Here is a 72,089-nt window from a genome sequence, read left to right on the forward strand (position 1 = left end):
CATATATTTTAGAAATGAGGCTTTTATCAAAACCCTTGAATGTAAAATTTCCCAGTTTGTTGCTTCAGTTCTAATGGTGTATGCATTGGTTTTATTTGCACAATTTTTTTTTAACTTGATATATGCAAAATTATCTATTTTGTATTCAATAATATACTCAAGTTCTCCTTTAGCCACAAATCCCTTCCTTCTCTACAGACCAGGGATGTAAGCTATCCTTTATTCTTCTAATTTACTTATAATATCACTTTTTATGTCTAAATCATGAACCCATTTTGACCTTATGGTATACAATATTAGTATCTTGGTATACAATATTAGTTGTGAGTCAATGCCTAGTATATGTCATACTGATTTCCAACTTTCCCACCAGTTTTTGCCAAGTTGTGAGATTTTTAATAGATTTTTATTTATAAGATATATGCATGGATAATTTTTCAGCATTGACAATTGCAAAACCTTTGGTTTCAATTTTTCCCCTCTTTCCCCCATCCCCTCCCCCAGATGGCAAGTTGACCAATATAAGTTATATATCTTAAAGTATAAATTAAATACAATATATGTATATATGTCCAAACAGTTATTTTGTTATACAAAAAGAATCAGACTTTAAAATAGTGTACAATTAGCCTGTGATAGAAATCAAAAATGCAGGCAGACAAAAATAGGGGTATTGGGAATTCTTTGTAGTGGTTCAAAGTCATCTCCCAGAATTCTTTTGCTGGGTATAATTGGTTCAGTTCATTACTGCTCTATTGGAACTGATTTGGTTCATCTCATTGTTGAAGATGGCCACATCCATCAGAATTGATCATCATATAGTATTGTTGTTGAAGTACACAATGATCTCCTGGTCCTGCTCATTTTACTCAGCATCAATTCACATAAGTCTCTCCAGGCCTTTTAGAAATCATCCTATTGGTCATTTCTTACAGAACAATAATATTCCATAATATTCATATACCACAATTTATTCAGCCATTTTTCAACTGATGGGCATTCATTTAGTTTCCAGTTTCTGGCCACTACAAAGAGGGCTGCCACAAACATTATTGTACATATAGGTCCATTTCCCTTCTTTAAGATCTCTTCGGGATATAAGCCCAGTAGTAGCACTGCTGGATCAAAGGGATGAACAGTTTGATAACTTTTTGAGCATAGTTCCAAATTGCTCTCCAGAATGGCTGGATAGATTCACAATTCCACCAACAATGTATCAATGTTCCTGTTTTCCCACATCCATTCTAACATTCTGCATTATCTTTCCCTGTCATTCTAGCCAATCTAACAGGTGTGTAATGGTATCTCAGAAATGCCTTAATTTGCATTTCTCTGATTAATAATGACTTGCAGCATTTTTTCATATGGCTAAAAATAGTTCCAATTTCTTCATCTAAGAATTTTCTGTTCATATACTTTGACCACATATCAATTGGAGAATGGCTTGATTTCTTATAAATTAGAGTCAATCCTCTATATATTTTGGAAATGAGGCCTTTATTAGAACCTTTGACTGTAATACTGTTTTCCCAGTTTATTGCTTCCCTTCTAATCTTATCTGTATTAGTTTTGTTTGTACAAAAACTTTTCAATTTGATATAATTAAAATTTTCTATTTTCTGATCAATAATGATCTCTAGTTCTTCTTTGGTCATAAATTCCTTCCTCTCAAACAGGTCTGAAGTAAACTATCCTATGTTCCTCTAATTTATTTATAATCTCATTCTTTCTGCCTAGGTCATGAACCCACTTTGACCTTATCTTGGTGTATGGTGTTAAGTGTAGGCAAATGCCTAATTTCTGCCATACTAATTTCCAATTTTCCCAGCAATTTCTGTCAAACATTGAGTTCTTATCCCAAAAGCTGGGGTCTTTGGGTTTGTCAAATACTGAATTGTTAAAGTTATTGACTGTTTTGTCCTTTGAACCTATTCTATTCCACTGATCAACTAGTCTATTTCTTAGCCAATACCAAATTATTTTGGTAACTACTGCTTTATAATATAATTTTAGATCTGGTAAAGCTAGGCCACCTTCGTTTGATTTTTTTTTCATTAATTCCCTTGAAATTCTTGACCTTTTGTTTTTCTATATGAACTTTGTTGTTATTTTATTTATGTCATTAAACAATTTGGGGGGAGTCTGATTGGTATAGCGCTAAATAAATAGATTTAATATTTTTTTCCAATTGGTTAGATCAGATATAATTTGTGTGAAAAGTATTTTGTTGTTTTGCTCATATAGTTTCTGATTTCCCTTGGCAGATAGATTCCTAAATATTTTATAATATCGGTAGTTACTTTAAATGGAATTTCTCTTTGTAACTCTAACTGTTGGATTTTGTTGGTGATATATAAGAATGATGATGACTTATGTGGGTTTATTTTGTATCCTGCAACTTTGCTAAAGGTGTGAATTATTTCTAATAATTTTTAGTAGAATCTTTGTGGTTCTCTAAGTATACCATCATATCATCAGCAAAGAGTGATAATTTGGTTTCCTCATTACCAATTCTAATTCCTTTAATCTCTTTCTCAACTCTTATTGCCAAAGCTAGCATTTCTAATATAATATTGAATAATAATGGTTATAGTCTCCAATCTTGTTTCACTCCTGATCTTATTGGATTTATCCCCATTACATATGATGCTTACTGATGGTTTTAAATACATGCTACTGATTATTTTAAGGAAAAGTCCGTTTATTCCTAAACTCTCAAGTGTTTTTACTAGGAATGGATGTTGGATTTTATCCAATACTTTTTCTGCATCAATTGAAAAATTAGAGAAAAATGTTAAATATCAACTTGGAAAAATGACAAATCTGGAAAATTCATCTAGGAGAGATAATTTGAGGATTTTTGGACTTCCTAAAAATTATGATGAAAAAAAAGAGCCTAGATACTCTTTTACAGGAAATTATCAAAGAGAACTGCCCAAATGTAATAGAATCAGAAGGTAAAATAGTTATTCAAAGAATTCATCTGCTCTGTTTCCTAGCCTCTTCTATTTCCCTGTTTGCACTGATCTATTCTGGCCCCTCAAGACAAACCTTTCTTGACGAACTTCCAGATTATCTTTAGCTGATGAGTTGTACTTCTAGTCTTAGTGAATTTTGCTAGTCAAGCACTATTTTTGAGCCTGAATTTAATAATTGGTGATGGAGTATGAGAAGAGCTTAGAAAGTTGCATGTGCCTTCTCTGCCATCTTGGCTATGCCCAAGTAAAGAGTTTTTATCTGAAAAGCTGGGATCTTTGAATTTGTCAAACAGTAGATTATTATAGACATTGATTATTTTGCCCTGTAAACCTAACCTATTTCAATGATCAACTATCTATTTCTTAACCAGTACCAAATAATTTTGAAAATTACTGTTTCATAATATAGTTTTAGTTTTGGTAGACCTAGGCCATTCATTTGCATTTTTCCATTAATTCCCTTGAAATTTTTGGTCTTTTGGGTTCTTCCAGATGAGCTTTTTAATTATTTTTTCTAACACTATAAAACAATTTCTTGAGATTTTGCTTGGTATGGCACTGAAGAAGTAGATTAATTTAGGTAGTTTGTCATTTTTATTATATTAGTTTAGCCTACCTATAAGCACGTGATATTTTCCCAAGAGATTAGGTATGACTTTATTTGTGTGGAAAATGTTTTATAATAATGGTCATATAATTCTTTTCTTAGCCTTGCCAGGTAAACTTCCAAAGAGTTTATATTATCTATAGTTATTTTACATAGAATTTCTCTTTGTATCTCTTGCTGCTGGACTTTGTTGGTACCATACAAAAATGGTGATGATTTATGTAGATTTATTTTATATCCTGCAACTATGTTAAAATTGTCAATTGTTTTAAATAGTTTTTAGGTGATTCTCTAGAATTCTCTAAGTAGATCATCATATCATTGCAAAGAGTGATAATTTGGCTTCCTCATTATTTACTCTAATTCCTTTAATCTTTTTTTTTTTCTCTTATTGCCAAAGGTGATATTTCTAATACAATATTGAATAGAAATGGTGATAGTGGTCAACCTTGTTTCACCCCTGATCTTACTGAGACTGGTTCTTGTTTATAATAATTTCATCTGATTTTTGCTGATTGTTTTAAGTAGATGCTATTGATCATTTTAATGAAAACTCCACTTATTTCTGTACTCTCTTGTGTTTTTAATAGGAATGAAGGTTGGATTTTGTCAAATGCTTTTTCTGTATTTTTGAGATAATCATATGCTATTGGTTAGTTTGGTTATTGATATAGTTAATTGTGATAATATTTTTCATAAAATTGAACCAATCCTGCATTACTAATCTAAATCCTATTTGATTATGGCGTATTATCCTGCGGATAACTTGCTGGAATCTCTTTGCTATGTTTTATTTTAAAAGTTTGCATCAATATTAATGAGGGAAATTATTCTACAGTTTTCTTTCTTTTTGACCTTATCTGGTTTAGCTATCAGCACCAAGTCCAAAGAGTTTGCATAACATTGGAATTAATTGTTCTTTAAGTATTTGGTAGGATTCACATGTAAATCCATTTGGTACTGTAATTTTAAGTTTTTTATTAAGAAATTGATTAATAGTTTGTTCACTTTCTTTTTATAAAATGGGACTATTTAAGTAATTTATTTTCTTCTATTTTAAATTGGTAATCTATATTTTTATGAATATGCATCCATCACTTTTATTATCATATTTATTGGCAAGGAGTTGTTCAAAATGGCTCCTAATTATTAATATACTTTCCTTTTCATTATTGGAAAGTTCACCTTTTCATTTTTGAAACTAACAATTTGATTTACTTCTTTCCTTTTTCTAATAACATTTCTAATAATTTCTAATAAAATTATCTAAAGTTTTACTTATTTTGTTATTTTTGTTATTTCCCGCCTTTCCTTTACTCTTTCATGTTTTACTTCCTGGTAGGGTGAGGCAACTTTCTCTAAAGTTAAATATGCCTGATAATCTCTCTCTGAGCCAAATCTGATGTAAGATTCTCACAATCTTCATCATCCTCCTTTCTTTCCTTCATTTATAATAGGTCCTTTTTGTCTCTTCATGAGATGTAATTTATTGCATTTTACCTCCATTTTCTTCTCATTTCAGGACAATCCCCTTTCCACCTCTAGTTTCTTTTTTTATATTATCAAAATACAATCAAATTATACCTGTAACCTCTATATGTACTATAAAAGAGATACAGTTCTCATACATTTGTTCCTTTTTACTTTTTTTTAATTATAGCTTTTTTGTTGACAGAACATATGCATGAATATTTTTTCCAACAGTGTTCCTTTGCATTCACTTCTATTCCAACTTTTCCCTTTCTTCTCTCCATCCCCTCCCCTATATGGCAGGCAGTCTTATACATGTTAAACATGTTAAAGTATATCCTAGATACAATATATGTGTACAGATCAGTACAGTTCTCTTATTGCACAAGAAGAATTGGATTCAGAAGATAAAAATAACCTGGGAAGAAAAACAAAAATGCAAGTAGCCCACATTCATTTCCCACTGTTCCTTCTCTGGGTGTAGCTGATTCTGTCCATCATTGATCAATTGGCCTTTTTACCTTTTCATGTTTCTCTTGAGTTCTGTATTTGGAGATCAGATTTTCTGTTCACCTCTGATCTTTTCATAACAAATAAGTGAAATTAATCTGTATCATTGAATGTCCATCTTCTTCCCTGAAAGATAATGCTCAAGTTTTTTTGCTTAGTTGATTGTTGGCTACAATCCAAGTTCCTATGCCTTTGAGAATTCAAAATTCTTAATTAAGAATTTAGATTCCAGCCCCTTCAATTCTTTAAAGTGGAAGCTGCTAAGTCCTGGATAATTCTTATTGGGGCTCCTCGATATCTGAATTATTTATTTCTAGCTGTTTGAAATATTTTCTTATTGATCTGATAATTCTGAACTTTAAATATGATATTTCTTGGAGTTTTTATTTTGAGGTATCTTTCAAGAAATGATCAATGATTCTTTCAATGGCAATTTTCCCTCTGGATTGTAGGACATCAAGGTATTTTTCCTTGACAATTTCCTGAAAAATGATGTCTAGGCTCTTTGTTTTATCATAGTTTTTAGGACATCAAATAATTCTTAGATTCTCTCTCCTGGATCTATTTTCCAGGCCAGTTGTTTTTCCAATGAGGTATTTTACATTTTTTTCTATTTTTTTCTATTTTTTGGTTTTGTTTGACTGATTCTTGATGTCTCATTGAGTTCCTTCCTGTTTCTTCATTTTTATTGTATTGATTTATTCAATTACCTTTCTTAATTTTCTTTTCTTTTCTTTCTTTTTTTTTTTTTTACATTTGGCCAGTTGAAATTTTAATTGAGTTGTTTTATTCAGTGGATTTTTTTTTTCCATTTCACAAATTTTGATTTTCAAGGAGTTGCTTTATTTTTTTGATTTTGTTAAAACTATTTTGTAAGGAGTTATATGCTTTCTCCATTTCACTAAATCTATTTTATAGGAGTTTTCTTCAGATATTTTTTGTTTCTTTTTATAAATTCTTCTGCAATATTCTCATTTCTGTTCCTCATTTTTCTTCTAACTCTCTTTTGAGATCCTTTTTGAATTCATCCAAGAGAGCCTTTTGAGATTGGAACAAATTTATGTCACTCTTTGGAGCTTAATCTGGAGAAAATTTGCTTTTCCTGTCCTCAGTGTTTGAGGTGTGTTCTTCTCTTTCCCCATAAAAGCTATCTATGATCAGAATTCTTTTGGTTTCTTTGCTCATTTTTTTTAATGGTTGAGGTGTGCTCTTAGGGCAAAAAATAGATTATCTTAAACTTCCTCTATCAGAAACTGTAGCTTTGGTGGATCAGTGCTGCTGACTTCTGGTGCTGGGTGAACATGGCCAAGTCTTACATTTTTCTGGGGTTCACAGGCTCATTATTTCCTTTTTGTGTTTGTGTTGGATTTCTTGTAACTAATCTGTTCATCCACTGGTTTGTAACCAGGACAAGAGTAGCCAATGCTATTGTATATTTTGGCTAAGTCCTCCTGGTAGATTCCCTCCAGAGCCACACTGCCCTAACTCTCTTCACTGAATCTGCAGATGGCTGCCTCTCCTCTGTGCTCAATTGAAACAGACCTTTTCTGAAGTTCTTCCAAAATATGTGCTTGTACAAATTTATTACATTCCAAATATTGTTAATTCTATCGCTCCAAAACCAGTTCAGAGGCTTAATTTGATCTGAGGGACCTTACAAAGTACCATGCCTCTCCTCTGCCATCTTGGCTTCATCCCATTATGAATGAATACAATTATGATGTGCATGTGAACAGACAATCTATAGAGCTCATACATTTAAATATCTATATTTCTATATTTAAAAGTAAAGTCTTAAATGTATCTCTCACCTGTCTGCTTTTTTTCTCCCTCCCTCCCTCCTTCCTTCCTTCCTTCCTTCCTTCCTTCCTTCCTTCCTTCCTTCCTTCCTTCCTTCCTTCCTTCCTTCCTTCCTTCCTTCCTTCCTTCCTTCTTTCCTTCCTTCCCTCCTTCCTTCTTTCCTTTTTTCCTTTTTTATTTCTTTCTTTTCTTTTTTCTTTCTTTTGCTCTTTCCTTCTTTCTTTTTCTTTTTGTTTGTTTATTTCTTTATATTTTTGTGTGTATCATGTCTCCATTTTTGAGAAATGTGGCAAATAAACAGAACTTCTTTCTGAGAAAAATAACCCAATAGTCTCCTTATGATGCTTATGGCTGTGAAATATTGAGTTATACAGTCTTCTAAGGGGGTAGGGAGTAAATAGAGAGAGGGAGAGGGAGGGAGAGAGAAAGAAAGAGAGGTGGGGATGGCCCTGGGTATGGGTATGTATGTGTTCATGGTGGAGGTAAGTAGCCTAAAACACATTATGAATATAAAATGAAAAAAAAAAAATAGAAATGGTTAAGTAACAAAAGAAGATGACATATTTGCAAGGCATGAATAAAGAATAATGAATGTTTAGTCTCTGTATCCCTCTGGTATTCTTGTGCTGTGTGAGAAATCAAGAAAGCCCCAGAAACCTGAGTGAACCACTTTTGCCAAATGTTTGGGGAGGACATGGATACTCTGTGCTCAGGAAGAACAGGCATGGATTCTTAGCTGATTTGTATTATTAAAGGGAATGCTTACATCAATGAGACTTCAAATTGATATCATAATAATTATGATAAAGATTATTATTTAGACCTGAAATTTCATTAATGAAAGAAACTCTCCAATGAAGAAAGTTCAGTTGTCACTGAAGATTAGCTGTTTTCTACAACTTATGTAGTGTAGCCTTAAAAGGTTGCCTTAACCCCTGAGAGGATTCATGATCTCCCCAAAGTCACACAGTGAGTACACATATGAGTTTAACTTTGCATACATCCTAATGGATTTGCTTTCCCTCTACTATATATCCAATTATTTATCAACCTTTATTAATTTAATTCCATTTCACAAGCATCTTTCACTTCTGTCCTTTTTTCACTGTTCATAAGGTTCATCATTCTTCTCAATCTCATCATATTTTGCCAAAATATTCAATTTCCTGTTCTAAATGTTTTTTCCTCATCTATTAAATAAAAAAAATTGGACCAGATGATCTCCAAGGTCGCCTCCAACACTAAAATTTAATGATTCATATTTGGTACTTTTCTTCTTGGGCTTGCCAGACATAGAGAGACATACATATCTTAGTTATAATATGAGTCAGCTTGTTATCTTATCTTATTTCAAATGAGATAAAATGTTTCTGAAACTGTTAAAGATATAATTAACTATTAAGCTAAGGCTAATTCCCTAAGTACTTTGAATTTGGTCCTAAAGGACTACAAATCATTTGATGAAAAATAAAGCTCATCTATAAATCTTTGAGAGGATAAAGAAATGCTTGCTTCCTTCCTATATTACTGTTAACACCTTAGAGCATTACCAGCTACCTGGATTATTGGTAGAATTTGCTGATAAATTTCATAGATATGTATCTTCCCCTATAGTTCAACTTCTTCACACATGTCCTTTCTATATGGAAGATAAGACAATGCCTCCAACCTCAAACTCAGTAAATATTAGTGGTTCTCTATGACTTTGGATCAAATCCAAAATTAGTACTTAAACTTTCATAGCTTTTTATAACATGGCATTTTCTTCTACATTATAACTTGAACTCTTTAAGAGCAGGGAATGAATTTTGCTGCATATAATCTTTCATTTCATAATTCCAGGAAATATTTTTTGGACTGATGGCATTACCAATTCCCAACTAAAATTTTGTTTGGTTTTATTGATCTCAAGAATTTATTTATTACTTAGTAGGTCTCTATTTAATTTTCTCCAAGGATCTATCATACCTAACTTTTCTAACATTTTGTTTACCTCTTTAATTTCTTTCTCATTTATTTTGTGCTTTGATTTATCTAGTTTGGAGAGAGCAAGGTTGAGATTCCCCGCTAGTATAGTTTTGCTGTCTATTTCTTCTTGCATCTTTTTTAACTTCTCTAGGAATTTCCCTGTTATACCTCTTGGTATATATATGTTTACTATTGATATTGCTTCATTATCTATGGTACTTTTTTGTAAGATATAATTCCCTTCCTTATCTCTTTTTAATTAATTAATCTTTGCTTTTACTTGATCTGAGATCAGGATTACTACCCCCACTTTTGTTTGTTTGTTTGTTTGTCTGTTTCTCTTCACCTGAAGCATAATTTATTCTGCTCCAGCCCTTTACCTTCAGTCTGAATGTATCACTATGCTTTAAATGTGTTTCTTGTCAACAACATATTGTAGGATTCTGGCTTTTAATCCAGCCTGATATCTGCTTCTGTTATATGGGAGAGTTCATACCAGTTACATACACAATTGAAATAACTTATTCTGTATTTCCTGCCATCTTATTTACCTAGGTTATACTTTTCTCTTTCCTATACCCCTTTCATTCTCCCCAGTATTTTGCTTTTGATGACAACCTCTTTCACACAGTCCTCCCCCTTACAACCCTCCACCCTATTTTATACCTTTCTCCTATTATTAGCTTTTTCCTTTCTTTCCCCTCTTTCCCTCCTACTTCCCTATAAGTTGAGATGAGTTTCTTTGTCATACCAAATATGTCTGATATTCTCTTTTAGAGACAAATCTGATGAGAGTAAGATTCACACAAGGCTCATCCCCCTCTCTTCCTACCCTCAATTATAATAGGTTTTATTTCCTTCTTTGTGAGATGTAATTTCATTAATTTTATCTCCTTTTTCCTCTTCTTCTATCTCTTATTTCTTTGTTATATTTTCATAATAAAATCAAATTATACTCACATTCTCTAAATATTCCCATAACAGAAATATAGTTTTCAAGAGTTCTTTCCTTTGTACCTTTTAATGCATTTCTTGAGTTCTGTGTATGGAGATCAAATTTTTTGTTCAGTTCTGGTATTTTCATTAGAAATAGATGAAATTCACATATTTCATTGTATATTCATCTTCTTCCCTGAAAGATAATGTTAATTTTAGCTGGATAACTTATTCTTGGTTATAATCTCATTTCCTTTGCTTTTTGGAATATCAGATTCCAAGCCCTTTGATCCTTTAAGATGGAAGCTGATAGGCCCTGATTATCCTAATTGTGGCTCCTTGGGATTTAAATTGTTTCTTTCTGGCTGCTAGCAATATCTTTTCCTTGGTATGATAGTTAAAATTTAGCTGCAAAATTCCTTAGAATTTAATTTTGAGATCTCTTTCAGGATGTGATTAGTGAATTTTTTTGATGGCATTTTACCTTCTGATTCTAAAATATCAGGGCTGGTTTTTTTTGTGATTTTCTGTAAGATAATGTCTAAGTTCTTTTTTTCATCATGGATTTCAGGAAGCCCAATAATCCTTAGATTGTCTCTCCTAGATCTATTTTTCAGGTAAGTTGTTTTCCCTAGGAAATATTTCATATTTGCTTCTATTTTTTTCATTTTTTTTTGTTTTGGTTTGACTGGCTCTTGAAGTCTTATTAAGTCATTCATTTTCATTTGTTTAATTCTAATTTTTAGTGCATTATTTTCTTCCGTTACCTTTTTGAGCTCCTTTTGCAATTGGCCAATTATTATTATTGTTTTTTTATTGCATTATTTTTCCATTTTTTCCATTCCTTCTTGCAATGATTTCATTTCACTTCCTCATTTAACTTCTAACTCTTTTTTAAGATCCTTTATTCAATCTTCAAAGAAAGCCTTATAAAATGAGGACCAGCTCAGTCTCTTTTTGGGGCTTCTTCTGGTGTTGCTTTGCCTTTAGGAACCTCTGGATATGAGGTTGGTTCTTCATTCTCTCCATAAAAGCTGTCTATGGTGAGAGTTCTTTTTCTTTTTTTCTTTTTTTTTTGTTTATTTTTTAAGGCTTGATGTCTATTCAATTCTAAGGAGTAAACAAAGAAGAACTAGTGATCTTTATTGATCAGAAAATAGATAATTTGGATTATATTAAGTTAACAAATTTTTGTACAAGCAAAGGTAATGCAGACAAGATTAAAAGATAAGCTATAAACTTGGAAAACATTTTTACATTCAAAGGTTTTGCTAAGGGACTTATTTCTAAAATATATATAGAACAAACTCAAATTTATAAGAATTTATAGTGAGAGAAATAACTCAAATTTATAAGAATTATAAGCATTCAAGCCATTCTCCAATTGATATATGGTGAAAGCATATGAACAGAAAATTTTCAGTTGAAGAAATTGAAACTATTTTTAGTAAAATGAAAAGGTGCGCCTAATCACTATTGATCAGAGAAATGCACATTAAGACAATCCTGAGATACCACTAAACACCTGTCAGATTAGCTAAAATGACAGGAAAAAATAATGACCAATGTTGGAGGGGATGTGGGAAAACTGGGATACTGATACGTTGTTCATAGAATTGTGAACAGATCCAATCATTCTAGAGAGTAGTTTGGAACTATGCTCAAAAAGATATCAAACTGTGCATACCCTTTGACCCAGCAGTGTTTCTACTGGGTTTATATCCCAAAGAGATCTTAAAGGAGGAAAAGGCATCCACATGTGCAAAAAATGTTTGTGGCAATTTTTTTTGTTTTGTTTTTGTTTGGTTTTGGTTTTTTGTAGTGGTTAGAAACTGAAAACTGAATGGATGCCCATCAATTGGAGAATGGCTGAATAAATTATGGTATATTCATGCTATGAAAAATTATTGTTCTGTAAGAAATGATCAACAGGATGATTTTAGAGATGCCTGGAGAGACTTAAATGAACTGATGCTAAGTGAAATGAGAAGAACCAGGAGATTATTATATACAGCAACAAGAAGACTTTGTATAGTCAATGGTCAATTCTTATGGACATGGATCTCTTGAACAATGAGATGATTCAAACCAGTTCCAATTGTTCAGTGATGAAGAAAGACATATATACCCAGAAAGAGGCCTGTAGGAACTGAGTGTGGATTACAACATAGAATTTTCACACTTTCTGTTAATGTTTGGCTGCATTTTGTTTTACTTCTGTCAATATTTTTTTTTCTTTCTAGATCAGATTTTTCTTCTGCAGCAACATAATTGTACAATTACATATACATGTATTGGAGTTACCATATATTTTAACATATTTAACATGTATTGGACTACTTGCCATCTAGGGGAAGGGGTGGGGGAAAGAGGGAAAAATTTGGAACAGAAAGTTTTGCAAGGGTAATGCATACATTTGTAAATATAAAGTTTTAATTAAAAAAAAAAGAAAAGAACAAACAGTTACTTAATAGGTCTTCAGAGGGTGGATTAGGGATAAGTTTTTGTTTCTTCATTTGTTAAAGTTGCGTCTGATTTTTCCTGACAAAGATATAAGAGTATTTTGCAATTTTTTTCTACAACTCATTTTAATAAATGAGTAAACTGAGGCACGTAAGGCTATATAATTTGCTTAGGGCCACATAATTAGTAAATGTTTGAGGATAGTTTTGAACTTGGGTAGATAAGTTTTTCTGATGCCCATACCAGCACTCTAAAACTGCTCCTTAGGCATAATGCCCCTACACAAAGGAGACAGAGAGTAACTTCCTGTAGAAGTATAAAACTTCTGACAACTCTTTCAGTGAATCTGATAGAAATTCCATACCCATTATTTTTTTTTTGAGTCCTCAAGAAAATAAGTGAAATGGATATGTACACACACACACACACACACACACACACACACACACACACACACATTCAGATTTGCCAGAGACCAGCTAATTTGATGCTAATACAAATAAGAGAAAAGTTGAAGAAATTGATGTCAAATGGCTAAATTAGTCAGCAGGAGGGAATGGAATCTTTAAGGATTTCTTGAGGCTGTGGGCTGGGCCTGGCTGGGCCAGGCTTCCAATCAGTACAACTAAACCTATTACATTTCTGGTAGTGGCCTGTGGAAATCCACATGTCATCAATAGTTTTTTTTTTTTTTTTTTTTTTTTTTTCTTTGTCACGAGTCTTTCTGACACTAACTTTTGTTCCTATTATCATGCCAAGATTTCCTCAGCAGACTGCATCTGCAAGCATGAATAGCAAATTTGCACTTGCAAATTCCTGTGACTCACTTTTTTGACTTGGCTTCTGTTCTGTGGATCCCAATACCATCATCATGCAGTGCCCTGATGGCTCAATATGATTCTATTCAATTCATCTTTGGATTTTTGCTTTAGCCCATGTATTCAATAGATGATATTCCAATTCATTCTCTCCTTTTGTATAACTCAGATCTAAAAAATGAAAATGCATTGCCAAATCACAAATAAAAGACACAGGGAAATAAACTGCATAGAGTGTAGATATCTTAATCTCATCATATTGACTGAATATGGACCCATGACAGGAAGCATGATTCACAGTCCTAACCATTTCAAAAAACAATTTTTAAAAAAGTGCTCCATTTAAATTCATTTCATCAGTGGTTGCATGGAAGACCTGTTATTATTCCGATGCAATTGTTAGAGAATTTGCCAATTTCTATTGCAAGAAAAAATTCCATTTCTCACATGTGGCTTATCTGCTTTTCTTAACATCTGCCCTCTTCCTCTTCCTATTACTTTGGATACAACTTGTTGATTACCATTCATTTGGTTTTGTTTTGTCCTTGTTCCTCAGGTTTAATCTGTTTTTTTTTTTTTTGTTTTTTTTTTTTTTTTGTGGAATCTAAAGCAGGCACATGTGTACTCAATCTTATGTCTAAGGAAGTTCTTTCTGAGTTCTCATTACAAGGGGCTAGTCTTGTTTCTACCTTTGCAGTGAGAGATTCTGGATCTGTACCTCAGGCCTGTGTCAATGCTTGATGCTAAGCCAGTCACCTTTATTTCTGGATCAAATTTCAAAACTCATTTCACAGATGTAATTTAGTTCTCTTCTCTGAATTTTATAGAGACCACAAGGAGAAAAATGCTGCCATTTGTTTGGCAACTTGTTTCTTTTTTTATTATTATAACTTTTTACTGACAGAACATATGCCTGGATATTTTTTAACAACATTATCACTTGTACTCACTTCTGTTCCTACTTTTCCCTTCCCTCCCTCCACCGCCTCCCCTAGACGGCAAGCATTCTTATACTTATTAATTATGTTATAGTATATCCTAGATACAATATATGTGTGCAGAACTGAACAGCTCTCTTATTGCACAGGGAGAATTGGATTTAGAAGGTAAAAATAACCTGGGAAGAAAAACAAAGGTGCAAAAAGTTTATACTCATTTCCCAGTGTTCCTTTTCTGGGTGTGGTTGATTCTGTCAATCATTGATCAATTGGAACTGAATAAGATGTTCTCTTTGTTGAAGATATACACTTCCATCAGAATATCCTCAAATAGTATTGTTGTTAAAGTATATATTGATCTCCTGGTTCTGCTCATTTCACTCAGCATCAGTTCATGAAAGTCTCTCCAAGCTTCTCGGTATTCATCATGTTGATCATTTCTTAGAGAACAATAATATTCCATAACATTCATCTACCACAATTTACCCAACCATTTTCCAATTGATGGGCATTTTTTCACTTTCCAGTTTCTAGCCATTACAAAAACGGCTGCCACAAACTTTTGGCACATACAGGTCCTTTTCCCTCCTTTAGTATTTCTTTGGAATATAAGCCCAGTAGTACACTGCTGGATCAAAGGGTATGCACAGTTTGATAACTTTTTGGGCATAATTCCAAATTGCTCTCCAGAATGGTTGGATTTGCTCACAACTCCACAAACAATGCATCAGTGTCCCAGTTTTCCTACATCCCCTCCAACATTCATCATTATTTTTCTTGTCATCTTAGCCAGTCTGACAGGTATGTAGTGGTATCTCAGAGTTGTCTTAATTTGCATTTCACTGATCAATAGTGATTTGGAACAATCTCTCATGGGAGTGGATATAGTTTCAATTTCATCATCTGAAAATTGTCTGTTCCTTTGACCATTTATCAATTGGAGAATGGCTTGATTAATTATAAATTAGAATCAATTCTCTATATATTTTGGAAATGAGGCCTTTATCAGAACCTTTAATTATAAAAATGTTTTCCCAGTTTGTTGTTTCCTGTCTAATTTTGTTTGCATTAGTTTTGTTTGTACAGAGGCTTTTTAATTTGATGTAATCAAAATTTTCTATTTTATGATCAATAATGATCTCTAGTTCTTCTTTGGTCACAAATTCCTTCTTCCTCCATAAGTCTGAGAGGTAAACTATCCTATATTCTTCTAATTTATTTGTGTTCTCATTATTTATGCCTAAATCATGGACCCATTTTGATCTTATCTTGGTATATGGTGTTAAGGGTAGGTCCATGCCTAATTTTTGCCATACTAATTTCCAGTTTTCCCAGCAGTTTTTGTCAAATAGTGAATTATTTTCCCAAAAGTTAGAATCTCTGGGTTTGTCAAACACTAGATTGCTATAGTTTGCTTGATTTTGTCTTGCAAACCTATCTTATTCCATTGATCAACTAATCTATTTCTTAGCCAATTCCAAATGGTTTTGGTGACTGCTGCTTTATAATATAGTTTTAGATCAGGTACAGCTAGGCTACCTTCATTTTATATTTTTTTCATTAATTCCCTTGAAATTCTCGACCTTTTGTTCTTCCATATGAATTTTGTTATTATTTTTTTCTAGGTCATTAAAATAGTTTCTTGGGAGTCTGATTGGTATGGCACTAAATAAATAGATTAGTGTAGGGAGTATTGTCATCTTCATTATATTCACTTGGCTTATTGAAGAACACTTAATATTTTTCCAATTATTTAAATCTGACTTTATTTGTGTGGAAAGTGTTTTGTAATTTTGTTCATATAAGTCCTGACTTTGTTTTGGTAGATAGATTCCCAAATATGTTTACGCTATGGACAGTTAATTTGAATGGAATTTCTCTTTTTATTTCTTGCTTTTGGATTTTGTTGGTGATGTATAAAAATGCTGAGGATTTATGTGGATTTATTTTGTATCCTGCAACTTTGCTAAAGTTATGAATTATTTCTAATAGCTTTTTAGTAGAATCTCTGGGGTTCTCTAAGTATGCCATCATATCATCTGCAAAGAGTGATAGTTTGGTTTCCTCATTACCTACTCTAATTCCTTTAATCTCTTTCTCAATTCTTATTGCCAAATATGAATAATAATGGTGATAGTGGCCAACCTTGTTTCATTCCTGATCTTACTGGGAAAGGTTCCAATTTTTTTCTCATTTCATATGATGCTTACTGACAGTTTTAAATATATGTTCCTGACTATTTTAAGGAAAAGTCCATTTATTCCTAGCCTCTCTATTGTTTTTATTAGAAATGGATGTTGGACTTTATAAAATGCTTTTTCTGCATCTATTGAGATGATCATATGTTTTTTGTTAATTTGGTTATTGATTTTGTCAATTATGCTAATAGTTTTCCTAATATTGAACCAATCCTGCATTCCTGGTATAAATCCTACTTGGTCATAGTGTATTATGCTGGGGATGATTTTCTGTAATCTTTTTACTAATATTTTAATTGAGATTTTAGCATCAATATTCATTAGGGAGAGTGGTCTAAAATGTTCTTTCTCTGTTTTCAGCCTACCTGGCTTAGGTATCAGTACCATGTCTGTGTCATAAAAGGGATTTGATAGGACTCCTTCAATCCCAATTTTTTTTTCAAATAGTTTATATAGCATTGGAATTAATTGTTCTTTAAATGTTTGGTAGAATTCACATGTGAATCCATCTGGCCCTGGGGATTTTTTCCTGGGGAGTTGATTAATAGCTTGTTCTATTTCTTTTTCTGAAATGGGACTATTTAAGCAATTTATCTCCTCCTCTGTTAATCTGGGCAAGCTATATTTTTGAAGGTATTCTTCCAATTCATTTAAGTTATCAAATTTATTGGCATAAAGTTGGGCAATGTAACTCATAATTATTGCTCTAATTTCCTCTTCATTAGTGGCAATTTCTCCCTTTTCATTTTTATGAGTAACAATTTGATTTTCCTCTTTCTTTTTTTTTAAATCAGATTTTTCTAAGGGTTTGTCTATTTTGTTGGTTTTTTCATAGAACCAACTCTTAGTTTTATTAAGTAATTCAATAGTTTTTTTTTTAACTTTAAATTTTATTGATCTCTCCTTTTATTTTTAGAATTTCAAGTTTAGTGTTTGACTGGGGATTTTTAATTTGTTTTTTTCTAGCATTTTTAGTTGTAAGCCCAAGTCATTAATCTTCTCTTTCTCTATTTTATGTAAGTAGGCTTCTAGAGATATGAAAATTTCCCCTTATTACCACTTTGACTGCATCCCACACATTTTGGTATGACATCTTATTATTGTCATTTTCTTGAGTGAAGTTATTATTTATGTCTATGTGGCAACTTGTTTCTTAATACTGATAAATTTCTGATTGTTTTCTGTTTTCTTTTTTGATATAATAATAGTATCTGGCATTTGTATATAGCTTTAAAGTTAACAAGTATTTCATATGTATTATTTCATGTGATACTCATAATAACCTTGATAGGTAGGTATTCCTTTCTCCCACCCCCAACCATTTTACACAAAAAAGGTAAGGCTCTAGAAAGTTAAATGATCCCATGGCTTCATATAAAGCCTTTGTAAATTTGACATTTATAAATGTTAAAGGTGAAATTCAAATTTGAAATTTATTTTATGTAGTGTATCATAATATCTTGGAAATCACAGGATGGGAGAAAACATTATTATATATTTTTGGATTTAATTTTTACTACACTAATCAACTCTTCTTCTAAGAATCATAAATCATAAATCTAGTTCTCACTTTAATCTCTCTGTTAAAATATTAAAAGTTTTCAAATCTTTGCCACTCAATCTAGAATAGAATCATAAATTGCCTTTCACTTGATTCCATTAAATCCCTAGTTTCCCCAAATTCTAGGGCATCTAGGTGGTATAGTAGATAAAATTCAGGGGCTCTTATCCTACTTTTTGAGAAATACTCTCTAGTTGTGTGATTTTGAGCAAGTCATTCAACCTCTGTGTTTAAGATTCCTAATCTGAATAAATACACCTTACACGATTATTTCAAGAATCAAATATATTAAGATGTACAAAGTATTTTGCAACTTGACAGCATTCACTATTAGTCTGTAATATATTTCCATCTTTCACCTTCAGTGTAATTTAATCTCTTTTTTATTGTTCTATTTTTGATTAAAATATTTTTTTTTATTTTAAAAACACTGGCATAGATAATTTTCAACATTTAACTTTGGAAAACCTTGTATTCCAAATATTTTTCCTTCCATTCTTCTCATCCTTCCCATATATGGCTAGCAATCCAATGTGTTAAACACATGCCAATCTTCTATACATATTTCCATAATTATCAAGCTACACAAGAAAAATCAGATCAAAAAGGGAAAAAAATGAGGGAAAAATGCAACAAATGACAATTAAAAATGTCAAAATACTATGTTGTGGTCCAAACTCAGTTCCCACAGTCCTCTCTGTGGGCATAGATGACTCTCTCCATCACAAGACCATTGGAATTACCTTGCTATTGAAAAGACTCATGTCCAATATAATTGATCATCACATAATTTTATTATTGCTGTGAACAATGTTCTGGTTCTACTTAACTTCACTTAGCACGAGTTCATGTAAGAGTCACCAGGCCTCTCTGAAATCATCTTACTGATTGTTTCTAATAGAAGGAAAATGTTCCATAACATTCTTAAACCATAACTTATTCAGCCATTCTTCAACTGATGGGCATCCACTCAGTTTCCAGTTTCTTGCTGTTACAAAAGTGCTACCACAAATATTGTTGCACACATAGGTCCTTTTTCCATTTTTGTGATCTCTTTGAGATACAGGCTCAGTAGAAGCACTGCTGGATCAAAGGGTATGTGCAGTTTGAAAGCTCTTTGGGCATAGTTCTAAATGGCTCTCCAAAATGGTTGGAAATTTAATTTCCTTGAGGGTAAGTTCCATTAAGCTTTCTGATTTTATTCATCGGAGTCAAGCACCATGTTTTACATAGAGTAGGTGATTAACAAATATTGTTCAATTTAATTGTACTTAGCCATTCCCCAATTGATAAATAATCAAGAAATATGAATAATTTTCAGATGAAGAAATTAAAACTGTTTCCAGTCATATAAAAAAATGCTCTAAATCACTATTGATGAGAGTACTGAAAATTAAGGCAACTCTGAGGTACTATTTCACACCTCTCAGTTTGGCTAAAATGACAGGAAAAAATAATGGTGAATGGTGGAGGGGATGTGAAAAAATGAGCACACTAATGCATAGTTGCTAAAGTTGTAAAATGACCCAACCATTCTTTAGAGCAATTAGAACTATGTTCGAAGGATTACTCTTTGATCTAGTAGTACTGGGGCTGTATCCCAAAGAGATCATAAAAAAGGAAAAGGACTCACATGTACAAAAATGTTTTAGAAACCCTTTGTGCAGTGGGAAGGAATTATAATTTAAATAGATGTCCATAAGTTGGGGAAAGGTTGAATAAAATAATGTATATGAATGTAATGGAATTTTTTTTCCTGTAAGAAATGATGAATAGGTTGATTTCAGAAATGCCTGGAAAGACTTAAATGAACTGATGTCGAGCAGAATGAAAAGAACCAATAAAACATTGTATACGGTAACAACAAAATTATGTGATGATCTACTGTGATGGATTTGGCTCTTCTCAACAATGAGGTGATTCAAAACAATTCCAAGAGACTTGTGATGAAAAGTGGCATCCACATCCAAAGAGAACTAGAAAGACTAAATGTGGATCTAAACTTTTTTTGTTGTTGCTGTTGTTATTTGCTTTTTTGCTCTCTTGTATTTTTCCTCCTTTTGATCTGATTATTTTTTTGCATATGGAAATATGTTTGGAAGAATTTATACATATTTAACCTATATCAGATTGTTTGTTGTTTTGGGAAGGAAGGAGGGGGACAGAGAAGAAGAAAAATTTGGAACACATTTTGCAAAGGTGAATATTGAAAACAATTTTTGCCTTTATTTGGAAAAAATAAAATAGTTTTATATTTTAATCTATCTTTCTTTTTCCCTCCACAGAATGTAGCATAGGATCAAGCCTTATTTTCCATACAGTTGGAATTTTAAAAGCATTGAATGACATTATCTATGTCAATTCCTATTGATTCACTTCTGTATTATTCCTTTATTTGTTTTGTCTGTGGAAAAATGCAGTTTCTGAAACCAAACTTCTTTCTTTAATATTATGTAGTGTTTTCTCAGAGAAAAGAAAAACTAATTTACATGCCTCTTTAAACTAAACTAAGACACAACTGAAAATTATTGATTTGGTGTAAGCAAGGGAAGCTTATTGTGCATTATTAAATCAAGCATTATTTAATTTGTTTTTGTATGACATTTTTAAATGGAGTACTCCTCTTCCATAAGAGCAGGAAACTTTGTTCTTTTTTGAGTTTCCCTTAGTTTTTATGGGAAAGGGATATATTACAATCTTCTTGCCATCAAATATTTTTACTTTTCTAGGCACATTTGTTCCACTGAGACTAAGAAAACAATTTCACTTTTTATTTCTCAATTCATAAATAATCTTAAATCATTCTATGTTTATAAAATGGAATATCATTGTACTATGTGAATGAACTGTGTATAACCTTAGACAACTACTTAGTCCCTATAGATCTCAATTTCATCATGAATAAATTGAAAGGACTAAACTGGATGGACTCTATTTTTTCTTTGAGTTTTAAGTCAGTAATAAAGTATTATTTTATTGGAGTTTCAGTTTACTTAAATGTGAAAGATCAAAGAAATCAAATGAACTCTTTAGACTTCTTTCATGATATAGACTTACTAAATTGGTTTGCTAAATCTTAATTAACTTGAATAGCCAAATGGTACCTAAATAGATCTTTCTATAATCATAATCTATTGAAACTTCTACTTATCATGAAATTTCATGGGTCATCTTACAGTGATTCAGTTATTGCTTTACTCACTTTCCTATCCATACATCTCCATCAGGCTTTTGTTAGATAGACTAAAGGAATACAATTATTTATTACATTTCTTCCTTTAGAGTGATATAGGAATTTTGTATATAGTTGTTATTATTTGAGCTGAGCTTCAGCAAATGCATTACATTACAATGCTTTACAAAAAATGGATTACATTCAATGATGGACAGAAATAACTACACCCAGAGAAGGAACACTGGGAAGTAAATGTAAATTGTTAGCACTACTGTCTATCTACTCAGGTTACTTATACCTTCGGAAGCTAATAATTAATGTGCAACAAGAAAATGGTATTTACACACATATATTGTATCTAGGTTATATTGTAACACATGTAAAATGTATGGGATCGCCTGTCATCGGGGGGAGGGAATGGAGGGAGGGGAGGATAATTTGGAAAAATGAATACAAGGGATAATATTATAAAAAAATTACTCATGCATATATACTGTGAAAAAAATTTCTAAATAAAAAAATGGATTACATTACAAGTTGTTTTTCTTTTCAAACTTTTTTATATAGTTTCTTGTAACTTTTTGACTATTAAGATACTTTGTTTTTAATAATAGGTTTTTATGTCACTAGATTAGAAGAGAGCTTCCAAAATGACTGAAACTAATGATCAAACTGTCTTTTTTTAAAAGCAATCAAGATTTTGAAAAATATTTCTCTAGAAATGTTAGTTTTCTGTTTTTGGTTTTATGGCACATTAATATGTAGATATTTTGATAGATAGATACAAATATACATACATAAATTCATACAAGCATACACATATAGCAGACCACAATTTATCACATATTTACTAAGATCAAAGGAATGATAGACTAATGATAGACAATCATGTCCATGTCTATAAGTATGTAGGATATAGTTAGTTATAGTTACATATCTAATTAATCAGTTTGTTTCTCTAAAGATACACTCATGCTTATCATTCCTTCTTCCAAATCTCTTTAGCTCATATAACTTCCTCCATACAAAGCTTTCCAATTTGGAACAATTATATAAAATATAATAATATGTATATTTAAAATATTCATGTAAGCCATATTTATTTTTCTATAGAAACTACAGAATCAGTAAAGCCATTGTGGATAAAGTGCTAGGTTTAGAATCAGAAAGGCCTGAGTTCAAGTTGTTCCACTGATCCTCAGCTATCTTGAAATGTTACAGGCAAATCCTGTAGATTTTATGCTACAGATGAATTTCCCAATTGGCTGGATGGAATAAGTTTTCACATTGAGACTTTCCTACTCTAATAGGAAATATGAGTTACAAGCTCTAAATGTAGCCCCAAAGTTGAAGTAGAGGCAACAGAACTGAATTCTATTAATATTTCCCTCCATAATCTTTTAAACAATATCCTATATCAAATTTTAGAATGGCAGAACAAACAAAAGATATGGGTGAAGCATTTTTCCAGCCTAAAGAAGACTTAGGAGTTTAGCAGGAGAAATTTGTTATGACAGATTAGATATCTGTCTGGACCCTTAACTTGTAGTGACTGCAAAAGTGGCCATAGCAGCAGCCATAGCTTCAGAAGTTCTTAATGAAATGATGGTAAGGAGTCAGATGTGTGATCATAAAGAGATTATAGGATACTTTTGGCAGGTACCAGGTACAGTTGATACTGATTGGCAAATCCATTGCCCCTTGGCATTCCAAGGCAAAGAGGAGGATTAAGTTTGTGATACAAGGGAGAAAAAACTTTGTTCATGTTTCCAAAAGAAGACAGCCTCAACACTAGTGACTGAAGGAGACATGGGCAATGATCAAAAATCTCAATACATACAACACTATCTACAAAGCACCAAAAACCTGCAGAGCATCAGAAGTGTCTCTGAAAGCATGAAAAGGCCTGAATTTTTAACAGCATCTTCTCATCCTGAGGTGAACAGAGTCTAACCTTAACTTAAAGTTCAAAAGAAAGCAATAGTCTCTAACTAAGCAAACAACAACAACAATAACAACAAAAGCTGACCATAATGGAAGTAGAAAAGAACAAGAAATAAATTTGGAAGAAGACACCAATATGAATAACAACCAAGAAAGCCTCAAAGAAAAATGACAATGAACCCAAACCCAATAACAATTGCCAGAAACATTAATAAGAAAAAAAGTTGTGGAGGAAAATTAAGAAAAGAAATGAGTGATTTAATAAAAGTATGAAAAGAGAATTAAGATCTTGGTAAGACACATGCATGCATATGTGCATGCCCATACACACATCTTAAAACTTAGAATTTGTCTAAGGGTAAAAGAAGAAAACAAATTCAATGTAGAAAAGCACTCTTTATTATTATCCACAGTTAAAATGACTTCACATACTACATGACTGATTGATTACTTATATATCATATATATATATATTTATATATACAGTAAAAGCAATCCTAAAGGTAACAATGTGTACATATCAGAAATGTCAAATGATTTCTGTGACCTCATGAAGAGCAGAGATATCTTTGACTATGGGAAATCAAACACCTGGAATAAGAAGAAAGAGTGAATAATTTAGATGCTGAATGTGATAAATTGGAAGAATTTTAATTGACTGATTATCTATGGTCATTCCATATTTGACTGTATTTATCATTTAATAAATTATGGGACATATATGACTGTGTGGAGGAAAAACACAGTTAATAATCATAAATGTGAAAAGGAATAAATCGTCCATAAAACAAAAGCAAATAGCAGAAAAGATAAGAAATCAGAAGCTAACAGTATGTTGCTTACAATAGAAAGATACAGTTTAAACAACTAGAGTACAATTTAATATAATTTGGCTAAACTTTAAAAAAAATCAAGTATAATAATCAAGATATGAAATAAAGCAAAAGTTGAACTATACTATTTGAAAGGGAAAATCAAGGAAACTACATTTTAATAAAAATTTGATTATTCAGAAAAATATGTAAAGAATTTATATAATGATCCAAGACAATTCCAAAGGACTCATGATGAAAAAATGCTATCCACATCCAAAGAGATAATTGATGAACTGAGTTGAAAAGCCACAAAAATGTTTTTTTTAAGTATATTTGAAAGGAAAGGACAACATGTGTCTGTGTGTGTATGTGTCTGTGTGTGTATGTGTCTGTGTGTGTATGTGTCTGTGTGTGTGTGTGTATGTTGTATGTGTATGTATATAATTACAGGGAATTTCTCTGAAAAAGGTCTCACTCAACAAATGTTAAGGACCATGCCTAGATGGAAGGGCAGGTCAATTCTCACAGAGCCTCCACATCTGTGGATTGTGACACTTGAGGAAGTTGTCAGCCTTTAGTGACACAGGTGTTGCTTGTCGACTAGGAATAAAATAAATTGGAGGCAGAGGGAAAAGGAGAGAGGTTAGAAAGTGCAACAGCCTCTTAATGAGAAAATCAGAGAACATCAACTGTCTCTCAGTCTCCTTGAATGACCATCATCTTCCCACAAGAAGAGAAGAAGAGGTCTACTAGAGGTAAAGCAAAATTACATATTGTGTTCTCAACAAACAAATATATAGGGAATTGAGACAAACATAAAAATAAGATGCATTTCTCAATTTAAAAAAATAGTCAAAGAATATAAACACTTTTAAAAAGAAAAAAAAAGTCAAAACTACCTAGTCATATAAAAACTGTTCTGAATTGTTATTGATGAGAGAAATGAAAATTAAAACAAGTCCACATATTCTCTCATACCTATCAGAAATGACAAAAGTTGGAGGTAGTGAAGGGAAAAATTATGCTAATGAATTGATGGTGTAGTCATTAATTGAGCTAACTACTGGGGTAAACTAGGCTCAAAGGATTATAATACTCTGAATGTATTCTTTGACTCAGTATTATCACAACTGTGCCTTTATTCCAAAGAGATCAAAGAAAAAAAATTACAGTAGCTCTTTTTTGTGGTATCAAAGAATTGGAAATTAAAGTGATGTTTATCAGTTGCATAATGCTTGAACAGGTAACATATACTGTGAGGAAGTAAATATCATTTTGGTGTGAAAAATGATTAAAAGTTTAGTTACAGAAAAAAACAAAAAAATATGGCAAGACTTTTGTTAACATATACAAAGTAAAGCGAAAAGGATTGTTAAATCATTTGTGTACAGTGACCACAGTACTGTAATGATTATCAATTGTAAAATATTTGACTATTCAGAAAATACACATAATTTATATAAAGATCCAAGACAATTATGAAGAACACATGGTAAGAAATGCATATCCAGAGAGAGAAACTGATGAACTCTGAGTGGAAAAAATAAAACAAAACAAAACAGAATAACAACCAAAAATAAATAAATAAAGGTTTTTTAAAAGTATATTTGAAAGGAATAGCAAGATATCTACTTTAAAACAGAATCATCTTTTTATTGTACTATGTTAGAGAAATGTTTGTTTTATTCTATAAATTAAGTATTTTTCCACTTTACTATTCTTGCTTTATTTTGTAACAGGGATAAAATGGAAATGTATTTTGCTTGATTTCAGTTGTATGTTCAATTGATGTAGGAATAAGGAATAACTTCCTTATCAATGGTTGTGATAAAGGAGTAAGAAAGAAAAAAGAATTTGGGGTTTAAAATTTAAAAATAAAAAATATTAAAAATAACTATTTTTCAAATATTAAACTAAACATATACACAAACAGAAAATATCTATTTCATATGATGTGGCCACTCACTAACAGCCAGCAAAGGATCATGAAGCAAGAGCCTTGTTGAAGGACCAAGACACATTTTTGAGGTTGTTCATTTTATTTCAGAATCAAGGCCTGAAACTTTTTAATTTCTTTTTCATAAATAAGCTTATTAGAATGCTGAGTCTTAATGATTGGTCTCATTGTTTCTTGTTAATTGGAATTTCATTCAGTCATTCTTAATTTTTACTTGAAAGATTAAAGACTTTGCAATTATGGCTAAATGGGAAAAAGTCCTTGAAAAAGTTAGGGTCAGTTGGTGACACAAATCATGCCTTTGCTTAGATTACAATTTATTCTCATTATTGAGTATTTACAAAGAAAAGAGAAAACTGGGGATTAGGTTGGAACTGGAACTAGAAAATACAACAAAATATTAAATGGAATATTTTGTCAATTAATATTGTCCCAAACTCTTGTATGTTCAGCATCTGAATAATTAGTTAAATGTTTCATTTTCAATGCAGGTGTTTCCTGTTCCATAGACACAGATGTCTGTTCTGTAAGAGGTCAAATAAGTCATTTAACATATCTGACATATGTACATTTTCTTCTTGAGGATTGATTTTATATATTGAATGAATAAGTGATGCACCAGACAGTGTAATTTTAGAAGCATGGGGGAAAATATGGGGGAAAAACATTGAATTTAAAGTCAGAAGATTCTATTCAAATGCCAAAACTGAATAGAAAATGTTGTAGGAAAGAGGGACAGGCAAGCAAAGTGGCCATGTGTTATTCTAGACTCAATTCTAGACTAGCTGTTTGGCATATCTTAGATCAATGTCATTGGATTTTAACTGCTGGGAAGAAGGGTTGATTGGAATAAACCCATTAAGAGGCATATCTCCCTTTTCCCCTGAGGGGAACACACATAGACTACAGACTTTGCTTAATAGATATCCTTATGTATACTGTTGCTACTAATGGTAATAGTAATGTCACCAGCTTTTCAGAAAATAATAAAATCAAGTAGATGTCCTTATTAGGTACTATTCTTTTTTTTTAAATTTTTTATTATATACATTTTTATAATATTATCCCTTGTATTCCTTTTTCCAAAGTATCCCCCCCTCTCTTTACTCCCTCCCCCCAATGACAGGCTATCCCATACATTTTACTTGTGTTACAATATAACCTAGATACAATACATGTGTGTAAATACCATTTTCTTGTTGTACAATAAGCATTAGATTCCGAAAGTACATGTAACCTGGGTAGATAGACATTAGTGCTAACAATTTACATTCCTTTCCCAGTGATTCTTCTCTGGGTGTAGCTACCTCTGTCCATCATTGATCAAATGGAAGTGAGTTGGCTCTTCTTTATGTTGAAGATTTCCCCTTCCATCAGAATACATCCTCATACAACATTGTTGTTGAAGTGTACAGTGATCTTCTGGTTCTGCTCATTTCACTCAGCAACAGTTGATGTAAGTCTCTCCAAGCCTCTCTGTATTCCTCCTGCTGGTCATTTCTTACAGAGCAATAATATTCCATAACCTTCATATACCATAATTTACCCAACCATTCTCCAACTGATGGACATCCATTCATCTTCCAGTTTCTAGCTACAACAAAAAGAGCTGCCACAAACATTTTGGCATATATATGTCTCTTTCCGCTCTTTAGTATATCTTTGGGATATAAGCCCAGTAGCACTGCTGGGTCAAAGGGTATACACAGTTTGATAACTTTTGGGGCATAGTTCCAAATTGCTCTCCAGAATGGCTGGATCCTTTCACAACTCCACCAGCAATGTAGCAGTGTCCCAGTTTTCCCACATTCCCTCCAACATTCATCATTATTTGTTCCTGTCATCTTAGCCAATCTGACAGGTGTATAGTGGTATCTCAGAGTTGTCTTAATTTGCATTTCTCTACTCAGTAGTGATTTGGAACACTCTTTCATGTGAGTGGATATAGTTTCAATTTCTTCATCTGAGAATTGTCTGTTCATATCCTTTGACCAATGGTTCGGTTTCTTATAAATTAGGGTCAGTTCTCTATATATTTTGGAAATGAGACCTTTGTCAGAACCTTTGCTTTTAAAAATATTTTCCCAATTTGTTACTTCCCTTTTAATCTTGTTTGCATTAGTATTATTTGTACAGAAACTTTTTAGTTTGATGTAATTTGAAATCTTCTATTTTGTGATCAATAATGATCTCTAGTTCTCCTCTGGTCATACATTCCTTCCTCCTCCACAGGTCTGAGAGATAGACTATCCTCTGTTCCTCTAATCTATTTATTATCTCCCTCTTTATGCCTAAATCATGGACCCATTTTGATCTTATCTTGGTATATGGTGTTAAGTGTGGATCCATATCTAATTTCGGCCATATTAGTTTCCAATTTTCCCAACAGTTTTTTTCCAAATAATGAATTTTTATCCCTAATGTTGGTATCTTTGGGTTTGTCAAATATTAGATTTCTATAGGTGTACCCTTTTTAGTCCTTTTTATCTAATCTGTTCCACTGATCTACCGGTCTATTTCTTAGCCAATACCAAATGGTTTTAGTGACTGCTGCTATATAATATAGCTTTAGATCAGGTACACTTAGACCACCTTCCTCTGACTTTTTTTTCATTTGATCCCTTGCAATTCTCGACCTTTTATTCTTCCATATGAATTTTGTTGTTATTTTTTCTAGGTCATTAAAATAGTTTCTTGGGAGTCTGATTGGTATAGCACTAAATAAATAGATTAGTTTGGGGAGTATTGTCATCTTTATTATATTCGCTCGGCCTATCCAAGAGCATTGAATGTCTTTCCAATTATTTAAATATGACTTTATTTTTGTGGCAAGTGTTTTGTAATTTTTCTCATATAATTACTGGCTTTTCTTTGTTAGATGGATTCCCAAATACTTTATACTCTCAACATTTGTTTGGAATGGAATTTCTCTTTGTATTTCTTGCTGTTGCATTTTGTTAGTGATATATAAAAATGCTGAGGATTTATGTGGATTTATTTTGTATCCTGCCACTTTGCTGAAATTTTGAATTATTTCTAGTAGCTTTTTAGCAGAGTCTTTGGGGTTCTCTAAGGATACCATCATGTCATCTGCAAAAAGTGATAGTTTGATTTCCTCATTTCCTACTCTAATTCCTTGAATCTCTTTCTCGGCTCTTATTGCCAAGGCTAGCGTTTCTAGTACTATATTGAATAGTAATGGTGATAGTGGGCAACCTTGTTTCACTCCTGATCTTACTGGGAAAGGTTGCAGTTTATTTCTATTGCATATTATGCTTCTGTATTCATTTTTCCAAATTACCCCCCCTCCCTTATTCCCTCCCCCCGACGACAGGCAATACCATACATTTTACATGTGTTACAATATAGTCTAAGTACAATACATGTGTGTGAATATCATTATCTTGTTGCACAATAAACATTAGAATCCGAAGGTACATGCAACCTGGGCAGACAGATATTAGTGCTAACAATTTACATTCCCCTCCCAGTGTTTCTTCTCTGGGTGTATCTACCTCTGTCCATCATTGATCAACTGGAAGTGAGTTGGATCTTCTTTATGTTGAAGATTTCCACTTCCATCAGAATACATCATCATACAGTATCGTTGTTGAAGTATACAGTGATCTTCTGGTTCTGCTCATTTCACTCAGCATCAGTTGATTTAAGTCTCTCCAACCCTCTCTGTATTCCTCCTGCTGGTCATTTCTTACTGAGCAATAATATTCCATAACTTTCATATACCACAATTTACCCAACCATTCTCCAACTGATGGACATCCATTCATCTTCCAGTTTCTAGCTACAACAAAAAGAGCTGCCACAAACATTTTGGCACATATATGTCTCTTTCCGCTCTTTAGTATTTCTTTGGGATATAATCCCAGTAGTAGCGCTGCTGGGTCAAAGGGTATGCACAGTTTGATAACTTTTTGGGCATAATTCCAGATTGCTCTCCAGAATGGCTGGATTCTTTCACAACTCCACCAGCAATGTATTAGTGTCCCAATTTCCCCACATCCCCTCCAACATTTGTCATTATTTGTTCCTGTCATCTTAGCCAATCTGACAGGTGTGTAGTGGTATCTCAGAGTGGTCTTAATTTGCATTTCTCTGATCAGTAGTGATTTGGAACACTCTTTCATGTGAGTGGATATAGTTTCAATTTCTTCCTCTGAGAATTGTCTGTTCATATCCTTTGACCATTTATCAATTGGAGAATGGTTTGGTTTCTTATAAATTATGGTCAGTTCTCTATATATTTTGGAAATGAGACCTTTGTCAGAACCTTTGTTTTTAAAAATATTTTCCCAATTTGTTACTTCCCTTCTAATCTTGTTTGCATTAGTATTATTTGTACAGAAACTTTTTAGTTTGATGTAATCAAAATCTTCTATTTTGTGATCAATAATGATCTCTAGTTCTCCTCTGGTCATAAATTCCTTCCTCCTCCACAAGTCTGAGAGGTAGATTATCCTCTGTTCCTCTAATCTATTTATTATCTCCCTCTTTATGCCTAAATCATGGACCCATTTTGATCTTATCTTGGTATATGGTGTTAAGTGTGGATCCATATCTAATTTCTGCCATACTAATTTCCAGTTTTCCCAACAGTTTTTTCCAAATAATGAATTTTTATCCCTAATGTTGGAATCTTTGGGTTTGTCAAAGATTAGATTGCTATAGATGTACCCTTTTTTGTCCTTTGTATCTAATCTGTTCCACTGATCTACCGGTCTATTTCTTAGCCAATACCAAATGGTTTTGGTGACTGCTGCTATATAATATAGCTTTAGATCAGGTACACTTAGACCACCTTCCTCTGAGTTTTTTTTCATTAGTTCCCTTGCAATTCTTGACCTTTTATTCTTCCATATGAATTTTGTTGTTATTTTTTCTAGGTCATTAAAATAGTTTCTTGGGAGTCTGATTGGTATAGCACTAAATAAATAGATTAGTTTGGGGAGTATTGTCATCTTTATTATATTCGCTCGGCCTATCCAAGAGCACTGAATGTCTTTCCAATTATTTAAATCTGATTTTATTTTTGTGGCAAGTGTTTTGTAATTTTTCTCATATAATTCCTGACTTTTCTTTGGTAGATGGATTCCCAAATATTTTATACTATCAACATTTGTTTGGAATGGAATTTCTCTTTGTATCTCTTGCTGTTGCATTTTGTTAGTGATATATAAAAATGCCGAGGATTTATGTGGATTTATTTTGTATCCTGCCACTTTGCTGAAATTTTCAATTATTTCTAGTAGCTTTTTAGCAGAGTCTTTGGGGTTCTCTAAGTATACCATCATGTCATCTGCAAAAAGTGATAGTTTAATTTCCTCATTTCCTACTCTAATTCCTTGAATCTCTTTCTCGGCTCTTATTGCCGAGGCTAGCGTTTCTAGTACTATATTGAATAGTAATGGTGATAGTGGGCAACCTTGTTTCACTCCTGATCTTACTGGGAAAGGTTGCAGTTTATTTCTATTGCATATTATGCTTACTGACAGTCTTAAATATATGCTCCTTAATATTCTAAGGAATAGTCCATTTATTCCTATACTCTCAAGAGTTTTTAGTAGGAATGGATGTTGGATTTTGTCAAATGCTTTCTCTGCATCTATTGAGATGATCATATGGTTCTTATTAATTTGATTATTAATATGGTCAATTATATTAATAGTTTTCCTAATATTAAACCAGCCCTGCATTCCTGGAATAAATCCTACTTGATCATAGTGTATTATCCTAGAGATGATTTTCTGAAGTATTTTTGCTAATATCTTATTTAAGATTTTAGCATCAATATTCATTAAGGAAATTGGTCTATAATTTTCTTTCTCAGTTTTCGCTCTACCTGGTTTAGGTATCAGTACCATGTCTGTGTCATAAAAGGAGTTTGGTAGGACTCCTTCATCCCCTATTTTTTCAAATAATTTATATAACATTGGGGCTAATTGTTCTTTAAATGTTTGGTAGAATTCACATGTTAATCCATCTGGTCCTGGGGATTTTTTCCTGGGGAGTTGATTAATAGCTTGTTCTATTTCTTTTTCTGAAATGGGACTATTTAAGCAATTTATTTCCTCCTCTGTTAATCTCGGGAGCCTATATTTTTGGAGGAAGTCATCCATTTCACTTAAGTTATCAAATTTATTGGCATAAAGTTGGGCAAAGTAACTCCTTATTATTTCTCTAATTTCCTCTTCATTGGTGGAAAGATCCCCCTTTTCATTTGTAAGACTAACAATTTCATTTTCCTCTTTCTTTTTTCTGATCAGATTTACCAAAGGTTTATTTATTTTATTGACTTTTTCATAAAACCAACTCTTGGTTTTATTTATTAATTCAATAGTTTTTTTTACTTTCAATATTATTGATTTCTCCTTTTAATTTTTGTTTTTCAAGTTTAGTATTTGGTTGGGGGTTTTTAATTTGGTCTTTTTCTAGCCTTTTAAGTTGCAAGCCCAATTCATTAATCTTCTCTTTGTCTATTTTCTTCAAATAAGCCTCTAAAGATATAAAATTTCCCCTTATTACTGCTTTAGCTGCATCCCACAGATTTTGGTATGATGTCTCATCATTGTCATTATCTTGGGTGAAATTATTAATTGTTTCTATAATTTGCTCTTTCACCCAGTCATTCTTTAAGATGAGATTGTTCATTTTCCAATTACTTTTTGGTCTATTTATCCCTAACTTTTTACTGAATGTAGCTTTTATTGCATTGTGATCTGAGAAGAAGGCATTTATTATTTCTGGCTTCCTACATTTAATTTTGAGATCTTTATGTCCTAATATATGGTCTATTTTTGTATAGGATCCCTGAACTGCTGAGAAGAAAGTATATTCCTTTCTATTGCCATTCAGTTTTCTCCAAAGGTCTATCATACCTAGGTTTTCTAATGTTCTATTTACTTTTTTAATTTCTTTCTTGTTTGTTTTGTGGTTTGATTTGTCTAAATCTGAGAGTGAAAGGTTGAGATCTCCCGCTATGATAGTTTTACTATTTCTTCGTGCAACTCTCTTAACTTTTCCTTTAGAAAGTTAGATGCTATAACACTTGGTGCATATATGTTTAGTATCGATATGCCTTCATTATTTATGCTACCTTTCAGCAGGATATAGTTTCCTTCCTTATCTCTTTTAATTAGATCAACTTCTGCTTTTGCTTGATCTGAGATAAGGATAGCTACCCCTGCTTTTTTGGCTTTACCTGAAGCATAATAGATTCTGCTCCAACCTTTTACCTTTACTCTGTATGTATCTCCCTGCTTTAAGTGTGTTTCCTGCAGACAATATATTGTAGGATTCTGATTTTTGATCCAATCTGCTATCCGTCTCCATTTGATGGGATTGTTCATCCCATTCTCATTTACAGTTAAAATTACTAATTCTGTATTTCCTGCCATCATATTATCCACAGATTATGCTTTTTCCCTTGACCCCCCTGAACCCCTCCCCCAATATTTAATTTACGGACCCCCCTTGTGACGTGCAAGCCTCCCTTTTTTTTTTTTAGTATGCCTCCCCCCTCCCTCCAAGTCCCTTCACTTATTCTCCTTTTCCTTTTCCCTTTTTCTCTCCGCCCTTTTAATGAGGTGAGAGAAAATTCTCTGAAAAACAAATATGTTAATTATTTACTCTTTGAGCCTCTCCTGATGAGAGTAAGATTCACACAATGATTCCTTCCCTTACTGAATTCCCGCAGATATGGTGTATTTTCTATGCCTCTTCCTGGGATGTAGTTTCCCTCTTTTTATCTTTCCTTCCCCTTTTTCTGAAACGGCCTCCTTCCCTTTACTACACCCCCCTTTTTTTCTTTTATATCAGTAAAATCAAATTGTCCTTGAGTACTTTTTATATACCCACAACAGAGTTACAGTTCTCAAGGGTTCTGTGTACCTTTTTCTGTTTCTCTTCAGTCTTGTGGATGTAGGTCAAATTTTTTGTTTAAGTCTGGTTTTTTTCTTAGAAACATATAGAATTCCTCTGTTTCATTGAATGACCATCTTCTTCCATGGAAAAAGATGCTAAACTTAGCTGGGTAGTTCATTCTTGGTTGCAGTCCTTGATCTTTTGCCTTATGGAATATCAGGTTCCAAGCCCTTCTATCTTTTAATGTGGAGGCAGCCAGATCTTGAGTGACCCTTATTGTGGCACCTTGGTATTTAAATTGTTTTTTTCTAGCTGCTTGCAGGATTTTCTCCTTTGTGTGGTAATTCTGCAGCTTAGCCACTATATTCCGTGGTGTTCTTTTTTTAGGGTCTATTTCAGAAGGAGTTCGATGAATTCTTTCCACTTCTACTTTCCCTTCTGTTTCTATTATCTGTGTACAGTTCTCTTTGATAATTTCCTGTAAAATAGAATCTAGGCTCTTTTTTTGGTCATAGTTTTCTGGAAGTCCTATGATCCGCAGATTATCTCTCATAGATCTATTTTCCAGGTCTATAGATTTTCCCAGTAAGTATTTGACGTTGTTCTCCAGCTTCTCATTTTTTTTGTTTTGTTTGACTGATTCTTGGGTTCTCTGTGAATCATTCATTTCTATTTGTTCCATCCTGACTTTTAAGGGGTTATTTTCTTCTTTCACAGTTTTTAGTTCTTTTTGTAAATGCCCAATTTCGTTTTTAAATGAATTATTTTGCTCTATTGAATTTTTTTCCATTTCCCTAATTTTTTTTTGAGAATTATTTTCTTTTTCCAATTCAGAAATTCTATTTTCTTGAGACTTTTTTAATCTTTTCCAATTCAGAAATCCTACTTTCCTGTGATTTTTTAACCTTTTATAATTCACTAATTTTGTTTCCCTGCATCTCCTGTGAATTCTTTATTTTTTCCAACTCCAATTTCAGGACGTTGTTATTCTCTATCATAGCTTCCCTTTCCTTTCCCCATTTTTCTTCAAACTCCCTTAACTTTTTAATAGTGTCTTCTAGGAGAGAGTTATGTGATGGGGGGCAGGAATCATTCCCCTTTAGGTTGTTATCTGCTGTCTCTCTGCTGTTAACTTCCTCGGGGTTGGATACCTGTTCTTTCTCTGTGTAGAAGGAATCTATGGTTTTTCTGGGCTTCTTACTCATACTTGAAAAATCTTCTGGGGTCTGTCCCTGGGGTAGGAAATTATTTATTTACTTCTTTACCAGCTTCCTCCCAGACAGGATGGATGCAGCGGTTCTTGGGCCTGAGCTAAGATAGAGCTCTGGGATAGAGTTCCCCACCCCCTCTCTGGAAGTGCCTCAGAGGTGACTAGCACTGCTGTGCCTTGAGGGTATTGTGTGTTAGAGGCTTCCCTGAGATTTGAGACTGAACAGTAAAGGCAGCACAAAGCCCAGCCTATGTGTCTGGGTGGAGAGTGGATGTCTGCAGCAGGTGATGTGAAAAGCCACTGCGCTCAAGCTGGAAGTGTCTGCCAGAAACCGTGGCCCCTAGTTCAAAGGTTCCGCTTCTCTGGGACTTCCTGGAGCTGAGTTCCACTCCCTTCAGGTGAGCTAGGCAGTGTGTGTTGCCTTGTGCCGTTATCTGCCCACTTGTCAATCTCTTTAACTAGTCTCAGGTGGGAGCTAGAGGCCACACCCAATGTGCCAAGATCTGCTGAGTCACCCCCGGGACCTGGGAAAATCTAATCTATCTGAATTTTTAAGGTATTTTAGCTTTCTCTTCTGAACTGCTATATTATAAGCAGAGAAGAGCTAACAGCCAGTGCCAGATTCCTTTATCTCAGTGGCTTCTCTGATCCCAGAGCCCTTCCGAGCGCAATAGGCGCAGTATGCTAGCACCCAGCCGTCTGTGCTGGCCTCTCTTCTTCCTCCCCTGGGGACTGACCTTTTCTGTTGAAACTCCGGATTTTCTTCAGCTGGTAAGTCGTGCTTCCAGTCCTTGTGGTATCTATCAGTCCAGAGCTATTTCTGTGGCTATTTATCTAATTGGTTGTGAGGGAGTAAGGACGTTCACAGAGTAGTGTGTTTCTTCTCCCCCATCTTGGCTCCCATTAGGTACTATTCTAAATCAGTACACCTTTTTTACTATACAGATTCATATATATATATATATATGTATATATATATATATATATATATATATATATATATATATATATATATATACATACATACATAATTACTATGGATCCTTTTATCTCCATTAAAGATCGCTTGACATTTTTGACATTTTCATTACTATATTGCTGGCAAAAATGTCAGCAGCAGCAAATGCATCCTCCTTCCTCTACTACAAAGTTCAAAACTCTTGGCTTTTAAATTTTATTTATATTTGATACACTTTACTTTATGAATCATGTTGGGAGAGAAAAATCAGAGCAAAAGGGAAAAAGCATGGGACATAAAAAAAGTGAACCTAACAAAATCTTGACTTTTTAATACATATAATTTCTTGTCCTCCCTGATAGACTTTATGCCATTTAGAACCAATATCTTATCACTGAAGTCCTCTTTGTCCTCAATAATTTCCTGTAATACTTCTGCCTTTGTTCTGGCTCCCAGAGAAACTTGGCTTTCTTTGGAAGATATCCTATACCTCATTCTTCTTTTAATCCTCTTTTCCTAGCATGTCCATTAACATCAAGTTAAGAGGAGAAATAGATATGCTGAATCTCAGAGTTGTAAGGGACTTTGGAAAAACAATATCAAATATATTTATAGCTGGTGATATCAATAATATAATATGATACATGACAATATGCATATATGGTGAAGTAATATAGTTTTGAAAACATTATTATAAGTTTTATTAAATAGTTCATGATTACCTGTAAAATTACTAATATTTTAAAATATTGAGTTCAAATTCTATCTCTCCTTCCAATACTCCTCCTTCCTGGAGAAAGCAAGCAATTGGACAGCAAAGAATCATGAAAATAGTATTTCTGTATTTGTTACATTGCAAAAGAAAAAAAAAACTAGAAAAATAAAAAATAAGTACATTTGAAAGAAATAGCAAGTTGCATGGAGTAGATTTTTATTTTCATGTACAATAATCTTTTTTGTTGTACTATATTATGGAAATGTATGCTTTATCTATAAAATAAATTTAAATTAAAATATTCTTCAATATGCACTTAAAATCCATCAGTTGTCTCTGAAAATATTTAGCATATTTTTAAATAATGGGTTCTTTGGAATTATATTTGATGATTATCTTGATTCTGAGTAGTGAAGTTTCAGAATTGATCATCCTTATAATATTGATGTTAAAGCATAGAATGTTCTCCTAGGTTCTGTTTACTTCACATTGCATGAGTTCTTATATCTTCCAACTTTTCTTTTTCTTTTTTTAAACCATCCTGCTCATTATTTTTACTTCCCAAAAGAGAGCCCAAAATGCGAATTCCAAGCAATATTGTAGCTAAATTTCAGAATTATCAGATCAAGGAGAAAATATTACAAGCAGCAAGAAAGAAACAATTCAAATATTGAGGAGCCACATCAAGTCTTACCCAAGATCTAGAAGCTTCACACTTAAAGTATCCCAGGGCCTGGAATATGATATTCTGGAGGGAAAAGAAACTTGGACTCCAGTCAAAAATGAATTACTAGCAAAACTATGCATTATTTTTTTTGCAGAAAAAGATGGACATTCAACGAACTACAGGATTTTCCTTTATTTCTTATGAAAAAACTAGAGTTGAACAAAAAATTTAATCTTTAAATGCAGAACTCAAAAGCAACAAAAGGTAAAAAGGGAAGGAAAAAAGCTATGTTTTTAAAGAATAAAATGTTTATATCACTGTAGCGAGCTGTCGTCTCTAGAAGCTGCTGGATCGCTCTCTGGGAAGAGATCTGCTGTGTCTACTCAAATCTCAGACAGATTCTTCTTCCTGTAACGAACCGTTGTCTCCAGGCAGTTGCTGTTAACTCTTGTCCAAAGAAGTGACTTCCCTTCCTGCAGAGAGCCCCGTCAAGCCTGATGCAATTCAGAGTCTTCTTCTTGAATCCTGGCTCTGAATCTCCTCCAACTCTTATCCTTCTTCAGGCCGATCTGCCCTCTGTGCCCAGTGCTGTCTCTTTTTATCCTCCCAGAGAATGGGCGTGGGATAATGCAAGGGCTTCTGGGAAGAACCACCCCAGCCAATGAGCTTGCCCCCTCTATCAAGTCAACCTGAGTTCTCACCTTGTAATTGTCCAGAAAACCTGAATTCTCACCTTGTCACCATCTAGACAACCTGAGTTCTCACTTAGTAATCCTAACATCTCCCCCTTTCTTTTGATTTAGAACATAGGACAGTCATGACCTTGAAACATAAATCCATCAATATGGGAAGTATTACAGATAATTACATAAATGACCTTGAAACATAAATCCATCAATATGGGAAGTATTACAGATAATTACATGAATTACATAAGCACATAGTAACATAGTAACATAACACATGCTAGAAGTATATAACATAATCATAAATTGAAAAATTATAAATGTCCATAAGTCCATTGTCCATTAGTCTCATCTTGTGTGAGGAAGTCCAATGATTCCTGCTGGTTTTTAAAGTTCTTTAACAGTCTTCTTATTATCCATGCTCTTTCAGTGTCAGATGTTTCTTAGATCTTCTCCTTTATTTTGAGATCTTTCTCTTTTTCTGTCTCTCTCTGATGGACAAGGCGAATATGACTCGTTGGCACCCATCTGATTCCTTCTCCTGCTGAAGAAATACAAGCAAACCCTCTCTCCCAGGCAGTTAACCGCTTTCTAAATCTCTTCTCATCATCTGACAATTACATTGGAGTTGTTTGCACTGGGCACAGCCCTGTTGGTTTAAAAGGCCTGTATTGGACTTCCGGCCAAGATGGCAGCGTGGAGGCAGACAGCTGCTTGAGCTCCTCGTTTTCTCTCAGAACTTACTTCATGACAAGCCTCTGACTTAATGCTTGACCCAGAAAGAAATCCACAGATGATCACCAAGAGAAGACATCCTTGAAAGTCGCCAGAAAAGGTCTGTGTTTGTTCGGGGGAGGGTCAATCAGACTGGGCGCAGACTGAGGCCAGACAGCCAGAGCAAGACAGGCAGCTCACACAGCTCAGACCAGAGGGGGAGGGGTGTGATCTCTGCCGTTTCTGTGAAAGGGCTTTTGCCCCAGTGTGGATGCTCCGTCTTGGCAGCAAGCCAGGAGCGGTGGAGAGGGTGTAAACACCGGAGGTGAAGATTAAAACCCCAGAAAGCCAGCTTCTCTCAGAGCCCGGCCACCCCCAACCCCCACCTGGACTGACTCGGTGCGTTCTCGGAGCCTCAGAGGGCAGACTCAGTACAGTCATTGCTGTTCTGTTAGTGGCTCTCTGCTGCCCTACCCCCAGTCTGTAGAGGAAGCCCATTAATACCATCCAGCCCCATCCCCCGCAAAACAGACCAATTGTTTCTCTTGTCAGTTTGTTTTCTTTGATTCCTACTCTGACAAAATGAACAAAAAATTCAAAAGGGCTCTAACCATAGACAGCTTCTGTGTGGAGAGGGAGCAGACTTCAAATGCTGAGGAGACTAGGAACAGACTGTCCCCAGATGTATCCCCTGGGAGGGATATAAGCTGCTCCTCAATACAAAAGAACCTCATAGAGGAAATCAAAAAGGCTCTCACAAGAGAGCTGGAAGAGAAATGGGAAAAGGAAAGGGAAGCTTGGCAAGAGAGCCTGGAGAAGTCATCCCATGCATTCAAAGACAGAATGGATAAAGAAATCAAATCATTGAGAAACAAGATTAGTGAGCTGGAAAAGGTAAACAACTCCAAAGAAAACAGGATTAGTGAGCTGGAAAAGGTAAACAACTCCAAGGAAAACAGGATTAGAGAGCTGGAAAAAGAAATCAGCTCTCAAAAAAATAAAATGGATGAAATGGAAAAAAATTCCATAGAAGATAAAAACTCAATTGGACAATTACAAAGAGATATAAAAAAAGTGAGTGAAGAAAATACATCATTGAAAATTAGACTGGAACAAGTAGAAATGAATGACTCAAGGAGAAACCAAGAGGGAGTCAAGCAAAACCAGAGAAATGAAACAATTGAAAAGACTGTCAAGTACCTTACCAGAAAGACAACAGACCTGGAAAACAGATCCAGGAGAGACAATTTGAGAATAATCGGACTCCCTGAAAAATGGGAGGAAAAAAAGAGCTTGGACACCATTTTCGACGAAATTATCAAAGAGAACTGCCCAGACGTTTTGGAAACAGAGGGTAAAATAGACATTGAGAAAATTCATCGATCACCTACTGAAAGGGACCCTAAAATCAAAACGCCAAGAAATATAGTGGCCAAGTTCAAGAACCATCAGACAAAGGAAAAGATATTGGAAGCTGCTAGAAAAAAACAATTCAGATATGGAGGATCCACAATAAGGATAACACAGGATCTAGCAGCATCCACATTAAAAGAACGCAGGGCCTGGAACATGATATTCCGAAAGGCTAAGGAACTTGGTATGCAGCCAAGAATAACTTACCCAGCAAGAATGAGCATCGCTTTCCAGGGAAGAAGATGGACATTTAACGAAATAAATGAATTCCATCTATTTTTGATGAAAAAACCAGACCTACATAAAAGGTTTGATCTTCAAATACAGAACTCAAGAGACTTCTAAAAAAGGTAAAAAGAAATGTTGAGAACTATACTTCTGCCAAAAAATATGTAAAGAACATATGTACAATTTGTCTTAGAAACTAGAGGTGGAAAGGAGATTATATCATAAAAAAGTATAAAGTGGTGGTACTACATCTCATGAAGAGGCAAAGGTAACCTATTATATCTGAGAGAAAGAAAGGAGGGAGATGAACATAGCGTGTATCAATAGACATATTCGATTTATGGTGAAACTTCTTCCACTTCATTGAAAAGTGAAAGGGAAGGAGTAAGCTAAGGGGAAGGGAATACAGTAATTTCGAGGAAAAGGGGTAAAATAAGGGGAGGATCTTTAAGGTGGGGGAGGGATCCTAAAAAGGGAGGGCTGTGAAAAGCAAGTGGTGTTCACCAGTTTAATACTGGATAGGAGGGTAAAAGGGAAGGAAAGGGGAAAAGCATAAGCAGGGGTTAATAGGATGGCAAGCAATATAGAATTAGTCCTTCTAACCATAAATGTGAATGGGGCAAACTGCCTCATAAAGAGGAAGCAGTTAGCAGACTGGATTAAAAGTCAGAATCCTACTATATGTTGTTTACAGGAAACACACCTGAAACAGGATGAGACATTCAAACTAAAAGTAAAAGGGTGGAGCAGAATCTATTATGCTTCAGGCAAAACCAAAAAAGCAGGAGTAGCCATCCTCATCTCAGATCAAGCAAAAACAAAAATTGATCTAATTAAAAGAGATAAGGAAGGGCATTATATCCTGCTAAAGGGAAGCATCAATAGTGAAGCAGTATCAATATTAAACATGTATGCACCAAGTGGTGCAGCATCTAAATTCTTAAAAGAGAAATTAAGAGAGCTGCAAGAGGAAATAGATAGCAAAACTATAATAGCGGGAGATCTCAACCTTGCTCTCTCAGAATTAGATAAATCAAACCACAAAATAAATAAGAAAGAAGTCAAAGAGGTAAATAGAATACTAGAAAAGTTTGATATGATAGATCTTTGGCGAAAGCTAAATGGAGACAGAAAGGAATATACTTTCTTCTCAGCAGTTCATGGAACCTATACAAAAATTGATCATATACTAGGGCATTAAAAACCTCAAAATCAAATGCAGTAAGGCAGAAATAGTAAATGCATCCTTTTCAGACCATAATGCAATCAAAATAACATTCAATAAAAAGCCAGGGGAAAATAGACCAAAAAATAATTGGAAACTAAATAATCTTATACTAAAGAATGATTGGGTAAAACAGCAAATCATAGACATAATTAATAACTTCACCCAAGAAAATGACAATAATGAGACATCATACCAAAATGTGTGGGATATAGCCAAAGCAGTAATTAGGGGAAGTTTTATATCTCTACAGGCCTACTTGCATAAAATAGAGAAAGAGAGGGCCAACGAATTGGGTTTACAACTAAAATTGCTAGAAAAGGAACAAATTAAAAACCCTCAGACAAACACAAAACTTGAAATTCAAAAAATAAAAGGTGAGATTAATAAAATTGAAAGTAAAAAAACTATTGAATTAATTAATAAAACTAAGAGTTGGTTTTATGAAAAAACCAACAAAATAGACAAACCCTTAGTAAACCTGATTAAAAAAAGGAAAGAGAAAAAGCAAATTGATAGTCTTGAAAATGAAAAGGGTGAACTCACCACTAATGAAGAGGAAATTAGAACAATAGTTAGGAGCTACTTCGCTCAACTTTATGCCGATAAATTCGATAACTTAAATGAAATGGAAGAATACCTTCAAAAATATAGCTTGCCCAGATTAACAGAGGAAGAAGTAAGTAGTCTAAATAGTCCCATCTCAGAAAAAGAAATAGACCAAGCTATTAACCAACTTCCTAAGAAAAAGTCCCCAGGACCAGATGGATTTACAGGTGAATTCTACCAAACATTTAAAGAACAACTAACTCCAATGCTATGTAAACTATTTGAAAAAGTAGGGATTGAAGGAGTCCTACCAAATTCCTTCTATGACACAGACATGGTACTGATACCTAAAACAGGTAGATCGAAAACTGAGAAAGAAAACTATAGACCAATTTCCTTAATGAATATTGATGCTAAAATCTTAAATAAGATATTAGCAAATAGACTTCAGAAAATCATCCCCAGGATAATACACTATGACCAAGTGGGATTTATACCAGGAATGCAGGGCTGGTTTAATATTAGGAAAACTATTAGTATAATTGACCATATTAATAATCAAATTAATAAAAACCATATGATCATCTCAATAGATGCAGAAAAGGCATTTGATAAAATCCAACATCCATTCCTACTAAAAACGCTTGAGAGTATAGGAATAAATGGACTATTCCTTAAAATAATAAGGAGCATATATTTAAAACCTTCAGTAAACATCATATGTAATGGTGATAAACTAGAACCTTTCCCTGTAAGATCAGGAGTGAAACAAGGTTGCCCACTATCACCATTACTATTCAATATAGTACTAGAAACTCTAGCCTTGGCAATAAGAGCCGAGAAAGAGATCCAAGGAATTAGAGTAGGAAATGAAGAAATCAAATTGTCACTTTTCGCAGATGACATGATGGTATACTTAGAGAACCCCAAAGACTCTGCTAAAAAGCTATTAGAAATAATTCAGAATTTTAGCAAAGTCGCAGGATACAAAATAAATCCACATAAATCCTCAGGATTTTTATATATTACCAACACAATCCAACAGCAAGAGATACAAAGAGAAATTCCATTCAAAATAACAGTCGATAGTATCAAATATTTGGGTATATATCTACCAAAGGAGAGTCAGGAATTATATGAGCAAAATTACAAAACACTTGCCACAAAAATAAAGTCAGATTTAAATCATTGGAAAGACATTCAATGTTCTTGGATAGGCCGAGCGAATATAATTAAGATGACAATACTCCCCAAACTAATCTATTTATTTAGTGCTATACCAATCAGACTCCCAAGAAACTATCTTAATGACCTAGAAAAAATAACAACAAAATTCATATGGAAGAATAAAAGGTCGAGAATTGCAAGGGAACTAATGAAAAAAAAGTCAGAGGAAGGTGGTCTAAGTGTACCTGATTTAAAGCTATATTATAAAGCAACAGTCACCAAAACCATTTGGTATTGGCTAAGAAATAGACTAGTTGATCAGTGGCATAGGTTAGGTTCACAGGACAAGATAGTGAATAAAAATAGCAATCTAATCTTTGACAAACCCAAAGATCCCAAATTTTGGGATAAGAATTCATTATTTGACAAAAACTGCTGGGAAAACTGGAAATTAGTATGGCAGAAACTAGGCATGGACCCACATTTAACACCACATACTAAGATTAGATCAAAATGGGTCCAAGATTTAGGCATAAAGAACGAAATCATAAATAAATTGGAGGAACATGGGATGGTTTACCTCTCAGACTTGTGGAGGAGGAAGGAGTTTGTGTCCAAGGGAGAACTAGAGACCATTATTGATCACAAAATAGAACATTTTGATTACACCAAATTAAAAAGTTTCTGCACAAACAAAACTAATGCAAACAAGATTAGAAGGGAAGTAACAAATTGGGAAAAAATTTTTACAGTTAAAGGTTCTGATAAAGGCCTCATCTCCAAAATATACAGAGAATTGACTTTAATTTATAAGAAATCAAGCCATTCTCCAATTGATAAATGGTCAAAGGATATGAACAGACAATTTTCAGATGATGAAATTAAAACTATTTCCACTCATATGAAAGAGTGTTCCAAATCACTATTGATCAGAGAAATGCAAATTAAGACAACTCTGAGGTATCATTACACACCTGTCAGATTGGCTAAGATGACAGGAACAAATAACGATGAATGTTGGAGGGGCTGTGGGAAAACTGGGACACTGATGCATTGTTGGCGGAGTTGTGAAAGAATCCAACTATTCTGGAGAGCAATCTGGAATTATGCCCAAAAAGTTATCAAAATGTGCATACCCTTTGACCCAGCCATACTACTACTGGGCTTATACCCCAAGGAACTACTAAAGAAGGGAAAGGGTCCTGTATGTGCCAAAATGTTTGTGGCAGCCCTTTTCATAGTGGCTAGAAGCTGGAAAATGAATGGATGTCCATCAATTGGAGAATGGTTGGGTAAACTATGGTATATGAATGTTATGGAATATTATTGTTCTATAAGAAATGACCAACAGGAGAAATACAGAGAGGCTTGGAGAGACTTACATCAACTGATGCTGAGTGAAACGAGCAGAACCAGAAGATCTTTATACACTTCAACAATGATACTGTATGAGGATGTATGCTGATGGAAGTGGATTTCTTCAACATAGAGAAGAGCTAATCCAATTCCAATTGATTAATGATGGACAGAACCAGCTACATCCAGAAAAGGAACACTGAGAAATGAATGTAAACTGTTATTTTTACCTTCTGAATCCAATTCTTCCTGTGCAACAAAAAATTCGGTTCTACACACATATATTGTATCTAGAATATACTGTAATATATTTAACATATATAAGACTGCTTGCCATCTGGGGGAGGGGGTTGGGGGAGGAAGGGAAAAAAATCTGAACAGAAGTAAGTGCAAGGGATAATGTTGTAAAAAATTACCCATGCATATGTAATGTCAAAAAATGTTATAATTATAAAATAAAATAAAAAATGAAAAAAAAAAATGAAAAAAAAAAAAAAAAAAGGCCTGTATTGTCCCCAAGTGTAATCCATTCTTGCTATCTGATTGCCTTTTGGCTCACTGATTGGGTAATCCCTTTCTGCCATGTGATTGCTTTTCTGCTGGTTGATTAAATCAGAGTCCTGGCCTTCTAAAGGTTCTTTGGGTGTAACATCAGCTGCCATCATGCCCCAAGTCTTTTTTGCCTGGGGCCCTGGACCTGGGCCCCTCATCCCATTTCCCTGAATTATTCTACACTCTGATGCCCAATGGAGTCCTCTGTTGCATTTTGGACATGGGGTTTTAGGTCTTCTCTCACCCTGTCTTCTCACTGTATCTCCATACCTACACTGAGCTCTTAGATGTCCAATTTTTCCACATTGAAAACATCTCCGAGTTTCTCTAGAAGGCCCTTGCCAGGAGGGACCCTGTCTTTCCACATTCATCATTGTCCGGGTGTAAAAAGCATTTGTTCCCACTGTAGCACAACGTCTTATGATCTCCTCTAAAGGAGCATCTTTGTCTAATCCCCATATACTTCTTTTGCAAATCTCATTGGCATTTTCCTTAGCCAGATGTCTGGTCATTATTTCTGTAGCTGAATTTTCTCCAATAGTTCTTTTGATAGCAGTTTGCAAACGTCCCACAAAATCTGCAAAAGGTTCATTGGGACCTTGCTGTATTTTAGTGAAAGCCTCTCCACGATCTTTCTGTCCAGGGAGGACACCCCAAGCTTTTATTGCAGCCTTAGCAATTTGCTCATATATTGTCATGGTATAATTAATCTGTTCTGAATTCTCTCCATACTGACCTTCACCAGCTAAGTGCTCAAAAGTGAATTGTGTGTTAACTCCTATTTCCAAATTGCATCTGACTTGAATTTTACATAACTCATGGAATTCCGCAAGCCATAATAAATTTTCTCCAGGTTCCAGACATGTCCTTGCTATGGATTTCCAATCATTCGGGGTTAGGACTTCATAAGACAAACCATCTAGTAACATTTTGACATAAGCTGATGTAGCCCCATAAAGGGTACAACCTTTTTTCAAATCCTTAATTTTATTCAAATCTAAAGGTGCATATCTTCTCCTTTTTTTACCTACAGAGTCAATCTCTTCAATCACAGGATATGCATGTATAAAATCACTTATATCCTGTCCTTCTCTCTTAGCTTTAACCAATGCTTTTTCTAATCTTGTCATAGGCTTAGGCTGCTTCACAGGCAATTCTGTTTGTGTTTCTGCCTCTTCCCCTCTTTCTTCCTCCATCTCTGAAGGTGGGGTTGATGTGGGCCTGTCAATAATCTGTTCTCTAGGCAGGGTTGAAGCTTCTTCAAGAGAATCATACCATAATTCCTCATTTAAATCCTCTTGCTCTAGGGAAAGATCTTGATCTTTCCTTTTTTCCTCACACTTCCTCCTCTGTTCATTTTTAGAACTTTTCCTTTTCCTACAACTTGCTTGATAGTTTAAGGCTAATTGAACTATGTTGTAGATATAAAATACTTCTGCAGAAATTGAACGAGGCCCATTTTTTGCTTGAAATTCTTTCATTTCATATCCCACTAGCTTCCATTTATCTACATCTATCTTTTCTTCCTCTAAGAACCAAGGGGATGTGCGTCTTAATGCAGCCAAGAGTTTAGCAATCTGTACCCAGGTTACAAGTAAACTCTGCTCCTCAATTATCTTGATTATACTCTCTATAGTACCACTCCTGAATGGAGCTGAGGTTGCTTCTGGGGCTGGGGTTGAGTCGGCTGAGGTCCAGGGATTGAATATAGCTAACATCTGCCCCATTTCAGCTATAAGAGATTCCTGGTTTAGCCCTTAACAAGTTAAGTTCCTTATTTATCTATTAGCACACTCACTTAATCTTTAACAAAGTTTCCTTGTTACTCACGGTTCTGGGTCAGAGAGACTGAGATCTAGATCGGAAGCTTTTCCACTGGAATCAGGACTGTGTCTGTCCCTGTTCGGGCGCCAAATTGTGAAGGTCTGGTCTAGCTCCTCTTGTCAGGATAAGCAAAAGTCCTTGCCCCACGTTGGGCGCCAATTTGTAGCGAGCTGTCGTCTCTAGAAGCTGCTGGATCGCTCTCTGGGAAGAGATCTGCTGTGTCTACTCAAATCTCAGACAGATTCTTCTTCCTGTAACGAACCGTTGTCTCCAGGCAGTTGCTGTTAACTCTTGTCCAAAGAAGTGACTTCCCTTCCTGCAGAGAGCCCCGTCAAGCCTGATGCAATTCAGAGTCTTCTTCTTGAATCCTGGCTCTGAATCTCCTCCAACTCTTATCCTTCTTCAGGCCGATCTGCCCTCTGTGCCCAGTGCTGTCTCTTTTTATCCTCCCAGAGAATGGGCGTGGGATAATGCAAGGGCTTCTGGGAAGAACCACCCCAGCCAATGAGCTTGCCCCCTCTATCAAGTCAACCTGAGTTCTCACCTTGTAATTGTCCAGAAAACCTGAATTCTCACCTTGTCACCATCCAGACAACCTGAGTTCTCACTTAGTAATCCTAACATCTCCCCCTTTCTTTTGATTTAGAACATAGGACAGTCATGACCTTGAAACATAAATCCATCAATATGGGAAGTATTACAGATAATTACATAAATGACCTTGAAACATAAATCCATCAATATGGGAAGTATTACAGATAATTACATGAATTACATAAGCACATAGTAACATAGTAACATAACACATGCTAGAAGTATATAACATAATCATAAATTGAAAAATTATAAATGTCCATAAGTCCATTGTCCATTAGTCTCATCTTGTGTGAGGAAGTCCAATGATTCCTGCTGGTTTTTAAAGTTCTTTAACAGTCTTCTTATTATCCATGCTCTTTCAGTGTCAGATGTTTCTTAGATCTTCTCCTTTATTTTGAGATCTTTCTCTTTTTCTGTCTCTCTCTGATGGACAAGGCGAATATGACTCGTTGGCACCCATCTGATTCCTTCTCCTGCTGAAGAAATACAAGCAAACCCTCTCTCCCAGGCAGTTAACCGCTTTCTAAATCTCTTCTCATCATCTGACAATTACATTGGAGTTGTTTGCACTGGGCACAGCCCTGTTGGTTTAAAAGGCCTGTATTGTCCCCAAGTGTAATCCATTCTTGCTATCTGATTGCCTTTTGGCTCACTGATTGGGTAATCCCTTTCTGCCATGTGATTGCTTTTCTGCTGGTTGATTAAATCAGAGTCCTGGCCTTCTAAAGGTTCTTTGGGTGTAACATCAGCTGCCATCATGCCCCAAGTCTTTTTTGCCTGGGGCCCTGGACCTGGGCCCCTCATCCCATTTCCCTGAATTATTCTACACTCTGATGCCCAATGGAGTCCTCTGTTGCATTTTGGACATGGGGTTTTAGGTCTTCTCTCACCCTGTCTTCTCACTGTATCTCCATACCTACACTGAGCTCTTAGATGTCCAATTTTTCCACATTGAAAACATCTCCGAGTTTCTCTAGAAGGCCCTTGCCAGGAGGGACCCTGTCTTTCCACATTCATCATTGTCCGGGTGTAAAAAGCATTTGTTCCCACTGTAGCACAACGTCTTATGATCTCCTCTAAAGGAGCATCTTTGTCTAATCCCCATATACTTCTTTTGCAAATCTCATTGGCATTTTCCTTAGCCAGATGTCTGGTCATTATTTCTGTAGCTGAATTTTCTCCAATAGTTCTTTTGATAGCAGTTTGCAAACGTCCCACAAAATCTGCAAAAGGTTCATTGGGACCTTGCTGTATTTTAGTGAAAGCCTCTCCACGATCTTTCTGTCCAGGGAGGACACCCCAAGCTTTTATTGCAGCCTTAGCAATTTGCTCATATATTGTCATGGTATAATTAATCTGTTCTGAATTCTCTCCATACTGACCTTCACCAGCTAAGTGCTCAAAAGTGAATTGTGTGTTAACTCCTATTTCCAAATTGCATCTGACTTGAATTTTACATAACTCATGGAATTCCGCAAGCCATAATAAATTTTCTCCAGGTTCCAGACATGTCCTTGCTATGGATTTCCAATCATTCGGGGTTAGGACTTCATAAGACAAACCATCTAGTAACATTTTGACATAAGCTGATGTAGCCCCATAAAGGGTACAACCTTTTTTCAAATCCTTAATTTTATTCAAATCTAAAGGTGCATATCTTCTCCTTTTTTTACCTACAGAGTCAGTATTTTCAATCACAGGATATGCATGTATAAAATCACTTATATCCTGTCCTTCTCTCTTAGCTTTAACCAATGCTTTTTCTAATCTTGTCATAGGCTTAGGCTGCTTCACAGGCAATTCTGTTTGTGTTTCTGCCTCTTCCCCTCTTTCTTCCTCCATCTCTGAAGGTGGGGTTGATGTGGGCCTGTCAATAATCTGTTCTCTAGGCAGGGTTGAAGCTTCTTCAAGAGAATCATACCATAATTCCTCATTTAAATCCTCTTGCTCTAGGGAAAGATCTTGATCTTTCCTTTTTTCCTCACACTTCCTCCTCTGTTCATTTTTAGAACTTTTCCTTTTCCTACAACTTGCTTGATAGTTTAAGGCTAATTGAACTATGTTGTAGATATAAAATACTTCTGCAGAAATTGAACGAGGCCCATTTTTTGCTTGAAATTCTTTCATTTCATATCCCACTAGCTTCCATTTATCTACATCTATCTTTTCTTCCTCTAAGAACCAAGGGGATGTGCGTCTTAATGCAGCCAAGAGTTTAGCAATCTGTACCCAGGTTACAAGTAAACTCTGCTCCTCAATTATCTTGATTATACTCTCTATAGTACCACTCCTGAATGGAGCTGAGGTTGCTTCTGGGGCTGGGGTTGAGTCAGCTGAGGTCCAGGGATTGAATATAGCTAACATCTGCCCCATTTCAGCTATAAGAGATTCCTGGTTTAGCCCTTAACAAGTTAAGTTCCTTATTTATCTATTAGCACACTCACTTAATCTTTAACAAAGTTTCCTTGTTACTCACGGTTCTGGGTCAGAGAGACTGAGATCTAGATCGGAAGCTTTTCCACTGGAATCAGGACTGTGTCTGTCCCTGTTCGGGCGCCAAATTGCAAAGGTCTGGTCTAGCTCCTCTTGTCAGGATAAGCAAAAGTCCTTGCCCCACGTTGGGCGCCAATTTGTAGCGAGCTGTCGTCTCTAGAAGCTGCTGGATCGCTCTCTGGGAAGAGATCTGCTGTGTCTACTCAAATCTCAGACAGATTCTTCTTCCTGTAACGAACCGTTGTCTCCAGGCAGTTGCTGTTAACTCTTGTCCAAAGAAGTGACTTCCCTTCCTGCAGAGAGCCCCGTCAAGCCTGATGCAATTCAGAGTCTTCTTCTTGAATCCTGGCTCTGAATCTCCTCCAACTCTTATCCTTCTTCAGGCCGATCTGCCCTCTGTGCCCAGTGCTGTCTCTTTTTATCCTCCCAGAGAATGGGCGTGGGATAATGCAAGGGCTTCTGGGAAGAACCACCCCAGCCAATGAGCTTGCCCCCTCTATCAAGTCAACCTGAGTTCTCACCTTGTAATTGTCCAGAAAACCTGAATTCTCACCTTGTCACCATCCAGACAACCTGAGTTCTCACTTAGTAATCCTAACATATCACTACATGGGAAAATGATATGAGTGAATCTCGAGAACTTATAGGGTGTAGATATAATTTGATTTTATTATTTTGATATAAAAAAGAAACTAAGGGAGGAAATGGATTGTATTGGAAGAACTGGAGAGGGGAGGTAAAATGGGGTAAATTACATCACATGAAAAGCCAAAAAAAGGCTTATTATAATTAAGAGAAAGAAGGAATGGTAGTGAGCATTATTTGAATCTCGATTTCATTATATTTGACTCAAAAAGTGAATATCATACATATTGAGTTTAATATAAAATCTTGTCTCCTCCTATAGGAAAGTAGGAGAGGAAAGCAAAAGGAAAGGGGGGAAACTAATAGAAAATAGAAAAGAAGTAGAAGGTAAAAGGGATAAGAAAGGGGGGAAGATCTTAAAAAGGGAAGGTCACATTGAGGGAGGTGGTGCTCAGAAGCAAAACACTGGTGAAGAGTTAAATGGGGAAAGAAGAGAGAAAAGTATAACTTGGGGGAAATAGGATGGTGGGAAATAGTCAATTTTTTATGCTTTGGTATTTATATATTTGTGTGTGTGTGTGTGTATATATATATAAACTTTTTTTATTTTTAAAATACAGGCATAGTTTTCTACATTCCCCTTTTCAAAACCTTGTGTTACAAATGTTTTCTCCCTCTTTTCCTCCCATCCCTTCTCCTAGACAGCAAGAAATCAAGTATATGTTAAACATGTTCAATTCTTCTATATCTATGTCCACAACTATCAAGCTGCACAAGAAAAATAAGACCAAAAAGGAAAAAAATATGAGAAAGCAAACAAAATGCAAGCAAACAACAACAAAAGGTGAAAATAATATGTTGTGATTCACATTCAGTTCCCATAATCCCCTCTCTGGGTGCAGATGGGCTCTTTCCATCACAAAAGCATTGGAACTGTGCTGAATCACTTCACTGTTGAAAAGAATTATGTCTGTTAGAATTGATCATCATATAAACTTGTTGTTGCATTCAGTGTTCCCTTGATTCTACTCATTTCACTCAAACTCAATTCATGCAAGTCTCCCCAGCTTTCTCCAAAATCATCCTGTTGACTGTTTCTAGTAGAACAATAACATTCCTGGAGATTCATATACCATAACTTATTAAAGGGCTGCTACAAACATTTTTGCACATGTTGGTACTTATCCCTTTGGAATTCAGTTCCAGTAGAAACATTGCTGGATCAAAAGGGATGCATAGATTGATAGTTCTTTGGGTGTAAATCCATATTGCTTTCCAGAATGGTTGGATCAGTTCACAACTCCACCAATTAGTGTAACAGTTTCCCCAAATCTCCTCCAATATTCATCATTATTTTTTCATGTCATTTTTGCCTATCTGAGAGGTAGGTAGTGGTACTTCAAAGTTATCTTAATTTGCATTTCTCTGATCAATAGTAATTTAGAGCATTTTTATATGACTAGAAATATTTTTATTTTCTTAATTTAAATATTATCTGTCCATATCTTTTTGACCATTTATCCGTTGGAGAATGACTTTTATTCTTATAATATTCAGTCAATTCAATATATATTTTAGAAATGATGACTTTATCAGAATCATTGGATATAATTTTTCCCCAAATTTACTGCTTTCCCTCTAATCTTTTCTGCATTGGTTTTGTTCATGCAGAACCTTTTTAACTTAATATAATCAAAATTATCTATTTTGCATTCCTTAATGTACAGAATTAGTAATTTTAACTGTGAACGGGAATGAACTCTCAAAAAAAATAGAAACAGAAAACAGAGTGGATAAAACGCCAAAATCCTACATTATTTTGTTTGCAAGATATACATTTGAAATATATATATATATAGTAAAAATAAAAGACTGAAGTAGTACTTATTGTGCTTCAGCTGAATGAAAAAAGGAGATGTAGCAATCTTGATCTCTGTTCAAGCAAAAGGAAAAATATATCGAATGTAGATGCTGCTTCACTTGGTGCATATATGTTTAATATTGATACTGCTTCATTATTGATGATGCCCTTTAGCAGGATATAATGTCCTTCCTTATCTCTTTTAATTAGATCAATTTTTGTTTTTGCTTGATCTGAGATGAGGATGGCTACTCCTGCTTTTATGGTTTTGCCTTAAATAGAACAGATTCTGCTCAACCCTTTTAATTTTAATTTGAATGTCTCACCCTGTTTCAGGTGTGTTTCCTGTAAACAACATATAGTAGTATTCTGACTTTTAATTCAATCTGCTAATTGCTTCCTCTTTATGAGGCAGTTTGCCCCATTCACATTTATGGTTAGAAGGACTAATTCTATATTGCTTGCCATCCTATTAACCCCTGCTTATGCTTTTCCCCTTTCTTTCCCTCTTACTCCCCTACCCAGTATTAAACTTGTGAACACCACTTGCTTTTCACAGCCCTCCCTTTTTAGGATCCCTCCCCCACCTTAAAGTTCCTCCCCTTATTTTACCCCTTTTCCTCGAAATTTCTGTATTCCCTTCCCCTTAGCTTACTCCTTCCCTTTCACTTTTCAATGAAGTGGAAGAAGTTTCACCATAAATCAAATATGTCTATTGATACACACTATGTTCATCTCCCTCCTTTCTTTCTCTCAGATATAATAGGTTACCTTTGCCTCTTCATGAGATGTAGTACCACCACTTTACACTTTTTTATGATATAATTTCCTTTCCACCTCTAGTTTCTAAGACAAATTGTACATATGTTCTTTACATATTTTTTGACAGAAGTATAGTTCTCAAGATTTCTTTTTACCTTTTTAGAAATCTCTTGAGTCCTGTATTTGAAGATCAAACCTTTTATGTAGGTCTGGTTTTTTTAATCACAAATAGATGGAATTCATTTATTTTGTTAAATGTCCATCTTCTTCCCTGGAAAACGATGCTCATTCTTGCTGGGTAAGATATTCTTGGCTTCATACCAAGGTCCTTAGCCTTTTGGAATATCATATTCCAGGCTCTTTGTTCTTTTAATGTGGACGCTGCTAGATCCTGGATTATCCTTATTGTGGCTCCTCCATATCTGAATTGCTTTTTTCTAGCAGCATCCAATATTTTTTCCTCTGTCTGATGGATCTTGAACTTGGCCACTATATTTCTTGGCGTTTTGATTTTAGGGTCCCTTTCAGTAGGTGATGGATGAATTTTTTCAATGTCTATTTTACCCTGTGTTTCCAGAACGTCTGGGCAGTTCTCTTTAATAATTTCCTCGAAAATGGTTTCCAAGCTCTTTTTTTCCTCCCATTTTTCAGGGAGTCCAATTATTCTCAAATTGTCTCTCCTGGATCTGTTTTCCAGGTCTGTTGTCTTTCTAATAAGGTACTTGACATTCTTTTCAATTGTTTCATTTCTCTGGTTTTGCTTGACTACCTCTTGGTTTCTCCTTGAGTCATTCATTTCTACTTGTTCTAGTCTAAGTTTCAATGATGTATTTTCTTCACTCACTTTTTTTATATCTCTTTTTAATTGTCCAATTGAATTTTTATTTTGTATGGAATTTTTTTCCATTTTATCCATTTTATTTTTTAGGGAGCTGATTTCTTTTTCCAGCTCACTAATCCTATTTTCCTTGGATTTGTTTACTTTTTCCAGCTCACTAATCTTGTTTCTCAATGATTTGATTTTTTTATCCACTCTGTCTTTGAATTCATGGGCTGACTTCTCCAGGCTCTCTTGCCAAGCTTCCCTTTCCTTTACCCATTTCTCTTCCAGCTCTCTTGTGAGATCCTTTTTGATTTCCTCTATGAGATTCTTTTGTATTGAGGAGCAGTTCATATCATTCTTAGGGGATTCATCTGGAGACAGTCTGTTTTTAGTCTCCTCAGTGTTTGAAGTCTGCTCTCTCTCCATACAAAAGCTGTCAATGGTTAGAGCCCTTTTGAATTTTTTGTTCATTTTGTCAGAATAGGAATCGAAGAAAACAAATTGACAAGAGAAACAATTGGTCTGTTTTGCTGGGGATGGGGCTGGATGGTATTAATGGGCTTCCTCTACACACTGGGGGTAGGGCAGCAGAGAGCCACTAACAGAACAGCAATGACTGTACTGAGTCTGCACTCTGAGGCTCTGAGAAAGCACTGAGTCAGTTCAGGTGGGGATTGGGGGTGGCCGTGTTCTGAGAGACGCTGGCTTTCCGGGGGTTTTAATCTTCACCTCCGGTGTTTACACCCTCTCCACTGCTCCTGGCTTGCTGCCAAGATGGAGTATCCAAACTGGGGAAAATGTCTTTTCGAAGAAACGGCAGAGATCGTACCCCCCCCCCCACCCCCCGTCTGAGCTGTGTGAGTTGCCTGTCTTGCTCTGGCTTGCCTGCCCTCAGTCTGTGCCCAGTCTGATTGACCCTCCCCCGAGCAAACACAGACCTTTTCTGGCGACTTTCAAGGATTTCTTCTCTTGGTGATTATTTGTGTATTTCTTTCTGGGTCAAGCATTATGTCTGAGGCTTGTCATGAAGTTAGTTCTGAGAAAAAACAAGGAGCTCAAGCAGCTGTCTGCCTCCATGCCGCCATCTTGTCCGAAAGTCCTCCATACTGATTTTTAATGAGTTATGTTCTTCATTCACATTTTTTAGTTCTTTTTGTATATGTCCAATTGAGTTATTAAATGAATTATTTTGCTCTGTTGAACTTTTTTTTCCATTTCACTAATTTTTTAGTGAGTTATTTTCTTTTTCCAATTCATAAATCCTACTTTCCTGTGATTTTTTAACCTTTTATAATTCACAAATTTTGTTTCCCTGCACTTCCTATGAATTCTTTATTTTTTTCCAACTCAAATTTCAGGACATTGTTATTCTCTATCATAGCTTCTCTTTCCTTTCCCCATTTTTCTTCAAACTCTCTTAACTTTTTAATTGTCTCTTCTAGGAGAGAGTTATGTGATGGGGGGCAGGTATCATTCCCCTTTAGGGTGTTGTCTGGATACTGTCTGCTGTTAGCCTCCTCGGGGTTGGATACCCATTCTTTCTCTATATAGAAGGTGTCAATCATTCTCTTTAGTTTCTTACTCATTGTCAACACTCTGTGGGGGGTCTGCCCTTGGGAAGGAAATTTATCATCTTCCTCCCAGACAGGAATAGGATGCAGTCATCCTGTCACTTGGCTAAGAGAGAGCTCTGGGAGAGAGTTCCCCTCCCCCTTGGAAATGACTTAGAGTTGGTTAGCACGGCTGCTTTGCAAGGAGTTCCCTAAGAAGGATCCCTGCTGTGTGGCCTAGTGACTGCCCTGAGACTAGAGGCTGAACAATAAAAGCGTCACAAACCCTAGCTAAAACCTCCTGTGTGGCCGTGGATATTAGCGGCTGATAGGAAAAGCCTCTGCGCTCAAACCGGAAGTGTCTGCCTGGAAACCACAGTCCCTGCTGTGAGGGTTCCATTGCTGTGGGAGTTCTGCTGCTGCTGGAGTTTTGCTACTGGGTGATTTCTACTGCCTCAGGCTGAGCCCGGCACTATGTGGAGAGGCTGCCCCGGGCTGTGTCCCCCTGCTGTTCAGGTTCTTAACTGCCCCAAGGAAAAGCCCTGGACAGCAGCAGGCAGCTGCATAACTGTGCCAAGATCTGTGTTAGGTCACTTCTGGTTTGGGGTGATTATATGGCTTTGATGTCTCTTCTGATCTGCTGTTTTATAAGTGCAATAGAAAACAAGCAGAACCAGAAGATCATTATACACTTCAACAATGATACTGTACGAGGATGTTTGCTGATGGAAGTGGATTTCTTCAACATAGAGAAGAGCTAATCCAATTCCAATTGACAGAACCAGCTACATTCAGAAAAGGAACACTGGGAAATGAATGTAAACTGTTATTTTTACCTTCTGAATCCAATTCTTCCTGTGAACAAACAATTCGGTTCTACACACATATATTGTATCTAGAATATACTGTAATATATTTAACATATATAAGACTGCTTGCCATCTGGGGGAGGGGGTTGAGGGAGGAAGGGAAAAAATCTGAATAGAAGTAAGTGCAAGGGATAATGTTGTAAAAAATTACCCATGCATATGTACTGTCAAAAAATGTTATAATTATAAAATAAAATAAAAATTAAAAAAAATAAGAAAATAAGTGCAATAGAGCTATCAGCCTATGCAAGATTCTTCTATCTCAGTGGCTTCTCTGCTCACAGAGTTTTCCCCAACCCATTTGGCACAGTATGCTAGCCCCTAGTCTAACCCTGTCTATGCTGATCTTTTTTTTTTTCCTCCCCTCAGAACCGACCTTTTCTGTTGAAATTCCAGAATCTCTTTAGCTGGTAAATTGTGCTTCTAATCATTGTAGTTTTTATCAGTCCAGCATTATTTTTAAGGCTGAATTAACTAGTTGGTATTGAGGGAAGAAGGGAGCTTAGAAATTTACATGTATCTTCTCTGCCATTTTCTACCAAATGGTTTTGATGACTGCTGTTTTATAATATAGTTTTTGATCTGATACAGCTAAGCCATCTTTATTTGTTTTTTGTTTTGTTTTGTTTTGTTTTTAATTTTTTTCTTTAATTCTCTTGAAATTCTTGATCTTTTGTTCTACCAGATGAATTTTGTTGTTATTTCTTCTAGGTCAGTAAAATAGGAAAATTAAGTAATCTAATTTTATGGAATGAATAAGTCTACAGCCAATCATAGAAACTATCGTTAATTATATCCAAGAGAATGACAATAGTAAGACAACATACCAGAACTTATGGGATCCAGAAAAGGCAGATAATAAAGAAAAGTTTTAACTTTTTTATTAGAATTAGAAATTAGAAAAGTTATTTCTAGATACTTACATGAATAGAAAAAAGAAAAAAAATAAATTCTGAAAATCAAGTGAGATATAATAAGTTTGAGAGTAAGAAAACTATTGTACTAATAAACAAAACTAAGAATTGGTTTTATGAAAAATAACAAACTAGATAAACTTTTGGTTAATTTGGTTAGAAAAACAAATTTCTAGTATCAAAACTTACAAGAGTTAACTTACCGCCAATGAAGAGGATATTAAAACAATTATTAGAAGCTATTTTGTCTAATTTTTTGCCAAGAAATATGATAATCTAAGTGAAATGGATGAATACTTAAATATTGCTTAGATTAAAAGTTGAACAAATAAATCACTCAAATAGTAGTATTTTAGAAAACAATATATTGGAACTCCCTACTTAAAAATCTCCAGGGCCAGATGGATTCATAAGTGTATTCTACTAAACATTTAAATAAGAACATTTAATTCCAATACTGTGTAAACTAATTGGAATATAGGGGAAGGTGTTCTGCAAAATTCATTTTATGACACAGATATGGTGATAATACCTAAAACAAAAAGAACTAAATAAGAGAAAGAAAAGTATAGCTCAATTTCCCTAATGAATATTGATAGAAACATCTTGAATAAAATATTAGCAAAGAAATTATAGCAACTTATTCCCCAGGATAATACAACATGACCATATAGGAATTATACAAGGAATGCAGGATTAATTCAATATTAGGAAAATAATTAACATATAAATAACACAACTAACAGAAATCATATGTTTATCTCAACAGATGCTGAAAAAGCATTTGAAAATATCCAACATCCATTCCTATTAAAACACTAGAGAGCATAGAGATAAATGGAGTTTTCCTTAAAATGATAAATAGCTTTTATCCAAAACTGTCATCAAGCACTGTATGTAATGGAGATAAAATAGAAGCATTTTGTTATCAGATATCAAATATCAGAGATGAAACAAAGTTGCCCATTATCATATTACTATTCAATATTGTACCGGAAATGTTAGCATTAGCAATAACAAATGGAAAAAAAATAAATTGAAGCTATTAGAGTAGGTAATGCAGAATCAAAAGTATCACTTTTTGCAGATGATATGATGTTACATTTAGAGAATACTAGTGAATCAATTAAAAACTACTAGAAATAATAAACAATTTTAGAAAAGTTGCAGGATATAAAATAAACCCATAGAAATCATTAATAGTTCTATATGTTACCAAAGAAGTGCAACAGCAAGAGATAGAAAGAGAAATCCCATTTAAAATTAATGTAGTCAATATAAATTGTTTTGAAGTTTACCTGCCAAAACAAAGTCATGAATTATATGAATACAATTACAAAATACTTTTTACAAAAATCAAATTAGACATAAACTGGAAAAATATCAAGTACTCATGGGTTGGCCAAGCTAATGTAACAAAAATGAAAATTATACAAAAGTGAATCTACTTATTTGGTGTCATACCAATCAAACGGCCAAAAATTACTTCATAATGCTAGGAAAAATGATAGAAAATTCTCTAGAAGAACAAATTTTCAAGAATTTCAAGAGAATTGATGAAAAAAATGGATAAAAAGATGGCCTAGCTGTACCAGATCTAAAATTATGTTATGTGTTCTTATGATCAATTTTGTATTGCCTAAGAAATAGAGTAGTGGATCAGTGGAATAATTTAGCTTTACGAGGTGCAAAAGTCAATAACTATACTATACTAATATTTGATAAACCCAAAGACTCCAGCTTCTGGAATAAGAACTCACTATTTGACAAAAAATGCTGAAAAAACCTGGAAAATATTATGGCAAAAACCAGGGATTGATGAACATTTCCCATCTTATACCAAAATAAGGTTCAAAATGAGTTCATAATTATGACTTAAAGCCAATAATATAAACAAATTAGGAAAACACACAATAGTCTGCCTCTCAGATCTATGAAGAAGGGAGAAATATATGGCCAAAAAAGAAGTAGAGAATATTTTGTAATGCAAAATGGATATCAATTCCATGAAGTAAAAAAATAAAAATTAAAAAAAAGTTTTGCACAAAGAAAACCAATATAGCCAAGATTAAAAGGGAAGCAGAAATGTAAAGGAAAAATACAGCCATTGTTTCTAATAAAAGATATATTTTGAAATATAGAGAAAATTGATTCAATTTTTTAAAGAATATAACCATTCTTCAGTTAATAAATGTTGCATATTGTTTGGTCTAGCATTATCTCTACTGGATGTCTAAACAAAAGGGATCATAAAATAGGGAAAAGGACCCATATGTGAAAAATGTTTGTAGTAGCTCTTTTTGTAGTAGCAAGGAACTGAAAATTGAATGGATAAATTGGGTGATAGCTAAATAAGTTATGCTATGTGATTTTAATGAAATATTATTCTCTAAGAAATGATTAGCAGACTAAATAGTTCAAAGAAAAAAATAATACAAATAATAAATTAGTTCATTTAAGAGAATGACAATAAGACTTATTGGATACAGAGAAATCAGTACATAGGGGACTCTAAATCTGCAAATGCTTACATTAATAAAGTAGAGAAAAAGCCTATTAGTGAATTGGCTATCCAATAAATAAAAAAATCCAGAAAAAAGAACAATTACAAACTGTAAGCTGGAAATCATGAAAATGAAAGGAGAGATTGATAAAGTTTCAAGTAAGAAAACCATTAAACTAATAAATAATATTAGAATCTGATTTTATGAAAGTAAACAATCAAACAGATAAACCATTAATCAATTTGATAATTTTAAAAGAAATCATATCAAACAAAAAAGTATCAAGTATAAAGAGTGAATTCATCATCAATAATGAAGAAATTAATGCAAATATTAAGGGCTATTTTATCCAATTATATGCTAACATATCTGATAATCTATGTGAAATAGATGAATATTTACAAAAATAAAAACAATGCAGACAACAAGGAGGAAATAGCATATTAAAATAAACTCATCTTAAAAAAACTAAATTGTCATGAATGACAATGTCAAGATGCAATAGATTTCAGTGAATCCTAGCTAATATAAAAGGTTCTATTTATTATAATACCACATATAACTTTGGGAAAATAGAAAAAGAGTCCTACTAAATTCTTTTTTTTTAATAGTTTTTATTTACCAGATATATGCATGGGTAATTTTACAACATTGACAATTGCCAAATCTTTTGTTCTAATTTTTTCCCTCTTTCCCGACCCCCCAGATGGCAGGTTGACCAATAACTATTCAATATGTTAAATTATAAATTAACTACAATATATGTATACATGTTCAAACAGTTGTTTTGCTGTACAAAAAGAATCGGACTGTGAAATAGTGTACAATTAGCCTGTGAAGAAAATCCAAAATGTAGGTGGACAAAAATAGAGGGGATTGGGAATTCTATGTAGTGATTCATAGTTATCTCACAGAGTTGTTTTTTTTTTGTTTGTTTGTTTGTTTGTTTGTTTTTTTCTGGGTGTAGCTAGTTCAGTTCATTACTGCTCTATTGGAACTGATTTGGTTCATCTCATTGTTGAAAATGGCCACATCCATCAGAATTGATCATCATATAGTATTGTTGTTGAAGTATACAATAATCTTCTGGTTCTACTCATTTCACTCAGCATCAGTTCACGTAAGTCTCTCCAGGCCTTTTAGAAATCATCCTATTGGTCATTTCTTACAGAACAATAATATTCTATAATATTCAAATACCACAATTTATTCAGCCATTTTTTCATTTTATGGGCATCCACTCAGTTTCCAGTTCCTGGCCACTACAAAGAGGGCTGCCACAAACATTCTTGCACATACAGGTCCCTTTCCCTTCTTTAAGATCTCTTTGAGATATAAGCCCAGTATTAACACTGCAGGGTCAAAGGGTATGCACAGTTTGATAACTTTTTGAGCATAGTTCCAAATTGCTCTCCAGAATGGCTGGATGTATTCACAATTCCACCAACAATGTATCTGTGTCCCTCTTTTCCCACATCCCCTCCAACAGTCTGCATTATCTTTTCCTGTTATTCTAGCCAATCTGAAAGGTGTGTAGTAGTATCTTAGAGTTGTCTTAATTTGCATTTCTCTGATTAATAATGACTTGGAGCATCTTTTCATATGGTTAGAAATAATTTCAATTTCTTCATCTGAGAATTGTCTGTTCATATCCTTTGACCATTTATCAATTGGAGAATGACTTAATTTCTTATAAATTAGAGTCTATCAAATTCTTTATACTGAATTTGAAGTTCATGTAAGGAACTCCCTTTTAATTGGAATACAGTGAGGGAATCCTGATCTTGAACTAGTGTATTGTTATGTCTTTACTTTATGTCCAAGATCTCCCCTAATATTTAAGGGGAAAGGAAGGAGGTAGTAGAAGGAAGTAACTTTAGTGAGAAAATTTATTTGAACTATCATTTTTGACTCTAAAATTGGATGCAATAGAGGGATGTCTTTACTGCTAGAAGAGAACTATTGAGGTCTTTTCTCCTCAGTGCTAAAGAATATAGCATTTGACAGGAGAAAAAGTTTTTGTTTTTGTTTTTGTTTTTTAGTTTCCTGGGGGATATTTTTATTTATTTTAATTGGCTTTGCTTTCCTGGCCAATGGATAGTTATTGTTTACTTAAGTCCAAATTCTTATGGTTCCATCAACTGTCCATGGGGTTTTCTTAGGAAATATAATAGAGCAATATATCATTTATTTATATAGTTTTATGAAGGCAGGGATTTAGTAACTCACCCAGGGTCTTATACCTAGTAAGTGACAGAAGTCAAATTGGAATTCTGTTTTTTCTAGTCTTTCTGATTCCAGACTCAGTGCTCTATTCACTGTTCTGCTTAGCAGCCCAAACGATTGTTATGAAGACATTTATGAGAGAAACAGAGCCAGGAAAGTCTGGTGGAAGAAATAAAACTTACAGAAGGAGAGAAAGCAATGTAACTATAAGAGAGTACAGCAGGAAACCATGCTAGAGCACAGTAATACATATATATGTAAACAGAGATAACAGAGAGACAGAAAGACGGAAGCAGACAGAGACATATTCGTTTCACATTATCATCATTATCTATATCATCAAAAGCTGTCTGAAATTATATTAGGAAATAGACCCTCAAATTCAGGACTAGAATTTTCATTAACCTCTAGGAGCTGTCTGCTTATTGAAAGGGTCTAAAATGTTTTCTTTCCTTCAGATTCTCATTATAGTTTATTCTTTATTATTGTAAAATCCATTCCTTTTCACAAAAAGCACTTTGTTTAATTTGTTTATGCTTTCTGCTTGTTTCTTGTTTTTACATTGGGAAAAAGACTGAACTTGTGATTTCTTTAACATAGGACACTTCAAGAAGAAGCTCTACCTTTCAGTACAGTTTGGAATATATTTTAAACTTCCAATCTTAGAGAACTAACCTCAGTGATCCTTTAGAGGTAAGTGACTTCTTAAAGTGTCAGAAACAAAGCTAATATTCTGTGGGGCCAATTCTAGCCCCAACATCATGTGACCTCTTGAAATAGAGATTATTTCATTATTGGGTTTATACACCCAACATCTCCAAGATACATATATATATATATATATATATATATATATATATATATATATATATGTGCATATATATATATATATATATATATATTTTTTTTTTTTTCCCCTTTGGAATTTTATTGTAATTTTTCTTTATTTTTCTTTTAAATTCATATATGCATATTTAATTTAATAAAAATATTTTTAAATACTGTGTTCCAAAAATCTTAATGTAGTTTTAACTTTTAGTAGCTTCAATACCTTGGTGTACCTTGTATATATAAAATACAAATATATACCTATGCTAATGCATATATATACCTATGCTAATGCATATATATAATATGTGTTTCTATTATATAGACATATATGGCGTGCTTCTTCTCTATATCTATTTGTAATACAGAGAGGCAACACAGAAGAGTTAATTGAAAGCAGGCCTTGGACCAGGAATATCTGAGATTATGTCTTACCACTAACATACAGTTAATGTATGATTTTGGACAATTCATTTAACCTGTCAATATGAAAAATAATTCTATGAGACTGAATGTTTTCAAAGAAGATATCAATCTGCATTGGTAGAGGGAGTTTCCTCAATCTAGAGTCCCATATAAAGTAATCAGATGACAAATTCAGATGTAGTAAAATCTTATTACAATAAATTAATTTTAAAACCATATAATCTGCAGCCTACTTTCCAGAAAGAACTAACATTCTGGACATACTTGGAACCCACATTTTCCTGGGAGTAATATAACCTCAAAAAAGGATTTAAGTTTTTTAAAATTCTTTCTGGCTTGTTAATGTACCCAGTCCAAAATAGCATTGCAGACAAAACTGAGGTTTCTCTAATTTTTAACATTTCACAAAAAAAAAAAAAAAAAAAAAGAAGATGAAAAAAATTGATTAACAATGTCCTTTCTGGAAGGGATACTTAGTACATAAAATAGATGTCTGATATTGGATAGCAATACATTTTCTCTAGTGCAGAAAAAAAAAATAAATACTTTGTAAGGTAAAAGAGAAAATACTTAAAGTGTAAAACAAAATCTTTTCAAAAGTTTAACACATTGTTGGGGAGGTAAAGGCAACTTTGTAGTCTGCTGAACACAAGTTTCATTTTGATTTTTTCTTCAATATAAAAATGAACATTGTTATTCCATCTTCCAAACCATACTATGCCCAGAAGGAACTAAGGCATTCAACAAGGTCCCTAAATCATGTATAATGGTCTTCACCTTGATTTTTATATATATATATATATATATATATATATATATATATATATATATATATATATATATATATATATATATATATATCTTTATTCCCATTTCTCTTTCTCCTACTTCTTAAAATCATTATCATTGTCTTTGAGAAGTTCATATCAATAGGCTATCCAAATTTTTACTCATCTCTCTGCTTTCAAAAAAAAAACACAAAAAATGAACACTCCCACTTCTCTGGTTAGTGCTCCCTATATGGTCTTTCTGCCCCAAATGAAAGGTGAAACGCTTGACTTCAAAGAATGCTTCATGTTGGGGACTTCCAGCCAAGATGGCAGCAAGGAGGAACACAGCTGCATGAGCTCTGTGTTTTCTCTCAGAATTAATGCTTGACTGGAAACCCCCCCCACAAATAATCACCAACAGAAGACATCCTTGAAATTCACCAGAAAAGGCCTGTGTTTGCTCAAGGGAGAGGACAAACAGACTGGGCACAGGCTGAGGGCAAACAGCAAGAGTAAGGCAGGCAGCTCACACTGCTTAGATCCAAAGGGGGAGGGGTGTGATCTCTTCCATTTCTGCAAAATGACCTTTACCCAGTGTGGATATTCCTTCTTGACAGTAAGCCAGGAACATCAGAGAAGATGTAAATATTGGAGGTAAAGAATAAATCCCTGGAAAGCTAGCTTCTCTCAGTAACCATCCATACCAACCCCCACCAGGAGTGACACAGCACTTTCTTAGAGCCTCAGACTGCAGACACAGCACAGCCATCACTGTACTGTTAGTGCCTTGCTGCTGTCTCCAGCAGTCTGTAGAGGAAGCCTGGTAGCCCCATCCAGACCCCCCCCCCCCGCCCCCGAAAACAGACCAATAGTTTCTCTTATCAATTTGTTTTCTTCGGTTCTCACTCTGACAAAATGAACAAAAAATTTAAAAGGGCTCTAACCATTGACAGCTTCTATAAGGATAGAGAGAAGACTTCAAACCCCGAGAAAACTAAAAGCAGACTGTCTCCAGAGGAATCCCCTAGGGGGATATGAGCTGCTCCACAATACACAAAACTCTCATACAAGAAATCAAAAAGGCTCTCATAAGAGAGCTAGCAAAAAAATGGGAAAAGGAAAGGGAAGCTTGGCAGGAGAGTCTGGAGAAGTCATCCAGAGTGGATAAAGAAATCAAATCATTGAGAAATAAAATTAGTGAGCTGGAAAAAGAAAACAACTCTCTAAAAAATAAAATGGATGAAATGGAAAAAAAAATTCCATAGAAGATAAAAACTCGATTGGACAGTTACAAAAAGATATAAAAAAGTGAGTGAAGAAAATACATCATTGAAAATTAGAATCAAACAAGTAGAATTGAATGACTCAAGGAGAAACCAAGAAGTAGTCAAGCAAAACCAGCAAAACCAGCAAAACGAAACAATTTAAAAGAATTTCAAGTACCTTATTGGAAAGACAACTGATCTGGAAAACAGATCCAGAAAAGACAATTTGAGAATAATAGGACTCTCTGAAAAATGTGAGGAAAAAAAGAGCCTGGACAGTATTTTCCAGGCAATTTTCAAAGAGAACTGCCCAGACGTTTTGTAAACAGAGGGTAAAATTGACATTGAAAAAATTCATCAATCACCTACTGAAAGGGACCCTAAAATCAAAACGCCAAAAAATATAGTGACCAATTTCAAGAACCATCAGACAAAGGAAAAAATATTGGAAGCTGCTAGAAAAAAGCAATTCAGATATGGAGGAGCCACAATAAGGATAACCCAGGATATAGAAGTATCCACATTAAAGGAATGAAGGGCCTGGAACATGATATTCCAAAAGGCTAAGGAACTTGGTATGCAGGCAAGAATAACTTACCCAGCAAAAATGAGCATCCTTTTCCAGGGAAGAAGATGAACATTTAACAAAATAAATGAATTCCATGTATTCTTGATGAAAAAACCAGACATACATAAAATGTTTGATCTTCAAATACAGAACTCAAGAGATTTCTAAAAAGGTAAAAAGAAATCTTGAGAACTATACTTCTACCATAATGATATGTAAAGAACACATGTATAATTTGTCCTAGAAACTAGAGGTAGAAAGGAAATTATATCAAAAAAAGTGTAAAGTGGTGGTACTACATCTCATGAAGAGGCAAAGGTAACCTATTATATATGAGAGAAAGAAAGAAGGGGGATAAAAATACTGTGTATCAATAGACATATTTGATTTATGGTGAAACTTCTTCCACTTCATGAAAAAGTGGGAGGGAAGATAAAGCTAAGGGGAATGGAATACAAAAATTGTGATGAAAAGGGGTAAAATAGGGGGAGGAACTTTAAGGTCGGGGAGGGATCCTAAAAAGGGAGGACTGTGAAAAGCAAGTGGTGCTCACAAGTTTAATACTTGTGGGGGTAAGAGGGAAGGAAAGGAGAAAAGCAAAAGCAGGGGTTAACAGGGTGACAAGCGATATAGAATTACTCATTCTAACCATAAATGTGAATGGGGTAAACTCCTCCATAAAGAGGAAGCAGTTAGCAGACTGGATTAAAAGTCAGAATCCTACTATATGTTGTTTACAGGAAACACACCTGAAACAAAGTGATACATTCAGAGTAAAGGTAAAAGGTGGAACAGAATCTAATATGCTTCAGGTGAAGCCAAAAAAGCAGGGGTAGCCATCCTCATCTTAGATTAAGCAAAAACAAAAATTAATTAAAAGAGATAAGGAAGGGCATTATATCTTGCTAAAGGGTAGCATAGATAACGAAGCAGTATCAATATTAAAAATATATGCACAAAATGGTGCAGCATCTAAATTCTTAAAAGAGAAATTAAGAGAGCTGAAAGAAGAAATAGACAGCAAAACTATAATAGTGGGAGATCTCAACCTTGCACTCTCAGAATTAGATAAATCAAACCACAAAATAAATAAGAAAGAAGTCAAAGAGGTAAATAGAATACTAGAAAAGTTTAATATGATAGTTCTTTGATGAAAGCTAAATGGAGACAGAGAGGAGTACACTTTCTTTTCAGCAGTTCATGGAATCTATAAACCTCAATATCAAATGCAGTAAGGCAGAAATAGTAAATGCATCCTTTTCAGAACCCAATGCAAGTAAAATTACATTCAATAAAAAGCCAGGGGAAAATAGACCAAAAATAATTGGAAACTAAATAATCTTATACTAAAGAATCATTGGGTGAAACAGCAAATCATAGACACAATTAATAACTTCACCCAAGAAAATGACAATAATGAGACATCAAAACAAAATATGTGGGATGCAGCCAAATCAGTAATAAGGGGAAGTTTTATATCTCTAGAGGCCTACTTAAAAAAATAGAGAAAGAGGTCAATGATTTGAGCTTACAACTAAAAGTGCTATAAAAGGAACAAATTAAAAACCCCCAGACAAACACACAACTTGAAATTCTAAAAGTAAAAGGTGAGATTAATAAAATTGAAAGTAAAAAAATCTATTGAATTAATTAATAAAACTAAGAGTTGGTTCTATGAAAAAACCAACAAAATAGACAAACCCTTAGTAAATCTGATTTAAAAAAAGAAAAAGGAAAAGCAAATTGTTAGTCTTAAAAATAAAAAGAGAGAACTCGCCACTAATGAAGAGGAAATTAGAACAATAGTTAGGAGTTACTTTGCCCAACTTTATACCAATAAATTTGATAACTTAAATGAAATGGAAGATGCCTTCAAAAATATAGTTTGCCCAGATGATTAACAGAAGAAGAAGTAAATAGTTTAAATAGTCCCATTTCAGAAAAAGAAATAGAACACACTATTAACCAACTCCCTAAGAAAAAATTCCCAGGACCAGATGGATTTATATGTGAATTCTACCAAACATTTAAAGAACAACTAACTCCAATGCTATATAAACTATTTGAAAAAATAGGGATTGAAGGAGTCCTACCAAATTCCTTTTATTACACAGACATGGTACTGATACCTAAACCAGGTAATCTGAAAACAATTTCCCAAATGAATATTGATGGTAAAATCTTAAATAAAATATTAGCAAAAAGACTACAGAAAATCATCCCAGGATAATATACTATGATCAAGTGGGATTTATACCAGGAATGCAGGGTTGGTTCAATATTAGGAAAACTATTAGTATAATCAACCATATCAATAACTAAATTAACAAAAAACATATGATCATCTCAATAGATGCAGAAAAAGCATTTGATAAAATCCAACATCCATTTCTACTAAAAACACTTGAGAGTATCGGAATTAATGGTTTATTCCTTAAAATAATAAGGAGCATATATTTAAAACCATCAGTAAACATCATATATAATGGCAATAAACTGGAACCTTTCCCAGTAAGATGTGAGTGAAACAAGGTTGCTCACTATCACCATTACTATTCAATATTGTACTAGAAATGCTAGCCTCGGCAATAAGAGCCAATAAAGAGATTCAAGGAATTAAAGTAAGTAATGAGGAAATCAAACTATCACTCTTTGCAGATGATATGATGGTATACTTAGAGAACCCCAAATACTCTGCTAAAAAGCTATTAGAAATAATTCAAAACTTTAGCAAATTTTCAGGATACAAAATAAATCCACATAAATTCTCAGCATTTTTATACATTATTAATACAGTCCAATAGTAAGAGATAAAAAGAGGACCTCACTAAACCATCCAATAGGTAGTAGCGACGGGCGGTGTGTACAAAGGGCAGGGACTTAATCAACGCAAGCTTATGACCCGCACTTACTGGGAATTCCTCGTTCATGGGGAATAATTGCAATCCCCGATCCCCATCACGAATGGGGTTCAACGGGTTACCCGCGCCTGCCGGCGTAGGGTAGGCACACGCTGAGCCAGTCAGTGTAGCGCGCGTGCAGCCCCGGACATCTAAGGGCATCACAGACCTGTTATTGCTCAATCTCGGGTGGCTGAACGCCACTTGTCCCTCTAAGAAGTTGGGACGCCGACCACTCGAGGGTCGCGTAACTAGTTAGCATGCCAGAGTCTCGTTCGTTATCGGAATTAACCAGACAAATCGCTCCACCAACTAAGAACGGCCATGCACCACCACCCACAGAATCGAGAAAGGCTGGAGGAGATTCAGAGCCAGGATTCAAGAAGAAGGTCTCTGCATTACATCAGGCCTGACGGGGCTCTCTGCAGGAAGGGAAGTCACTTCTAAGGACAAGAGTTAACAGCAACTGCCTGGAGACAACGGTTCACTACAGGAAGAAGAATCTGTTGGAGAGATTTGAGTAGAAGACACAGCAGATCTCTTCCCAGAGAGCGATCCGGCAGCTTCTAGAGACGATAGCTCGCTACAATTGGCGTCCACACGTGGGGGAAGGACTTTTGCTTATCCTGACAAGAGGAGCTAGACCAGACCTTTGCAATTTGGCGCCCGAACAGGGACAGACACAGTCCTGATTCCAGTGGAAAAGCTTCTGATCTAGATCTCAGTCTCTCTGACCCAGAACCGTGAGTAACGAGGAAACTTTGTTAAAGATTAAGTGAGCGTGCTAATAGATAAATAAGGAACTTAACTTGTTAAGGGCTAAACCAGGAATCTCTTATAGCTGAAATGGGGCAGATGTTAGCTATATTCAATCCCTGGACCTCAGCCGACTCATCCCCAGCCCCAGAAGCAACCTCAGCTCCACCCCCATTCAGGAGTGGTACTATAGAGAGTATAATCAACATAATTGAGGAGCAGAGTTTACTTGTAACCTGGGTACAGATTGCTAAACTCTTGGCTGCATTAAGACGCACATCCCCTTGGTTCTTAGAGGAAGAAAAGATAGATGTAGATAAATGGAAGCTAGTGGGATATGAAATGAAAGAATTTCAAGCAAAAAATGGGCCTCGTTCAATTTCACCTTCAGAGATGGAGGAAGAAAGAGGGGAAGAGGCAGAAACACAAACAGAATTGCCTGTGAAGCAGCCTAAGCCTATGACAAGATTAGAAAAAGCATTGGTTAAAGCTAAGAGAGAAGGACAGGATATAAGTGATTTTATACATGCATATCATGTGATTGAAAATATTGATTCTGTAGGTCATAAAAGGAGAAGATATGCACCTTTAGATTTGAATAAAATTAAGGATTTGAAAAAAGGTTGTACCCTTTATGGGGCTACATCAGCTTATGTCAAAATGTTACTAGATGGTTTGTCTTATGAAGTCCTAACCCCAAATGATTGGAAATCCATAGCAAGGATATGCCTGGAACCTGGAGAAAATTTATTATGGCTTGCGGAATTTCATGAATTATGTAAAATTCAAGTCAGATGCAATTTGGAAATAGGAGTTAACACACAATTCACTTTTGAGCACTTAGCTGGTGAAGGTCAGTATGGAGAGAATTCGGAACAGATTAATTATACCATGACAATATATGAACAAATTGCTAAGGCTGCAATAAAAGCTTGGGGTGTCCTTCCTGGACAGAAAGATCGTGGAGAGGCTTTCACTAAAATACAGCAAGGTCCCAATAAACCTTTTGCAGATTTTGTGGGACGTTTGCAAACTGCTGTCAAAAGAACTATTGGAGAAAATTCAGCTACAGAAATAATGACCAGACATCTGACTAAGGAAAATGCCAATGAGATTTGCAAAAGAATTATATGGGGATTAGACAAAGATGCTCCTTTAGAGGAGATCATAAGACGCTGTGCTACAGTGGGAACAAATGCTTTTTACACCCGGACAATGATGAATGTGGAAAGACAGGGTCCCTCCTGGCAAGGGACTTCTAGAAAAACTCGGCGATGTTTTCAATGTGGAAAAATTGGACATCTAAGAGCTCAGTGTAGGTATGGAGATACAGTGAGAAGACAGGGTGAGAGAAGACCTAAAACCCCATGTCCAAAATGCAACAGAGGACTCCATTGGGTATCAGAGTGTAAACTAATTCAGGGAAATAGGATGAGGGGCCCAGATCCAGGGCCCCAGGCAAAAAAGACTTGGGGCATGATGGCAGCTGATGTTACACCTAAAGAGCCTTTAGAAGGCCAGGACTCTGATTTAATCAATCAGCAGAGAAGCAATCACATGGCAGAAAGGGATTACCTGATAAGTCAGTCAAAAGGCAATCAGATTGCAAAAATGGATTACACTTGGGGAGAATACAGGCCTTTTAAACCAACAGGGCTGTGCCCAGTGCAAACAACTCCAATGTAATTGTCAGATGATGAGAAGAGATTTAGAAAGCGGTTAACTGCCTGGGAGAGAGGGTTTGCTTGTATTTCTTCAGCAGGAGAAGGAATCAGATGGGTGCCAACAAGTCATATTCGCCTTGTCCATCAGAGAGAGACAGAAAAAGAGAAAGACCTCAAAATAAAGGAGAAGATCTAAGAAACATCTGACACTGAAAGAGCATGGATAATAAGAAGACTGTTAAAGAACTTAAAAACCAGCAGGAATCATTGGACTTCCTCACACAAGATGAGAATAATGGACAATGGACTTATGGACATTTATAAATTTTCAATTTATGATTATGATTATGTTATATACTTCTAGCATGTGTTATGTTACTATGTTACTATGTGCTTATGTAATTTATGTAATTATCTGTAATACTTCCCATATTGATGGATTTATGTT

The sequence above is a fragment of the Sminthopsis crassicaudata genome, chromosome 2, assembly GCF_048593235.1.
Source record: "Sminthopsis crassicaudata isolate SCR6 chromosome 2, ASM4859323v1, whole genome shotgun sequence".
Classification (NCBI taxonomy): domain Eukaryota; kingdom Metazoa; phylum Chordata; class Mammalia; order Dasyuromorphia; family Dasyuridae; genus Sminthopsis; species Sminthopsis crassicaudata.